Source organism: Rhea pennata, chromosome 7, assembly GCF_028389875.1.
Source record: "Rhea pennata isolate bPtePen1 chromosome 7, bPtePen1.pri, whole genome shotgun sequence".
Taxonomy (NCBI): domain Eukaryota; kingdom Metazoa; phylum Chordata; class Aves; order Rheiformes; family Rheidae; genus Rhea; species Rhea pennata.
Window position 1 is genome coordinate 2,033,270 of NC_084669.1, and position 72,089 is coordinate 2,105,358.

The window sequence follows — 72,089 nt, forward strand, 5'->3', positions numbered from 1 at the left end:
GAAGAAACTATGAGCTATGCGTAAGTAGACATCATCAGTGCGTCGGCTCTGCCGAGGCGGTGCCTCGCGGTGCTGTGCCGGCTGGTGTTTGCAAGGGTCCTGGCTGTTGCTTTAGGGGTGCGTGCGCGCGTGTGCGCGCGTGTGCGTAGCTCCTTTTCCACGCACCGCTCCATGCAGCAGGAGCTCCGTGCGCGGCGCCGTCGAGCGCTTGCCGTGCCGCTGGTGGGGTCGTGACAGCTGGCGTGGGGGCACGTCTTGGGCAGCTTCGAAAAGTGCCCTGCTCTGATTTAACAGTCCCCAAAGCCGGAGAGCTAGAAGCTGCCTGTCCTCAGTTCTTCTGCTGACCTCGTATGAGTTCAGAGATTAATTTGATCTGTAATTTGTTTCCCATCTGTGGCTGCTGTGAGATGCTGTTTCTGGCACTGAGAATTTCCTTTCTGTAAGTCTTTTCCTTTCCTCCTCCTAATTCTTTTTTTCCCCTCTGTTTGCTCTCTTTTTGCTTCCAACAAATGTATTTTTGACAGTTTTCCTTCCTGCTTTGACATTTTACTGGTCAAGGGTAGTGTAACATATCAGTTAGAGATAGTCTCTCTCACATTTTCTTAAAGGTCCAGTTGCAGTTCTGGATGGTGTTTCTCAAGCTTTTTGAACCCTAAGTAGCTTATCATTAATTATCACGGACTCTGGTGCGTGTTCCCTGTTGTGCGTACGATAGGCAGAGCTGTTCGACTGCCTCTCTTCCTGCTCCCTTCCTCCCCTTGCTCCTGCCTTATTGCAGGGGTTTAGGCTCTTCCTAGCCATTACGATAGCCGTGGCGTGCAGCGGTGCTCCTCTGCCCCTGGGGAAGTGGCTGCGCTTGTCTCAGGCCAGGTCTGTACCCAGCAGGCTCGCTGGATTTGCAGATACCCACCGGCTACCACGTCATCTTGCCTTACATAAAATGACTCGCCTCTGCCATTCTTTGATCTTGCCTGAATTAGATGTTTTTGAGACTAGAAAATCTTACTTCGAGCTGAGCTTGTAAGTAATTCTGTTTTTTCAATAGATAAAAAGGTATTGTGAGGAGGTGAAGGTGAAGAAGAGGTACTGTCCTGCTCCATTGCTTCTTCCAGGAGTGCTCACTGTGTCAGCTGGACCAACCATTGCTCTTTCAGTCCTGGAGTGATACTAGATGATGACATTTTTCCATATGCCAGCAGCCTGGCACTTATGCAGAGGAAACCCAGCTCCTTTTGAAGACGAGCGGTGTGCTCGGCTGGGTGAAACCTTCTGCTGAGCTTCTGTGAGGGCACGGTCAGGGAGGGAAGAGGGTCAGCAAGAGTAATTTTCCTTTTGGCACAGTGGAAGTGTGCGAGCAACTGAGGCTTGTCAAGCTCTGCCCGCTCGTAGACAGCCTTAGCAGAGAGCTCGGAGACCAGCTCCCTCCGCAGGAGGCCCAGGCGCCTCCAGGAGATCCTCCTCGGATGGGTGTGATTGGAATAGCTCCCTTCATGGGACTGAACCTATTCTTCATATCTCAGCACTTGCGCTGTCTGGTGGATCTAACTTTAAGAACAGCAAAAACAGGTCCACCACCCCTGTGACATGCCGACATCTCCTGTCCTGTGAGCAGCACCTGGGTTTTCCACCTTGAATCAACCCAGTGTCCAGAGTACCTGGGTTTTCCACCTCGAACCAACACAGTGTCCAGAATTGCTCTCTTTTCAGCATTGCACAGTTTTATTTGCCACCTGATAATACGAAAGCAGAAAGGCATCTAACTGCTTAGGTATGATGGAGAATCTGCCTCATTTATTTTGTAAAATAAGTTATCTATAGCTAAAGCAGCTCGAGTATCAACTAAAGTGCATGACTTTAATCAATCAAGTGAATTAAAACAAAAAATGGAGAAAAAGAACTTTTATGTCAGGAAACCACAACTTTCTTTTGTTTAGTTAGCAAAGGCAGTGCAGAGTGAAATTATGAAGCTGTTTAAGTTGATGGTAAATCATTCATTCACCTCAACAAGATAGAATTTCAGATGTTAAATTCCCAGGAAAAAAAGTAGGTCTTGTGAGTAAATCCATTGGCATAGCTGCAATACAGATGATCTGACCATTATTTTTGGGGTTATTTTAAAATACTGTTTTATTCATGTAATCTAAAAATCCTTAACTTATTTTATTTGTGAGGATATTTTGGTTTATCTTTAATATAAGTTTTCCATGAAGGAAGTTAATATTTATTCCTTGAAATAATTTTAGTACTTTATAATGGTTTGCTGGTCATTAAATAAGAAATTGAAATTCAGAACTGGAGGGAAAATATTCAGGAAAAGTGTGTTGAATTTCAGTACTTTGCAGTGCTTTAACATTAATGTTATTTAATAAAACCTTGAATCCTGTGACTAGTTCACTGGCAAATGCCCAAATCACAGAGAACTCTGTGCTCAGTTTTGTCATAATTTCTAGTTAAATGTATTTTATGGCACTTAAATTGTTCAGGGTTTTTTATTAATTTGATTTCACAAAATACCCAAAGTGATCTGAAACTTAAAAAATCCCAGGAAAGGTTTTAGTAGAAACATTTTATAAGTTCCTCAAATTAAATAGACAAAGCTGATGCTTTTTTTTTTAAAAAATGCACCTTCTGATAGTTTTTATTTGTGTGTGCGCGTGTCTCCTGGCCAGCTGAATGCGGTAGCCATTCCCAATTTAGCAAAGCCCATGGCATTCATGCCTGCACCCTGGTCTGGTTTGCTGAGACACGTACTGGTGCCCGGGCTTTATATAAGGGTACCGATGGTGGAAGGGGCTTGGAAAGGCTTAACGTGGTAAGAGTCAGCGAACCCCGGTGAAGCGCAGGAAATACGGAGGCAGCTTCCTGGTAGGATCCTCCTCCAGCCCTTTTTTGCAGCTGCTCCGTCTCCAAACCCCCCACTTCTGCTGGCAGGCTTCAGTGCAAGATGTGCATTGTCAGGGCTCAAACTGTGTATTATATTCAAAAAGGAAAAAAAAATTGCTACGGATAATTTGTCAGAAACTCAAACCCAGAAGTTATTTTTTTGGTTTTGCAACAAGACAGTGGGCCTTTCTGCCCAGGCAGGGGAGCAGAGAGGGAAAGAGGAACTGCGAGAACAGGTTCTCTCTTTTTAAAGCCTGTGTGATGTACAGGGAGACCAGACTTAATCGATATTGATTAAAACTTTATGCCTAATATGCCAAACAGGTTGCTTAGATGCAAGGGTCTTTTGCTGCGTGTTTTTATATGATAGTCACTGTAATTTAAGGTTTTATGCCAAAGTTATTGTTCAAAGTCATGCATTTTGCCCTAAGTAAATGCTTCCCAGACTGACTCCTGTGGCGTTTCCACTTTCTTCCCATTGACTTGCTGCCTTGCTGCTCCTTTGCTGCTGGGAAAATGCTGCAACTGCCTCTTTGATCAGCGGGTTGCACTCAAGGAGGCCCAAAGCCCTTGAGAAGGTTGATTTCAGGTGACCAGGGACCATGCCTGTGAACCTGTAACCTTTTTTGCTGTCTGAGTACACCTCCCAGTGAACCCAGTACGCTTCAGAGTAGGAGTTGTAATGAATCCCAAATTGTCCATTGCCACATCTAATAGAATCGTAGAATCAGTAAGGTTGGAAGGGACCTCTGGAGATCATCTAGTCCAACCCCACTGCTCAGCAGGGTCACCTACAGCATGTTAGACAGGGTTGCATCCAGGCAGGCTTTAACTATCTCCAGAGAAGGAGACTCCACAACCTCTCTGGGCAACCTGGTCCAGGGCTCCGTCACTCTCACAGGGAAGAAATTCCCCCTCACGGTCAGGCGGAACTTCCTGTGCTTCAGTTTCTGCCCATTGCCTCTTGTCCTGTCACATGGGACAACTGAAAAGAGTTTGTCCCCGTCCCCTTGACACCCTCCCTTCAGGTACATTGGTCAGATCCCCCCTCAGTCTTCTCTTGCCCAGGCTGAAGAGGCCCAGCTCTCACAGCCGTTCATCGTAGGGCAGGTGCTCCAGCCCTCTGATCATCCTCGTAGCCCTATGCTGGACTCTCTCCAGTAGCTCCATGTCTCTCTTGGACTGGGGAGCCCAGAACTGGACACAGGACTCGAGATGAGGCCTCCCCAGGGCTGAGTAGAGGGGCAGGATCACCTCCCTCCACCTGCTGGCAACACTCTTCCCAATGCAGCCCAGGAGACCATTGGCCTTCTTGGCCACAAGGGCACATTGGTGGCTCATGGTCAACTTGTCATCCACCAGCACTCCCAGGTCCTTCTCTGCAGAGCTGCTCTCCAGCAGGTCAGCCCCCAGCTTGTCCTGGTGCCTACGGTTATTTCTCCCTAGGTGCAGCACTCTGCCCTTGCCCTTGTTGAACCTCAGGAGGTTCCTCTCCACCCAACTCTCCAGCCTGTCCAGGTCTCTCTGAATGGCAGCACAGCCCTCAGGTGTGTCAGCCACTCCTCCCAGCTTGGTGTCATCAGCAAACTTGCTGAGGAGGCACTCCGTCCCCTCATCCAGGTCACTGATGAAGAAGTTGAACAGGATGGGACCCAGGACTGAGCCCTGGGGGACGCCACTAGCCACAGGCCTCCAACTAGACTCCACGCCACTGATGACGACCCTCTGAGCTCTGCCTTTCAGCCAGTTCTCAATCCACCTCACTGTTCACTCATCTAACCCACACTTCCATGTCATCCTCCTAGAGGAGCTCAGGGAGACAGTGTCAAAAGCCTTGCTGAAGTCAAGGTAGACAATGACTACTGCTCTCCCCTCATCTACCCAGCCAGTCATTCCATCAGAGAAGGCTATCAGATTGGTTAAGCAGGATTTCCCCTTGGTGAATCCATGCTGGCTACTCCTGATCACCTTCTTTTCCTCCGTATGTCTGGAGATGACATCCAGACTGAGCTGTTCCATCCCCTTTCCAGGGATGGAGTTAGTTGGAGTTAGGATGGAGACCCGGCCCATAGTTGCCTGGGTCTTCCTCCTTGCCCTTTCAGAAGACTGGAGTGACATTGGCTTTCTTCCAGTCCTCAGGCACCTCTCCAGTTCTCCAGGACCTTTCAAAGAGGATGGAGAGCAGCACGGCAACAACATCCGCCAGCTCCCTCAGTACCCGTGGGTGTATCCCATCCGGGCCCATGGGTTTGTGGATGTCTAGCCTGCCCAGAAGGTCTCTAATCCTATCCTCCTCAACCAAAGGAGGTTCTCCAGACTTTCTCCCTCCTGTCCAGGCTGCAGGATTCCTGGGGGCTGCCCTTAGCAGTGAGACTGGAGCAAAGAAGGCACTCAGGAATTCTGCCTTCTCTGGATCCCTTGACACCAGGGCTGGTGCTGGTAATAGTATTCAGAGCTCTTTAGTTTGCTTTGTTCTTGTGTATCCTTTTAGAAAAACTTGTGCTTTGTGCAATCCGCAGTAAATCGACTAGCAAAAGTACTATACAAACATTCGTTCCTACAAAATCCCGGAAACGCGTTAGTATTTTAATCTCCGTTTCATCGGAGGAGAAGCGGGCGAGCAAGAGGGGGTTTATCAATAGTGAAGCATCAAGTCAGCTACGAAGGCTGGCGGCGTTTCCCGCGCTGCCGGCCGCGGACCCCTTTGCGCTGCGAGAGGTGGCGAAGCGTTTGCGATATTTTTCCGTAAGCGCGTCCGAAAGGCAAAAGAACAGTGCGCAGTGGCGCGTCCACTCCGACAGTTTAACCCGCGGGTCGCCGTGTTTGTATTTCACTTACGGGATCGTTAATAGATTTTCTTCGTTTGTGCGAGACGTCGTGAATGATGTGCGGAGGCCTTTCCGTTCCTTCGGCTCCGGCGCCCGCGGTCCACCTGTGAGAAGATGGCGTGAAAAGCTGCTGGAGTTTCTACCTCTTGACAACATCCCAGCTGTAGACTAGCACTAGCAATCCTCCCGTGGCAGTTTTAATTATCGGCCCCGGCGATACCATCAGTAAGTGTGTAATTACGTGTCAGCTTCCTGGCTGTTGGGTATGAAAAGTGGAACCAGCGAGATGATGATCGTTGAAGCTGTAGACTCATATTTAAACAATTCAAAATGTGTAACTGGCAGTGTCATTAAACAGAGAGAGTCTGACCCCAGCTGTCAGTTACTTTTCCTTATGCAGATTTTTTTCCGTGCTGTCTGTCAAAAGAGCTCCATGGGCTGAGATGGGACGGAGGAGGGAGCAGGAGCCTCCGAGCGCGGGAGCGCTTCCATCCTCGCCTCCCGCCGAGGTGGTCTTTTACCCTGAATAAATACCGCTGCCGAGATGGTAAATAAACGGCGGACCTTGCCGGAAATTATATAGACTTTGCTGATGAATAAACAAAAGAGGGCTATCAAACAGATATTCTACCCTTAAGAAAATATGAATAAAACCTGACTCATTACCCTGAACTTAAAGAACAAGGCTTATGGTAATTTGGGGTATTCATTATTGAAGGATAAAAATGGAATCAGTTTTATTTCTCCAAGTTGGCATGCTGGATAAATGCCATCCAGCCATGCTGGATAAATGATTAACCTTAACATTATTATTATTTAAATACATATATATGTGCGTACACACACACACATATATGAGAAGCACACACACACAAACGTAGCTATATATAAAAGCAATAAAAATTTTTGAGTATTGCTATCTGAAAAATATTGAGATGTTAACCACTTTCTCTTAAAGTCGGCAGATGTTTAAGGGCTGCGAAGTAAGAGAAACATGTAATTTGCCAATATATGCTAAATAAATGGAAAACATAGAGACCTGCATAGGAGTAGGCAAGTAAAGAATATTTCCCAGCGAATGCAGTTACAGCTTTCTAAAATGACACCTCTTAGCCTACTGGAGGCAGGCACTCTTTTGACTGGGGCTTTGGAAAATACCGGCATTCCAGGAGTTAATTTTGGAGGCACAAGCAAATAAATGAAACAGTACTTTATAAAACAAACAAACAAAAAAAAGCCATTGGGGGTTAAATAAACGGATTAATGGGTGAAGAGAGAGAAAAATGTTTCTTTAATTTTTAAAATGTTTGTGTTTCTCATAATAAAGCCAAGGTACACTTGCATACAAATAACATTATCTCATACCCGTAAAAGACCTTAATTTAAAGCTTAGGAATTCACATTGGCTCTAGCCAAGGCTGCAACGTAACAACAGAGAAACCCTGGATTCTCGACCTTTTAGAAGGCACCGTAGCACATCTCCTATTGCAGATGTTAAGGAGAAATACATTCATTTTCTTGGTGTGTGTGTGTGTGCGAGCATGTGTGTTTAGTTACATATATGTGTACAAAAGCTTTGCATATATTTTTTATTTCAAAGATAATGCTATAGACCAGCACATACAGTAGTGTAATAGTGTATATTAATTGCCGCAGTACTTTCATACTTGAAAGTAATAAATAGGCACATATTAAATCCTCTAAGGATTAATTTGTATTTTATCAGCTGTGAAAAGGGCAATTTTTTACATATCCAGACTTAAGAGGTAGCCCTATTAGACCTTCATTGGAAAACAAATTCTGCATATATTTTGTGCTAGGGCTTTTTATTTTCTTTCTTTTTCTTCCTTTTCCTTTTTTCCGGTCCTTTTAAAAATATTTCTTGTAGCAAGTGGTTAGGTAATTTAATGTAGAGCAGGAAATGAGATGTAATGTGGACGAACACGGTTCTGCAAAACTCCGTCCTGTGCAGATTTGCGTGAGCAGTTGATGGAAGGACCGAGAGAAAGTGGCATATCCTCGTGTTTTAGGAGACTCACTTTTCCGTGGCGCTTGAAACACGCAGCGCTTAAGGTCATTCAGCTTTGAGGCATGCGTCTTAATGCCGTTGTAGGGATCTTTATAGCTATATTTGCAAATTATTTTCTGTTAGCGGCGGTGAGTAGTTGCAGGGGAGCCCTTGCACACCCGGTGCAAGCAGCTAGTTGTGAGGAGCTGGTTTTTGCATGCCAAATAGCCGGTTTTCTTTGTCTTTCATAGTCGTCTGTATGGCGGAGTATTTTCAAGTTGGGTTGCTGTCCTACTTGCGTGCTAGCTGCAGGCTATCCGCGTCACGGGGAGGAGGCTCTCCCCCAGGGAGGGCCCACTTTTCTGCATTTAGCTTTGAAAGCGAGAGATGCTAAAAAAATTAGCTCTTTTAGGAGTGTTGGATGACTTGTGCACAACATACAGATCCATATATGAGGGTTTCTGGTGTATTTTTTTTTTTTAGAGCAAGTTTGCTGCTTTTAAAGGGGCACTGCATGCTGAATTCAAGCCCCAAGTTTAGACACGTTACCGTAGTTTTTATTCTGTGTTTTGATTTTTGTCACTTTCTGCTTTATGATGCCTGGAAATGCTAATGCGATTTCGGATGTACGTGTAAGACAGGTGAGGGGGTGCTTTAACCCAGCCATAGAGAAATATTTCATTTCAAACACTTACGTACAACTTTCAGGAGGTCACTAAGCCTATGGGCGCAAATAAAAATAATAAAAAAAAAATGTGTCCCACATAGGAACGGAGCCTCAGCATTTTGCTGATGGGATGATGGACCTCCAGGAAGGGCAACTGGAAGTCTTGGAAGACCAGAGCCACCTCTCTTCGTTGGCCTGTAACGCGTCGTCCTCCCTCAGCAAGACGGAGGAAGGACTTTTCCCCAGAGAGATGAGTGCTGAGTAGCCCAAGAAGAGTTTGCCTTGTATTATAATTAAACTAAATCAAGATGGTGAGAGCCTTGGAGCCTGCTCAGGAACCAGTTAAGATGCCTCCTATGTGTGAGTTGGGGTTAACATCTTAGTATTAATAAAAATGTGACCTGCTATTTAAATCCATCCCACATGTCATTCATTTGCCTGCATGTACTGGTGAAGTAAATTAAACTTTTTTTTAGTTCTAATAATGAAGCAGTAGACTTTTAAGAAAATTTTAGAAAGGTAAGGATGTTTTCGGTCTAACCAGTATGATCAATATGGCTTTCTTTTGGGGCACTTGGATATATTAATTAAATGAATGCTTCAGATTGTGTCAGTCTGATTTAGCTTCCTTTTGCTTTTTTCTTTCTCCTTTTTGCTGAGTTTTCCTCTCTTTGCATAATCTCTAGTGTGTGTGTATATGTGTTTATTTATTTATTTATTTTTTTAACCCTACGGTAAGAAGAAAGAATGTGTAAGGAGCCCCTGGTGCAGTGGAAGAGGAGGAACAGACGTAGCCTGTCCCCACCTGGCTGCAGGTCCTTCGAGGTTTGGGGAATCTGTACCTGGAGTTTAGGGCAGCACTTGGCACCTCTGAGCTGTAGACCTCTACAGAAATATGCCCTGACTGATGGTTTTTGCTGGACTTGTTGAGCTGCTTCCGTCCCTGAGGGAGCGGTGGAGGTGTCTGTTGGCTGGGGAACCCCTCTCTGGTGGGGTGTCAGGAGGACCAAGAGGTGCAGCAAGGGCTGGGGAGCAAGTAAGAAGACAGGTCCGGATCCCATGCAGACATATTGTTGCGTGGATGTTCCCGCCCCAGAGGAAGGTAGGGAGAAGAATTGCTCGGAGTAATCACAAAAATTTGCTAAGCGTTGCTAAGCTTGATCCCACCGGATGGGGGCTCTGATCCATAGCTGTTCCTAAATGTAATTTATAATTGCAGTGGTCTTATCTGAAAGTCCCCATGTGTCTAGGAAGTTTAAGGAACACGTTTTCTTCTGCGTCGCGGAGGAAGGACAATAACCGATACTCTCACGGCTGATGCCGTACTCCTCCACAGCTGCCTGCGAGGTGATGCTGGCTGAGGTGTCTCTCTGTCACCTCATTCTTCACGACTATCTTCTTTGTACTGTGATTTGAGGTTTCTCTATTCCAAAAGTCTTAAGTCTCATGATAATTTTCATGAACACATTTTTATAGGCAAGAATGATGAAAATAGTGGTTCAAGAATGTGCATTTCAAATGGAGAAAAAGGTGTTCTGGAAAGTGTAATCTGTAGGAAGGACCACTGTGGATTTCTGTTATCTTCTTGCTTTTCAAAATGCCGTGCTTATTGCCACATCAGCTGAATTCTTCTTTTGCAAAACTAATAGCTGTTTGGGACCAAGTTTTGGTTTCTGTGGCTGAGCTAACCTGTCGTGTGATACGTATTGTCCGGCTGCAGATGGAAATCCTGGGCTCGCGTGCAGACAGGCTAGGGCCAGTGGCACCCTGTGCCTTCTTGTTGTGCTGTGATAATTGCTAATCATTTTGGCCTAATTGTAGATTTTCTTCACGAATTTATTTTCATTTTTATTAAATCATTTGCCAAAGTGATAGTGTCATACGAATGTGTTAGGAGAAAATGTACAGCTGTGCCCTTATTGAAGAGCTATATTCCAATAGACATGACTGAGTAGTTGCGATAGCTTCTTTAAAGTGTTGTAATGCTTTCTGGATGCCTGTCCACTATTGAGTAGTTTTCCATTTTTGACTTTGTCCCAGTTCTCAAAGCCATGGCTTGTTTCTCTTCTTATTTTTGCTCCAAGCGCTGTACCAGAGAGAACCCTGATGCTACGGTGATGGTTGCCCTGTTGCAAATAATAGCAAGCATTAAAATGTGTTAGCTTGATATTTGAAAACTATCTTGAAATTATGAAGCAGGAGATGTACTTTGTTTATCACAGTGGAAACCTATTAGACAAGTACCTTTGGTGCATGGAAAATATATGCTTTTAACAGTTTTAATCCTTTATCAATTATTCATATGTGAAGGTTTTTCTGTATTTGTACAGTTTGCTGGGTAGAATAGCAAGCATGCCTTTATTTGTCTAACAGTTGTGCTTGAACTGTATCAGATAAGATATTTAACACACCCAAGCATATTTAATTTAGGAAATAAAGAGTCATTCTTTCTGTGGGGTTTTACACATCATTCTTCTTTATTACGCCAGGTTTTGCTCATCATCCCATGCTCTTCCTCAGAGGACAGAGACAAATAACCATCCTCCGCAAGGACAATGTGTGTGTTGAATGCATTTTAAATGCTGCACTTTGTTATGATTGCAACCAACATTTTAAATATGCTGCAATCAAATTCTAAAATGACATGAGAAAAATGACATCAGAGAATAAACCTATTAGACTGCTCAGGCAACAGGAATGTTTGAGCCGGAACATACTTACCTTGAAAGTTAAAGATTGAGTATAGTGTTTATTTTATTTGCTTAAGAGAGGCAAGCCTAATTCATCCCTGTTGTGAAAATCAATGGAGTTACAGTATAAATATACCCTCCAAATATGTTTGGCATATTACACGAGTTAAATAGCATTACCTAAACATAGTTTAGCTTTTAAATATCGCATGAGTTACCGATTTTCTCTTACATGTTGCTAGTTCCTTTTTTTAAACTATTCAAGCATTTCAGTTATAGTGTACCTAGTAATTCTGCTTACGGGCCTCGGAGAGGGAACCCAAAGTCAGGCGAGCTTCTTGGTGGTTACCCAGATGGTGAAGGTGGGAATAGCCAATGCGGTGCCTGGCGCGGTGGTGGAGGTGGCTGCAGCGTTGTGGCTCAGAGGCCCGTGTTTCGCTTTGTACTCTTCTGGTTGACTCGGTGCCCTGCAAGACGGAGCTCCTAGCTGAAGTGCATCTCATGGTGCAGTGGTGGGCTTGGGAGATACCAGAAAAAAAGAATTTCAGAGTTCTCTTGTTGTAAGTGTTCCATCCCTTCCACAAAAATCCTGCAGCTTTGGAGCTGCGTTGGTCATAGGGTTTGTTTGAGTGAAGAGTGGAGACGTTAGACTCCTTAAGGCCATATCTTCTCTGGGAGGCCTCTGATGGACCAGACACTTGCATTTCTTACTATGCTTCTAGTAACTGGGCTTCCAGTCAGGCTGGAATTTCCCTTGAATGGTCATTCATGGAATATTTCCATGCATTTGTTACCAGTATAGAAAGAATATAAGCTGTAAAATGAAAACTTGCAGAAAAAAAAATCCCATCAAACTTTTTGCTAAGTATTCTTTGAGAAGGCAAATCTTCTATTTTAGTAAGATCACCCATCCCTACGATCTAGAAAATTAGGCATTTCTGGGCAGAATTATGCTGTTTTCTGGCTACATATTAAGGCATTAGCTACTGTTTCTGTTGGTTTGAGTATTCCTTATACCTCTTCCAGGAAAATTCCTCTTGAAAAATAAATTTTGTCTTATATTGAAAGTTTTTAGGTGAGCATGGCTGATAAGATTGATTTAGCTGGTATTATATTTAAAAAAAAAAAAAGAAGAAAGAAAAATGGAGGGGACAGTAAATAAAGTGGTATCCAGAAATTGAATTTGTTTGCCTTTACAATTATAGCTTTAATTTTCTTCAAAGAATCAGAGCTGTACAGGTGTTTCCTAGGAAGGAAAACTGCACTTAAGGATCTCTGAACTGTCCCAAACTGAAGTCCGTCCTCATCCATAATGTAATTGAGCCCTTGACAGGCACACAGAGCACTTCTAGCTTTTCTGCTCTGCACAAAATCTCCTGAGCTTTAAGTCTCCCTGACCAGATGGGTTGTAATTTGGTCTCTGACATGGTGTAGTCCTTCTGGAGGGTGAAAATTGCCTCAGATGGCCAGAGCCTGGGTCACGCTTCTGTCGTCCTGAAGTCGTTTCTTTTTCTCAAACTCTCGCCGTGTGTTCCCCCGTACGCAGATCTCAGTTTTCTGCATTTTGAATAGTGAATAGTAGCAACGCGTGGAATACTTATCCCCTCAGAAGCTAGATATTATATTTAAATGTTTTATGCCTCTACTGAGCATCAATCAAAGGATTGATTTAGCCATAGCAGTATCTGACTCTACCAGTGAGAAGCTGAGATTGCCCCTTTCAGGGCAGATTGAAATGCTTTGTTGTATGTCATGTGTGTGACATATAAATGTGCTTAATTAAGGAGAGCTTTGACTGCTTTTCTGGACTGAGACCAAATATTCTTTCATCTTTTGCATAGCTTCATTTTCTGGATGAGACAAAAATGGTATAAAGACGTTCTCCAAGCCACCCGCCACCTCCCCTGCACTTGTTGCTGTCTCAGTTGCTTGTGCCTGAGTGGGTGGTGTGAATATACGTTACTTGGAATGAACTCTGAGACCTCTTGCTCTCGTAAATAATAAAAATTAGAGATTTATTTGATAGTTTTTTCCCTTCCTTTGCTGTTTTAATGGAGCTGCCTTTGTCGCTGCTCTGCCTTTTAGCTGAGCTCGGGAGCGAGGTCCTCGTCCTCAGCGCAACGGTGTTTCCTGAAAAGCCAAACTGGAAAAAAGGAAAATAAGAAATCACATTAAGCATTAAGCTCTCTCATTCCGGGAACGCCTGCATTTTGCTCGGGTAGCTGGGAAGCTGGGATTGCTCCTGATGGTTTCGCTCTCGGGCAAAGCTGAGTCTCCGGGCTCCTCGGCCGAGCCTCGGCGCGTCGTCGCAGCGGGGTGGCCCTGGGTCAGGCCATGGCCCGCGGGGAGCAGATGTCACCCTCGACCCTCAGGTCCCCTCCTCTCTCCTATGCAGCCTAATTTGTTTCCCTACAGCAAAAGCCATTTTTTGCAGGTGCAAAAAGGAGCCTTTCATTTTCCCTATCTTAAGAAAAAAAAAATTGGAAAAAAAATACACTTTCCTTCTTGAAAGGCAATATTTTGCTTTTAGCACTACTTTATGTGCAGCATTTTTTAGCTCCTCTAATCTTAAATTCAGTACATGAATGGATGGATAATTTCCTCTCTGTCAGTTTTTTTCATGCTTCTGAATTATTTACTGCTCCTGCAACTTGTAGCTCGGAGTCTACTTATTCCTCTTGAAGAAGCAGCCGCCTGAGCCGCCCCGGCGTGCGGTCCGGAGGGTCTGGGGGCGAGCAGTGCCGTGCCGTGCCATGCCGCCGGGGCAGAGCCCGGGCGCCCGGAGCACCCCGCTGCGGGGAGCAACGCGGCCCCGGTCTGGCTAATGCCTCTTCCTCGCTCCCGTGCCCCCGATCCTGAATCATTTTGGTTGCCCTCCGCTGCTCCTTTTCAATCTTGGCAATGCCCTGCCTGTAACGTAGTGACTGGAATGGCGCACAGTATTTCAAATATACTCCCACTAATGTCTTATATAAAGTAGTGCCAGAATAACTTGTACTGATTTATAATCCTTACAAATATATATATTTGTTTAGCTGCTGCTGTTTTTTTTTTATTGCTGCCAAACATTGAACATATGTCTGGTGGTCTGAAGGCCTGTTAAAGACAATGAATGAATCACATTTTCTATATGACAAAAGAAAACACCTTTATTTTTTATCATTGTCTAGCTGGAGTGGTGATACAAGATAAACTGAAACAACAAAGGGAAAAGAGAGTTTAGGAAAGTCGAGTTATCAGGCATCAGGTTATGAATGCGGGCTGCCAATGCCTGAAGTTAGAAAGTGTCCATGGGCACTTAACGGTTCTTAGTAAATAAATAAATAAATCGCCAAACCGGATGGCAATAACAATGACCTATTTAAAGAACAGAAACCCACCCCACCCTTTGGGGGATGCGAAGACAATGACGGGAGCAAGCGGGAGCTTCTCGCTGTGTTGGGCCGCAAGGGCACGCGCTGAAGCGTGGTGCTGGTGCACAGGGTCCTCCTTTTTGGGGCGTCGAGGGTGTTTTAATGGAAGCCAATTTCCAGCGTTACCTTTCATCTTTCAGGTTAGATTCTGGACTTGTGTTTGGAGTCCTACCATGAATATTCTGAAGTAATGCATTTCAGGAGTGTTGTTTATAGCGAAGAAAACCTGTGAAAAAATCTTCTCGTTTGTTAGTACGTTGGTAGCTGGTCCTCCTGCGAAATGTGTTTGAATGTCTCCCATTCCCAAACTGGGAGAGCGACGGACTGCTGCTTTGCAGAAGATGTGAAAATAAATCTGCAAAACTGGAAGCAAGCATGGCAAGGTGGTGATCCTCGGAGAGGACAGTGGCAGGCCACAGGACTCTGCCAAACTGTGCTCTTAATTGGTAGGGCTGGGTTTGAACTGTGCTCGTTCCTAGTTTAAGGAGAAGGCTTTGATGGCTTCCACCTGGATCTGGTCCGAGTTGTGGTGCCGGTGACCTGTGCTAATAGCCTCGTTTTCCCAAGATAAGGCGCTGCTATTAATGGGTTGTACGAGGTTTTAGCTTGGCTGGTGGCCATCGTGCCCCATAAATAACGGCTCGTGTTACATCAGCCCCTTCTGAGGTCTTGGGACGTGTAATTCACGTGAGCTACCGCCGTCGATCGACCGTAACCTTGGCATTAGGCAGACCGGTGGGATTTAAGGCCCGCCTGGGTTTTCCAGTGCTGCTGCCATAACGAATCACGAAGATCTTCCATGGCTTGCTGGAAAAGGTCAGTAAAAAACGCACCTTCCTTGTCCCTTGCCGTGTCTCTTGGAAACACGTGTAGTCCGCTAATACGACCGCTGCAGCGCCGGCAAACCTCTCTGCCTCGCCAGCGCTGTCCTGAATCCCCCCCGGGCTGCGATTTTCCCGGGAAGAGGCAGCACGGCGCAGAGCTTGGGCGAAAGGCGCCCGGGGCTGACGGCTGGCGCTGGCTGGGGACGCGGAGCGCGGCGCCGTCTCCCCGCGCGGAGCCCGTTTATTTTGCTCGCCGACGTCCCTTCCGCCGCGCTTGCGGGAAGGAGCGACGCCTTCCCGGGCAGGGACGCAATTAGGCAACACGTCTTGGCGGGCGCAGCCTAAAATAAAGAGCGGGAGTATATCCTGGGGCACCGTTTTATCTGAAAACCATGCACCAGGGTTTCATACCTGCAGGGAGAGGAGAAACGCCTCGATCTCGTTTGCAGACACAGCCTTTTTCATTTTTTGCCGTTTTAACAAATGACTTTCGCGAGTGAAATTATTGCGTTATCATCCATTTGGCTTCGTGCTGGATGTAGCCAGGAAAATATCTCTGTGATGGCTCTGTTTCTTGCTTAAATATCAAGTATCGGTATTTTTAATGTTTTTGTAAACATTATATATTTTAATACTTGAGAAAATGTATCTCATAAATAAGCTTTATTATCTGTCAAAAAGGATGAAAATATAACTTTACATTTCTGTTTTAAAGTAATTTTAGTGCCTATTAGCTATAAAGTAACAGTTATATATAATTTAGAGTATGTAGTCACTCGAAACAACTTGACATTTTCACACAAACACAGAACCTTAATAATAGTCTTGGGATTTCATTGGAAGTATACACCACTACAGGATATTAAAATAACTTATGGTGCACTGTAATTCTTGTTTTGTATTTGTCCAAGTAGTTTTGAAGCATGCTATAAAGTAGAAAAATAAAAACCTAAGCTCCAAAGTCAGCTAAGCTGCATTCTTAAAGTTATAGCAGTCTTTTCATATTAAGTATGATTAAACCATTTGACATTTCTAGTTGTCATCTTTCTCTTCCTCCTTCCTATTAATATGCTATGCTTAAAATGTAAATGCTGTGCATACTGCGTTTTTTATTTAAAGCCATTGCAGTTGTTTGCTTAAAATAAAGATGCAGATTGTATGAAGTCAGGGATCATAATAATAGCTTGGAAACAGTAATTTACTTGTTGATCTTACAGCAAACTCCAGTTTTGTGATTCATCAGGCCAATTATTTTCTGCTGAAGTGATAGAGAAATTAAAAAAAAAATTAGAAGTTTTTCCTAGCTTTTTTTTTTAATTATCCTCCAGCCTTTATTGTGATTAAAATTTCCCAAAGATTTGACTTGTTCTTTTAATTGTAATTGAAGTGGCATGTGGGTAGGGATTAGGTGAGTGCACAGATGTGCACAAAAATTAATATGAACTTGGAGAAATAGCCTTGTTGCCATAAAAGGATTGACCAAATGTTCACAGATGGAATTTGAGTGGACCCTTATTGAATGAGCTAGTAGGGCCCACTTGGGTCATTTCTGCATCAATCCCGTGTACTCCATTTGGAAAAGACACAGTCCAGGCCTTTTCTACAATAATTATTCTCATGCCTGATCCATTAATTGTTTAATTTGCATTAGGGTTGCTTCCTGACAGCACCACCACTATCAGCAAAATAAATAAATAAATAAACTAAATGCAGTTTAAAGATGATTGTGATTGTGTACCACTAAGTCTATTTTATTTTATTTTATTTTTTACTTTCGTTACTATGATATGGTTAGGCACAGAAATTAAGCCTATTAGTCTTTGTAGTCAAATGAAATGTGAAAAAATCTTACGTATACCTAAATAAAGGTTGTCTTCTGCCAAGCAATTTAAAAAACCCAGTGATCGATGGGGAATTTGAAGTAAGGAGAGAAGAATATTAAAATACTAAAATAAATACTTAAAATAAGCGACGTTCCCTTTTTCTTTTCCCTGCCGCCCCGCCCCAGCGCTCGTCTCCGTTGTATTCTGGTAGGGCTTCTGAAATGCTGAATTTATGAAAGTGCCCGTGAAAAACACCCGAATCCGTAAGTCGCTCTTTTCGTGCCGTTCTCGCCGGGAGCCCCGCCGGGCGCGCACGTGGCGGGGCAGAGCAGCAAGGAAACGTCATTGTGTGAAATACGAAGATATTCCTAGGAAAGCTGCCAAAAGGCTACTTTCAACAAAATCGTTTGTACACCATACGATGGGGTGTAGAACCGCGTGTGGACGTCGTTACCGGGCTTGGACGTATTCCGAGGAGACGCCGGCTGCCTTGATAGCACGGTTTGCCGAAGTGCTTTGCGTTTTCTTAGTGGTTTTTGTATCCGAATGCTGTAGTGCTGGAACTTCCTTGTGATCCCTTTCACCTCTGCCTTCGACCTTCTCTTTCTCCTCAAGGCCACCTGCCCCAGGTTTCCACTCCGTCTCCCTTTGCTTTGCAACAGGCTTCTGCACGTTTTTTACTCATTTTACCTCTTCTACACCATATTCCTCCTCCTCTTCTCCGTTACGATCCTCCCTAGTCCCTTGTTTTCCCAGTTCTCTCCTTGTGCAGGAGGAACGTGCTATGAGAACTTTGCAGTTGAGGATTAATAGGTGCCTGAAGTGAATGGCTGAAGTTCCTTTTTTTTTAGACGTAATTAGCTTGATTTCAGCTTTATTCAGTTGATTTCAGCAAAATTAGTTTTGGTTGATATTTCTGCAATGGGGATTAGGCTGCACATTTCAGGTGGGTTTTCCATGCCCTCTTACGTGCGTGTCTTCCATAAGATCAGAAAAGCAATTAGCTGCAAGAGATGAGAGAGGCGTTTTGTCTCAGTCGCGAGCTTCCTTGTCGCGCTGAAATAAATAAAGCCGGTGGCTCGTTTGCTGTACACAGCTGTGTGTGTTTTGCCATGCCACACATTGCCTAAGAGGATGTTGTTGAGTGTCTTTTGGTATCAATGTAACACTTTTGCAAGAAGAATGAAGATTGTTTTAAAAATATCTAGATTTTTTTAATGTCCTTCAGAGATCTAGAAGTGGAGTGAGATTTATCTAAGGAGGAAGAACTTTGGTGGTAGCAATACCGGCTGTTTGCTTCAGATTGGGAGATTCAGATAATCAGGGGAAGCATGAGAATAACGGATAAAACCTAAAGGACAAACAGGAATCTAAAAAATGTTGCATCAATTTACTTCGCTGCGAAATGAGGAGTTCCTCATTTGCTGTTGCAGGGAAAGATGGATACATCTCTTACTGCCTCGGATATTTTCCCCACTAACCTTTAGTGCTGCTGTGATGGGAGCAGAGGCATTTATGTTACCAAGAATTGGACTGGATTTTTGACGTTCTGTGCATTCTTTATAGCCAGCCAAACTCTGGGAACTGCAAGTACCCAGCACTTCTGAAACAGCAGCCTCCAATTGTGTTTTATGGGTAGCATGCAGTGTGTTATTTATTAAAGTTCAGATTCTGCTACCATAACTCAGGTTGACCAGTCCCACACTCCAGAAGTAGTGTCATATATAGCAGCCTAGTTGGTGAAATTAAGATACAACTGAGTACTGATTTTTTTCTGCTTTGCTTCACTCCTTTTCTTTGCTTCATGCCTTTTTTTTACAGCTTATAGTTGAGTTTTTATAGTATTGTTGGGCATTTTTACATGCTCAAATATGTGGAAATTTATAAATAAATAAAGCAATTCTGGAATTGAAAAGCACAATAATATGAATCACCTGGTTGTGGAAAGGTATGTAATCAAAATCTCGCTTTGCCGCTATCTATCTGGGGTATAATTTCAAAATGTTTAAAGAAACCTTTTTTTTTTTTCCCCCTTTTTCTTTTTCCTTAAACGAAGTCTCATCTAAATAGCTGAGCGGGAGGGGAAAGCATTAGAATATTGATCAAATAAATAGGCACAAGGCACAGCAAACGAAACTGCGTAATGTCAGCAGGCGCGTGATAAGAGAAGCCATGTCTCTATAGATAGGACGTCGCAGCTCCTAAAGGCAGCAGGTAGATAAAGGAGAGCCGGGAACCAGGAGGAGCTCCCTCCGGGACCGCAGATGACATTGTAACAGATGACTCCAGATGACAATGTAAGAGGAGGAATGGAAAGAAATTATATTAACAAACTGTTGTCGATGGTTATAATAAGATTTGAACTGCTGAATAACCGAACCTGAAAGACCAACATATTTTTCAAGATGGTTTAGAAGGATCCCACGATTGAGTATGTCAAAAGCCACAATTATGTCAAGAGGTATTACAGAGGATGGATTCCCAACATCAGATACAATAAGTGTATTATTACAAATCCTGATGAGCACAGCTTCACAGCTGATCAAAAAAACCTCGGTGAAACTTTTGGAATAAATTATATCCTTCAAATGTGTGTCTTATGACTCCCTCTGCTAACAGCAATAGAAAAAATAGATTTAAATCTGCTTTACTGATTATAAGAGCATAGGGGGATTAAAAAATGCGCTTAATCTGGTTATGTTTCTAGAGTTTTAGATAGTTATAATGGATAATATCTTTTTTGATATTTTCAATATGTGAGCCTACTAAAGGAAGGCTTTTTCTCAGAACACTGTCAGATACTGGCTCCGAGGGGTGTGCTGTTGCATAAAGATTTTGCTTCCCAAATTCTAAGTCTGAGACAGAAGCAAACGTGGAGATTTTATTGTTGTTGTTTTTTGTGGTAAGAGGTTCTATAATAAGTCTATCAGTTTTCTGGCATAAATTTGTCAAGGGAATGAATGTGTCTAATACATATATTTGATGATTGATAATGGTATTCCAAGTCTGCTAAATAAGGAAGCAAGACATTTTCTTTCCATGTTTAAATGATGGGAAAAGGAGCTCGAGTGTTATAAAATGACAAAGGCGTTATTAGTGCAGAGTTTTCTGTCGCTCTGAAAATGCTCAGTACCTTGGGTAGGCTTGCTGGTTTTGTCAACAAGGACAAAAATGTGTTTAATATTTATAATTCCTTTTTTTTTTTTTTTTTTTTGTTAGAGTGACTTGCAGTTGCCATATGTAAATATTAAGAGGTTCAAGCACTGAGACTCATGTAATGCTGACGATTTTCTCCATGGCTCCGTTCCCAAGCTAAAATAGAAAAGCTTGAAATAGAAAACCAGCGAGCGGTTTGTGATCTGAGGGCTGGTTTCCTCGTCTTTTCGGCACGAGGTGGCACCGATGGCCACCGAGCGGAGCGTGTAGGCCACTCTGAATTTCGTGCCGCTGGTGAGGGAAGATGCTCCACCTGCGAGCGATCTCAGGTGTCCCGCTGTCCCGTGCATCCAACTCAGTAGCCTAATACCTGGCTCCCCTCGCCTGGTGGGAAGTTTGGAGCTTCCCATCTACGACTGCTCTTGAAGATGCACCAACAGCTCTTGGCCATGAACATCTCTATATGCCATCGAAATACAGAAAGAGGTGGGAAAAAGGCAAGGAAAGAAACGTGTCATCTCCCAAATTTTGGGAGCAACTTCTGCCAGAATGCCTTTCATCTAACTTTGCTAACTCTCGCTTTATTTATACGTTAATTTAACATTTGTCTTGATTCCTCTTTTCCTCCTTTTGTTGGAAAATCTTTCCTCTGAAGTTACAGCTCTAGTTGCTGTTTTGATAGGAAGCAATTCTGATAAACAACATTTGCAAGAGCCCCAGATAAAAAAAGAATCCACCTTAATTAGAGGCTTATTGAAATCTAGCACAACTGCATATGAAACATGGTTTCAAAACTGAAACAAGTGTTCATATTCTTATATATACTCAGAAAAATATATATATACCTAAAGCCAATGTAATGCATAGCTTGTATGAAATGAGCAGGAGAATGGGGGCTGCTACTGACCTTAGAGATTTTTCTAAACAAGGTTATCAGATGATTGTAAAAATCCGTAATAGAATCATTTTGCAGTAGTGCGTAAGTTTTTGTTCATTGAATTTTGTGTGCAAAGGCTGTGAGGTGTACGGCGTGGGAGGGGGACATCTTGAGTACGGATATGGGATTGGGCTCCTTGTCCACAGTCTTCTATTTTTGTCACCAGTTTCCTATTTTATGAAGAAACATTCTTTTTCTTAGTGTCTGATATGATCTGATAGGTAATATAATATTCTGTATTGAATTCCAAGAGTTGGTGTTCATATTTTTTGTCATCTATGTTTTTATCTCATGAAAAATCTAATAAGGGAAAAAGCCTGAAAACTTCATATTTTACATTAAAAAAAAATCAGTTTCTTTGCATGGAGGAAGAGAAATCGGGGGCACGAAAAATAATTTATTACTGTCTAAATATGGCAAAACATAGCAGAGGAAAAATGGGGCGTTAACCTTGGGAAACTTTTTCTTCTGCATTTTCTGATTCCCATCTTGCTCTGCTGCGGCTGATCATATGCTCTGTGGAGCTATGCTGGCCCAAAATCCCTGTTTCTCTTCCCAAAAGAGGCCGTCCACTGCGTGCCACGAACACAGCTGGCGTGGGGAGGGTGTTTGTCACCGTGCGCTTCCCTGCTGAGTCCCCTCGCTCCCAGGAGTGCAGCCGAAAGACGGAGACCCTTTCACCAATGCAAATTTCAGTTGAAGTTGTTATATTTTTTTCTTTTTTTTTTCATAGAAAAAAAATCCTAGGAACGGTGCTGCTTCCCCACAAATCTCCAACTAACCCTTGCACTCAATTAATCTTAGTGACCTCCTAATGCCCTGTGCCATGAATTGTACCTTGAGGTTAGAAAATGGGTCTCGTAGTAGCTTCCCACTACTCGTGTACGGCTTTTGTGTTCTCAGCCTTCACATGCTAGTGATTTGAATTTGAAATTTCCTTCATGCATAATGTCCTGATCTGATGCAGCTTTCAGTTTTAAAGCTGAGCTTTAATTTGTTTAATCTGGCATATTCTTAATTATACGAGCTGTAAATTTTATGGTATTGTAAAGCCCTGAAATGCACGCATAAAGATGCAGGAGCAAGGTACGGCCGCTCAGCAGGAGCGAGCGCCGTGCTCGCGGGCCCGGGGGTGCCCGGGAGGAGGGCCCGGCGCAGGGACGCCTCGCGCGAGCCCTCGTGCCTCGCTGCCGTGGCCGTTCCCGTGCAGGCAGCGATGCTCGCGGAGGTGGCAGCGCGCGGGCGCGGCGAGGGAGGGCACGCCGTTACCGTGTTATTTCACGCACGGGATCTCAGGAGACTTGCTGCGAAATTGCAGCCTCTGAAACAGCAGCTTTTTCCTGGTGAGCCTAAGGAATGGTTCTGCTAGCTTAGCCAGTGGGAGTGGAAGTAATCTGAAAGGCTTGGCGTTCAACACGGGCAGTCCGGGGGAAGGCGACAGGGCAAAAGTGCTTCCTTAAAACACGATGGTGAGCGCGGAGTGCTTTGCACCCTCAAAGTGCTGCAGTAGCGTGTCTCACGCATCAAGACGGAGCTCCCTCGTACACTGATGAGCCCAGTTCGGTGCAAGAGAGGTGGGAGTATTTGTGTCGTCTGCTTGTGCTTCGGCCCCGTTCTCCAAGTGGTGGCAGAAATCGCTAGTGCCTCAATTCTCCCAAAGCAGGTTATTGTCAGTGGTTCCTGGGGAGAGGGGTGTACGGATAGTTTCCGTTCACCCATCCGCTCTGGCATCACCGCTCGGAGGCTGGCTTTGCATGCCGCTCATGTCGCATGGGTTGCGTGCTGCCTTTCAGCAAGAGCTTCACGTGCTCTGTCTAACAGCCCCGATGTGCCACAGTCGTCTGTTACCTCCAGACCAAAGATGGGACAGTTGGTTAAGTGACTGATGGCTTTTGTCTTCTAAGTATGATTAACATGTAAAAATATCTAGTCTGGTGACAGGTAAATAGGAAAAACAAAGGCCCCCTCCTTAACCCGATCTTTGCAAGCCCATTTATGTGCTTTGATCAAAAAGAGAGGTCATAGGAACTTGCTGATAGCACAAACCACTAATTAAAAACAGACATACTCAAGACGTTTCAAAGTCCCAGGCTCCGTGTGAATATATGAAAATCCCCTTGGAGAAAGCAAAACTACGGTACTAGCAGATGAGGAGAAAAGGCTGCAAAACACGACTCACACGGTGCAGACTCATGCAATCCAAAGCAGGTAGATAGGTATCTTCTGCGTATCTTACATGACCTTGGGAGTCTCATTCATGATTCTACAGTGGTGAGAACTGGGAATACCATGACAGGTATAATGAAAAATTCAGCAAAATATATATTGCTTTTGGTTGTATAATAGCTGCAATGCTAGGGAAGAGCAGTCTCACTATTTACGTGTTGTGCTGGGGGGTCTTCAGCACGCTCTGCCGATTGGTTAACCATGTCCATGTTTGTTGGGAGAAGAAGATGGCCAGCTGGCTACTTTTGGTTAGGAATGGAGTTCAATTAGGGCAAGTAATGGCTCTGACTGCACATAGTCCAATATTTAGCTGCAATTCAACAGGTATTTAGTGACTTTTAGTCAACCGTTATTTCAATACTTGCCTTGCGATGGAGTTGGTCTTTAAGTGCACGTGTGCATGGTTTCAGGTTGCTCTTTTTCTGTGATGGCTTTTTGTGCACCGGTGGTACGTTAAATACTCTTCAGTCTGCTGTTTTTTTAACATACGCAGTAGAAAAGCATCAGAAGGAGAGACACATACACAGTGTGTCAGCTGACACTAACTCACTGGCTTGAGCAAACGGACCACGTGCATACTGGAGAATGTGTCTGGCAGTAGCTTGAACAGAGCAGTCCCTGGAAATAATCATTGTTAATAATTGTTTTGGCCAGTTATGGTTTTCCAGGTAACCTTTCAATTTTGCCTTCTTACTGTTTACTTGCTGCTGCTGAAGATTTGTTCCTGAATCAGCCATCATTTTTGCACTTTCATGCATGTCTCTGGAAAATGATGAAAATATTTCATTGCAAATCAGAATGCAAAAAAAATCAACCAGTAAACTTGTGTACAGTGAGATAAAAATCAGTGTTTCATTACTTATTTATTCATTCATTTATTTAAAAATCTTTTAACCAGAAAAATTCATTAAGATGCAATATTTCATGTACAATGATGGCCTAGGGATGGGAGATGGATTAAAAAATGTAAATACTATTGGGTCTAATGTGCCTACTATTAACGCAAATATGAAATTAATGTAAAAGTTTCTGACAGTACAAACTTGGGTTTAACTCTTTATCTATATTCTTAGAACAGTGCAGAATGGTTGGTGGTAGACTTTAGCAGATGATAGATGCAGTAAACAAATGTGTCTCAAAAGAGACAAAATGTCAGCAAAATAATTGCCTAGCAGTACTTCATATCAATTAATTAATTTGTATTTAATTAAAAGGAGTCATAACAATTGGTTGCTGTATAAAAGCCCCTTAGCTCTGTAGTTTTATATGCCCCTTTTTAGTTTTCTTGGGCTGGATATTATTAGCCTTTCTGAATAATTCAACCAAGATCTATTTCCTAAACAGAAAATCTGTCTTTGAGTTATTCTCTTTTCTGTGGGGAACTAGCAGTAAACAGTAACTTTGTGCGTCTTAAAAATGAATGAGGGAGAGCAGGGATGAGTTTCTGAAAGTACCTGAGACCAAAAATGTTGGGGTTCCTCAATCCATTTTGTGCTCCCAAAGGCATACTTGGGCTTTGATGACTCCAGTAAAGCCACCGAGAGGGTGAAGTGAGCACCTTGCGGGACCATCCTTAACAGAGAAGGCCAGGCAGAAGCGTAGCCGTGAATTCAGTTCACCCGAGTTCACCTAACACATTTCGTCTTAGGTAGCTAAGTTCATTTAATGATAGATAATATTTGCATCTGCTGGGTTTACTGCTGTGGTGGCACCAAAGCCCAACCTATGGTAGCAACCTAAACCAGCCTAAGGTAGCAGGAGTTCACACCTTAGAGTAGCCTGATTCTGTTTTGGTCTCTGGAAGCTGTAAAAATGCTTTGGGTATTATTAATATAGAACCTTGTGTCAGGAATTTCTACAACTAATCGTGTCCTGTGGATTTGGATCGGGAGTGGGGCGAGAGCCACGCTCTCCTCTCAGGCAGAAAGGTGCCTGCTGTTGCTGCGATTCTGTATCTGACGTACTCGTGAGTTGAAAGAAGGTGAGAAAAACATTGCTCCTAAAATACCGGCTCGGGTTGGAGGAGGGCGATGGTTTCCTCGCCTCGTTCACACCAATGCTAGCGGACCTTGTGCCAGGTTCCGCCTTCGGCCCAATCTGGAAGCTCAGCGAGCTCAGCTCTGCCCGTGCGGGAGCGTCTCTCCCATAGCTGTGTTGGCTCTGCACACTTGAAAGGAGTCCAGATATACATACTGTTTCTCATCACAAATACGTCTCTAGAAAGTGGCAGTGAGAATGGTAGCTTTTGATTTATCTAATTTTCTCTCTCTGGAGCTAGAATTAGCTGCTACTTAAACTAAACTATGCTTTTCAAATGAAGTGAGCAAATTACTTTGTTCAGAGTATTATCTGTGATTGTTTTTATTGTTTGATCATTTCCTAATTCGCAAAATCTGATAATCTGCAGTGTCTCTCTGTCGTTAATGCAAATTAGCAAAGTTCTATACTGAAAAAAGGGGTAATTAAACCAGCAGCTTTCATTGTATGTGCTATGCTGTGTCATGTGCAAGCGTGATACCTCTGGAGACACTCGTTTCCGTGGTACAGAGCGGCTGAACTGAAGACGCAATGTGGTTTTGAGAGTAGCGTGTGAAGGATTTTGAATTGCGTCTTAGGTGTAGGCAGTCAGCTCCTCTGCAGGCAGGCGGACACGTGCAAGCAAGCAAAACAGATGTTTCAGGAGAGCCCCAGGCTTCAGAGAACAACCCTTTTGCTGGCAAATCATTACAACCAGGAAAATATTCATCACCTCAGTGTAAATACAAAAGTGGCAGAGATGTTAGTGCAGCAAACTGTTACCACGGGTCAAGTCCTCCAGAGTTCAGGCCGACCTGCTGCGACGGAGCTTGGAATTGGGCGCTTTTGTGAAGAAGACCGTGATGTTTGCTGCTGGCTGGCCGTGTCTCTGCTGCGGGGTTTGGCTGACGCTGGCTGCAGGCTTCCCGGGAATGGTTTCCCCCTTCCTTGGCATTGGTCAGAAGTAGCATTTACTGCCTTAGCGGAGTTATGGAAATTCAAATGTCCCGCGTGTGGGGTAGGAGCATCGTGGGCGTCTGTCCTTGGGGTCTGAGCGGTCCTTGTGATGTGAAGCCTGGAACTAGGGAGAGGGAAGGTTTGGAAAAGGTTTTTAGCTCACGTTTGGCGCGAAGCCCGCCCTGGCGATGGGGAAGGGTTAGGGGTGTCCGCTCCCCCCGGGGCGGAGCGCCCGCGGGGCCAGAGCCGCGTTCGCACCGTTCCGTGTCGGGGAGCGAGGCCGTGTGGGTTTCGTGTCACTCCGCACGACCATATTTCTTCCATTAGGAATTCTAATATTTCACAGCCTCTGTCAAGGAAACTGCTACTCCTAATGCGTCCGGCAAATGCCTTCCAGATGGCCCCGTAATCCAGTTCAGGTTTTTCACATACATTATTTCGGCCCCACTACTGGCCGCGCTCGGATTTGCCAAAGCTGGTTTCATGATTCATTTGCAACTGCAACAAGTTAATCCCGGAGCGAATAGCTACGTCCACTTCAGGTGAATTCTTCCCGCGCGCTGGCTCCAGGCGCGGGCTGGTAAGGGATGCTTCCAAAATTGCAATTTATACTCAGCATCCTTGTGCCAAATTCTTCCTCTCCGTATCCATGGCCAATGGATCAAGGAGATGTTTCTAAAATAAGCGGCTCTTTAATTTATGAGTGGTATTAGCTAGCCATTGAAACCGGGCCAATTAAATGAACATGTTTAAGAGCAGCAAGAAAAATATTTGGGAAGAGGGAAGCCCTATCAGCTGCACACATAGAATAGTAAAATAGAAAATAATTCCATGGACCGAATCATGATTAATGCTCATCTTCATTAACTCTCAGCCCAACAATATAAGCAGTAGGAAATAAGCAAAATCCAACCTCATGCAGCTTTACCGAGGTTGCTCAGGGTCAGTCTCGTTTCTGTTTGTTCCCTTAAACAGTTATTTTTCACAGAGCTTTTGTATTTCGTTGCCTTATGCTGCTGGCTGTTTGGAAATTTCCATAAAGCTGTGCTGGATATTAAATACCGATTTCTATTTTCATTTTGATAGTGAAACTTTTTAGCAAACGTCGCCCTCGTTCCAGTCATCTGTTGTAGCGTCGTCCGAGCCGTGAAACGGGCTGGCTGGAGACAAAGCTGTCTCCATTGCTTTCCCCCTCCTTTTGTCTCTGGCACACTTGGCTCCATCACACTAGCTGAAATGAAATGATATTTCCTGAGCACTGACCTCTTCGACACTTATGTGGACTCAGCATCTTAATTGCTGTTAGTGTGAATCATCTAAAGCTGGTGCATAATTTCTCAAGACATTTATAGGAGATCTACAGTAGACATTCGCTCTAAATAGCAAAAATAAAGCAATCCATAAATCCCATGAAACTTTCCCCTACTTCATTTTAAGTTGTTTATACAAGGAACTTCATGTCGTAATAACACTTTTTGGCCTTTGTTTGATTGGAAATTTCTATTAAACTGTTATGAGAAAATAACTTTATGCTTCAGGTTTTATGTTTCAATTTGATTAACAACAGGCTTTTACAAGTACTGTAGCCCTGCTGCATATACTGTACGCATCAAACGTTATTGCACTAGCTGTTTTTCTGTATGGAGTGGACTTTATCAACAAAATTATATTTCCTGCTTATGACATTTTGGAAACATATTGTATGTCATATCCCTGTCTTAAACGCTGTTAGTGCGAATCATCTGACGCTGGTTTATAATCTTTGTACTATATTTATAGCAGACCATTGCTCTGTAGTGTTCTAAATTTCCTGCTTATGATGCAATGGCAAAAGTCATTAAACATTAGCAGTAATAGTATTTTCACTGTAATAAAGTGTTAATTACTTCCACATGTTAATCGAGTTGGGGGTGTAGAGAGATTTTTGCTATTGTTACTGTGGCTAAAATAATTTCCATGTGATAATTTTCCAGGATATCAAAAACTGAATAATTATGCACTAATTAAGAAAGTAGAGCCTGCTCTGGAGTTAAGACTGCATTAATTTTAATGTTTTTACAGTCCTTTAATTGGGAAAAGGGCTGTAAATTGAGAGCTGACGCACTCTCCTACCATAAGCAGGCCTGCCTTTGCAATCTGCCTCCTATATACTGCAACCCAAGGTCAACACAAGTTTGCAAAATCCCTCTGCTCTTCATACGAAATGTATTGGTGGTGAAGCGTGCATCTATCACTCTGACAAGCATTTAACTCTCCAAGAGCACATGCTCTCACTTCTTAAATTATTAATTGCATTAAATACATTTTCATATCGCGGGCTGTTTGCTACAAACTGTTCGCTGGTAGGGAGAGGCGGTCCCCCCACAGTATGATGCGGTTTGCCGTCTGTTGTTCCCCTTCGGAAGGGCTCGGTTTAGGGAACTTGCGTTTGAAGGGCTCGTGAGTGAAATAAGCTACTGAAAATTATCGAAAAAGTCACCCTTGCAAAGTCTTTTTTTTTTTTTTTTTTTTTTTTAATGTTGATAAGTTGGCTTTGATTTGTCCCCTCTCTTTTGTTCTGCACTAATGTCGGTAAGTCCATATTGTCTGGGTTTGTTTATACCTTTGCACTTATCAGCTCGCGCAGTTTTCCAGGGTATTCTCCCTGTCACACCATTATCGCGGGCAATGGCATCATCATCCGCTTCATTATCATCTCTGGGTCATTCCCCTCCAAAATGGCTCAGCGGTACAACTAAAAGGAGGAATCTGGCAAATGGATCATATTATCTCCCTCTCTCACTCTGGCATTTGAATGCATTATATGAGATGCAGCCTTTATATTAACAGGCATCACGACCTTTGCCTATAACGTGCTTATTTTAGCACTGTGTGCCCCATTTTCGTTCTGCAAGCCCTGCGTTCGCACCCGGGCCATCCCAAATGCTGAGGTAGCACGTGAACCCCTACGGCTGGGTGGGACAGCGGGATGGGAAGCAGCTCCTGTCCCTCCTCCGTTACCCCGGGGCTGACCCGCAGAGCCTGTCCCCAGTGCTGGAGAAAGATGTTTCACACCTTTTTCAAGCAACCTTCTGCAAAAGTTTGGGAGGAAGCTGCTGGGACGTGGTGGGAATGTACATGGCCAGATTAAGAGGTGTGGTCAGGAACAGCAGAGTATTTTTATCCGCTACGAGGATAAACTATCCAAGGAAACTTTCAGCAGATGTTGACATTGAAATTTTATCTGTGGCTCTGAGCTTACATCTGCTGGAGATTTTGAATTTCAGATCTTTCTGGGATATTCCTTTTCTTATCCACCTGGTCTTTAGGGAAAGCACCTCAGGGATTAATAGAAAAATTAAATTCTTTTAATAACATGCCTGTATGTGTTGCCTACACTACTTAGAATGATGCCTCTTCTATAGGACATTTTTGTAAAGCTGCAAGAAATCCATCACTTCTTATAACATGTTGGTGGATCCCTATTGATAGTTCCTCTTACGAATCTTCTGTCAAGCAAAGGTGCAGAGCTGCAGACACTGATGAGGGCTCAGCTCCATCAGAGCTTTTCTGCAGCCTGTGTTGGGCAAACCCAGTCTGTGAGCTCTGGCTCCTTTAGAGATCCACTACCATTTCTGCTTTTGTGTGTTGCCTGATACCATTTTAATGGCAGTACTGAGGTCAGTATGAACATATGGCATCAAGGTAAAGAAGCAGGTGTAAATTTCTTGATGGTGGGCATAAATATCTCGAGAGCGTAGACCATCAGCAGCGTCGCAGCAGTAAATGTGGACAAGAGGGTGCACGCTTGCAGGTACCACAGTGAAGCCGAGACCACTTTTAGAGGCGCTTTCCAAGTGCATCAATGCAATTTGATGCGTTTCCCTCTATAGGAACCCAAAATACAGTGGCAAAAGTTAAAATCGAGTCACTTGGGAGCATCTTTTCAGGTTAGCATTCTCTGCTGAGAAAGTGCAGAGAAACAAATCCCAGCTTTTCAAAGGTGATGGTTTGAAATGCAGAGCAGATGGAATTCAAAGAAAAGTTTGACTTTGTCCTGCATCCTAAAGAGGGCAATTACTAGCTATTGGCTGTTTTTCAGGATGTATCAGACAGTTGAGCACAGAATAGTGGAAAGCTTATGGATGGCATCGCAGCCGGAAGTGTAGATTTCTTAGCTGGTTTAAAATAATATTTCTTATATAATTTTAATGGTACGTCCATTTGAGGCAACAAAAAGGGCCTTGTGCTACAGTTAGTGCTTTTATTGTGTCTGTTCGGCAGTTTAGGTGGAAAAGTCATATTTTTCTGTGGCAAGCCTACTTTTGTACTGTTGGAAAACTGTGAAACATCTATGCATCGATCAGTCTACCTGCCATATAAGAGGGAAAGACTGTAGAAAAGTTAACAAATTACAGAAAAGCTAGGAGAAACATTTTTCACCTTTTTTTTTCTTCTGCTCCACTTTCACTATTACCATTGCATTAATTAGAAATTTAGGTAAATGACATAAGTGCCCTAATTTTTTATTTCTGCCAGGAGAACAACTAGGCCATTAGAAATAACAAATGGTCTGGATGCATGTTGCCTGTTGAAATTTTCAAGCTGCATTATTTCTGACAAGAAAAAAACGCATACTAGTTGTTTTGGCTGATTTTTACCATAAGCAATGTCAACTTTAGCAGATGCAGTGTACCACTGGCTTTTTTTTCCCCCCATTCCTATTGTCATGGCTCATTACAGTATGCTGACTCTTGTGGATTCCCATTTCCTTTAGGTAAATAGTTATTTACATGAACTGCGACATTTTTCTTTGGTGACAGTTTCTAATTGTTCAGGCAAGCAAGGGTGATATATTAACCAGTCTGAATAAAGCTTCACCTATGAAATAAATTACTTTAAATTAACTATCCTTTCAGAAGAGTGGCAAAATTTCAAAATGGACAAATTAGACCCTTCTTAGCCACATATGGTAAGAGTTTTAAACATTTCCCTGCCGGCGGTTATTCTAGAGAACAATTCTCCATGATGGAGCGGAGGACTTCTTCACTCGTTTGGGCCCTCTTCAAGCCGGTGCTTGCCACGGGTGTCCGCTGAAGGGCTCCTGCTGTGGCTGTGCAGGGTGGGCTACACCACTTGGAGCTTCCAGAACTCGGTGCTCCTAAATTTTTAACTCTTTCCGTGCTGTATTGGAAAGCAGTAGCGGAAAATCCCCACCCAAGTCCAGACCAGTAGGCTTAAGGTGTCTGTCCGTAGCATTGGCCATTTGTAGGATGTCATCTCCTTTAGGTCTGCAGTTTAAAGGCGCTCACACGATTTTGGAAACGTCTCCTATGCCCCTGTAGGTGCCTCTTTGGGCACCTGAAAAGCTTTAAATATCTGATCCTTACAAACTTGTGTCCTATGAACTTTGGGGCACTCAAGTCCCATTTCAAACCTGGTTTAAACTACTTCAGCACTTCTGAAAATGTTCCCAACATAGCTCTTTCCTCGGTGTTTGAATTGTGCCAAATATTACATGATACAAACCTAAGAAAACATGTTTTTCTAATTTAAGTCATGACTTGACCACATTTCACTGTCTACATTTTGTATTTAGAAACTAAGAACTTCTTACAAGGAAGCATCCAATCAGTTTAAATTATGCTTAGTTTGTTTTTATGGTTTCCCATGACTTTTCAGTCCAGTGCAGTTTCCAGTTTCCCACACATTAAAAGTCAGTATGTCAATACATTGGAATGTATTAGACTGTTTAGCATAATTTGAGCACACTTTCAAAATGGTTTCTACTACAAAAGACCTAGATATTGTATTGTATTGTATGAAAATAGCAATTTGAATGAAGACTCTATTTTCTGTTTGTATGGGAAAAAATTAATTAAGAGTTATTTTGGTACTAATATTTACTCTAGAAGAGTAATTAAAATAGAGCAATCAGTAAAATGGGTGTAGCTCTAAGCACATGTTCTTACTTTGTTTAATTATGTTGATTAGGTTTAACCCCCAATTTGGCATCACCTCCCTTGTCTTACTATGTTGTGGATGAAACCATGTGGAGACCTGACCTTAATATAATCATGACAAACCTCATTTGATTATTTTTAGCTAATTAAAACATACATTATATGTCGCATGGTATTATTCTTACTCATCTTGCCTTCCTCTCCCTGTATGTTGTTATGCCGTTAAGCAAATCTTATTGTGTGATTTCTGTCTCTTGAAGACCTCATGCATTTTGTATAATTGGGAGAGGTGTTTATTTCATTGGCCAGTTATAATAACAGTGATTATCATATAAAAGCCCTGTGAATTTTTAAATTGTGACTTGGTGTTAAGTTTACTGTGGTTCTGCATTGGTGCGCGTGGGGGAAAGCGGAGGAACTTGTTGTTCTTCCTTCTTCTTCCTTCTTCTTTCTTTTCCCTCCCTTTTTGTGATCAGTTCGCAGTATCGCTGCCCCATCCCAGCTGTGTGTATTGCAGCTGGATGCTCTTGTTGGCCGGTTTGCTATTAATGCCAAGGCTCTGGCACTAAGCTCCGGCAATTCTTTATTTAAAATGCTGTTTTTATGCCCAGAGCCATTTCTTTGGGTGCTGCAAGTTTGCACATGCTTTTGGTGCTTACATATCACAAAAATAGGGAGGACTTAGAAGCGCATATATTGAGAATAAATGGGTTCTCAGCTGAGTGTTCAGGTTCCCAGTTTTCCTCTCAGTTTGTATTAGCTCCATTTCAGTTTTGTTTATTATGCAGCTCCAGCATTCACTTCTTGTAGCCTTCTCTGTCTAAAAGGTAGCTGTCTAGTCCTACCCAATTTCCTATGTTTCTTTTCCAGAGTAGTAGAGAACGGTCCGTTGTCCGTGTTGTGCATCACTGGGGAGATTAACCTGCTATTGAACTGGATCCTTTTTCTTCTAATGTGGTTTGAATAGAGCATTGCTGCCACTAATTTACAATTGGCGTGGAAAATTACTTTCCAAAGTACATACAGAAATCCATTCGCTTATGGCACAGGTATGATGTGGGAACTGGCCTTACTTATCAGCCAGGTTTACTGAGGTGTTTCTGGACTTGACTCTCCTCCCAAGCATGTTTCCTCGTCTTCCACTCATTAACTGTGGAGGGCTTTGCCTTTAAAATAATCTTACGTTGAAGAAGTTGGCAAAAGTAAGAATGAAAAAGAATTAGAAGTTGCAGCTACTTTACCTCTCCGGAGTGCAATAAAAGCAGAACAAAGAAGGTGATGAGTGCTTGAGGCAGATTCATGCAGGAGCAGGCGTCCCCATCCCAGCCTCCAGCATCACGCTGGGGAAAAGAGCCTGATAATGTGGCCAAGGCATTGTGTGTCAATCTACTGTGCAAAAGCCAGGTGGAGACCAAAGTCACCTTGGTAATACTTCGGGCTGGTGCGTTACTAGGTCCCCATGGTCAGCTTTCCCATCCTCGGCCATAGGCTTCAGTTTCTGCTGTCCACAAATGGCGAAATATGGTGGTGTGTGCATGGAGGCAGGCTGGATGTGTCCTGGGTGTCTCCAAGGGGTAATACACAGCCAGAGGTGTCTGGAGAGCAAGAGTCTTCCTGGCGTGGGATAGCAACTCATATGGAGTAGCAGAGTGAAGGCCAGACTCAGGCAGGTGAGCAATGGGCCCTGCTGATGTACACGGGCTTGTTAGAGGAGAACATCTCTGTGGGAGCTCTTGCAAGTGCCACCAGGCCGGTGATGGTCAGGCATTGCCCTGGATGGCTAGCATAGGAGGACAGCAGCTTGGGAAGCTGTTGCGTTGAGCACGCGCTACCATGAGGTAGCACATTTAGATCCCTGCAGTGAGTTTGAGATTCTCCTGTCGTCCACTGGTGAGCCAGTACGAGTAGCCTGGAAGGGTTTTTGGAGGGGCTGGGGGTCTGGCAGCGGTGGAGACAGGGAACAGCGCATCCCACATCAGAGATGGGGAGCTTGGATAGTCCAGGGTGGAGGAGGCATCTGGGAAAATTCAAGCTCCTTCAGATTTTGCTCTGGAAAGGAAGGAGATGGGTGTTGCTAAAAACTGCCAGCGCTGTCGTGGCTCTCGTGGCGTGCCCGGCCTCGTTGCGGGGAAGTACCAGCGTTTGACCACTAGTGGGTTGAAGAGATTAAATTGCAACGCTTCCATCTCCCCAGCAGTGCACCTTGCAAAATAAAATAAATAAATGAAGGTTTCGCAAATGTATAAAATCTAATTTAAAATGACATTGGGGTTTTATTTAAAGTCATGGAAGCTGGTTAATTCCAAAATGCTCTCATTAACTCACATCATTTAACAAGTTTCTATTCATTTAGCTCTCCCTCTCCAGAGCCTCTCGGCTGCTCTGCCTCCGCACGTTGACAGCCTTCTGTGCTCGCCCTCCCTGGGGGCAGCGAGGTGACTTTAAACTACCTTTTCCTCCCCGCTGCGTGAGGGTGCGGAGATGAACCGGTGCAGTTCAGCGGGCTCCGGAGGCCCCTTCGAGTTGGACGAGGTCACGCGCCCTGGGTGGCCGTCGTCCTCCCGGCTCCCCTGCCACCACCCTCGTTTCTGCGGTGAGGACGTTCCCCGCGGCTGGGTCTGTGATTGCTGAGCCACCGGGAGCCTTTCGCTAAGCGCAAAAGAGCCGCAGGGTAAATAAGGATGTCGCCCCGCTTGTTCACCGTGGGCCCTGAATCTTCCATGCCTGTCGTCCCACTTCTCTCTCCTTTATATATCGGCATCATCTGCTTTTCCTGTAGTCTGCCTTCGTATCTTCCCTAGTTCATGCTATTTAGATTTGTTTTTTCTTGCTCCGCTTTCAGCAACAACTTGTTCCAACTCCGCTAAAAAGAGTCCCTAGAAATGATTTGACGTGATTTTGCATTTTTGTTGTTTTTCATGGAGACTTCTGGCAGAAGAGAGAACAAAAATCTCTTTCCTCTCCCTCGTTTCCCTTTCTTCTTCCCATGGTTCTCCCCCAGAAGAACCATGCACCTGCATCTGCAAACGCGGTTGCCGATGTACTGGGGTTTGCTAGCTCAGGCTTGGGCAGGTTTTTCTCGGTGACTGCTCAGCGGATGGTTTTGAATGATGGAGACCCTTTAAGGTGCCTGAAGCTCAGAGCGTCCAAAATTCTCGGTCGCTTCTGTAAAACGTTGAGCTTTGTTCAAGTTGACGAATTAACGCTAACGTTGCTCATCCTGGAGCTTAGGAAAACTGTGAAGGCCACGGCCATGCGGGGCTCGAGTCCCGAGCCCGACCTGGGGCGAAAGGCTTAGCGGTCCTTCGGCAGGTCTGTTCAGTCCTAATTTTAAACAACTAAAAGCCTTTGGAGTTTTGGTTTTGATGGCGGTTTGGTGCCGTGTGTCGGTTGTACACTGATCACTTAGATTCACTAAGAATATTTATTTCTGAGAACTTACTTAATTGGTAATTGCGTCTTACTTAGGAAAAAAAGCAGCAACTTCTTAAGAAAAAATAATTAAAAACATCAGTTTACTCTTGATCATTTGGGGATTAAAAACTATATTTAATCATGCAATGGATTTTTATTATTTTTATTCTTGTGTTATAGCCAGTGTACAGTGGTTTTATCTCCTCTTTGTACTTGCAATAACATATTATTTGACCATGAATCACTTTAATGGATTGAAACATAAGCATGTGAATTGAAAAATAGATACATTAGTCAAATCAATAAATAAATATGAAAATATATTTCTACTATGAAAAACCATCTTGGCTACTGTGTCCTCCAACTTGGACAGAGAAAGCTGAAATATATAGCTGTAAAATATGGCTTGCCGTGTCAACTAGCCAGTGCCTGCAGCCTAAAAGGAATTTTGAGCACTGGGTAAGTAGTATTTCATCAACAAAATCATAAAATAAAGACATTAAAATGAAGGAATGATTGAGTGCTGCAGGACGTTTGTAAAATCACCCTTCAGTCTGGGGCTGGAGTAGTTTAGTATTAGACATTGCATACTTTTCATATAAATTTGCTTACAAATAGCATGCCTTAACAAGCAATATTGCCAGACTGCCCCTGTAGCAAATATTTTTTCACTATGTTGCTAAACAAACTCTACTCATGTATTCTACGGCGTGACTACAGGAGGTATAAATAATACATCTCTAATATTATAAAAAGAATGCAGTGTAAACCTTCACACAGCCTATTACGACCCTGTAATGAACTAAGAGAGGTTTTGAGCTATTAAAAGCCCTTTTCACATATTTGTCTTTGTGCAGGTCCACGCAGCTTTTGGAGCCCAATTCTGCTTTATGATATGTTGGAGTAAATCCAAGGCTGCTTTTGCCTCGGTGAAGCCTGTTTGGATTTATACAGCTCTAATAGCAGGATATGGCCTTTCTCGTTTATATTTGTGTGACTGTTACTCCAGGAGGGCTGTATCTTTGTATTTATCTTTGCAAGCCAGTTAACAACCTTTACGGACTCTGGATCAGCCTAAGTAGTTCAATAAAACGTACGTGTTAATTGTTCATCTTTATTTGGTCTAGAAGTCAGCAGACTCTGGTGCCTTTTTTTAGCTGGCAAACAATTCAGAAAACAGGAGCTTTTAATATCCTTTCAAGCTGCTCGTTAGCCATATAAAATTACGACAAAAACACGTACTTTACCAAAGTTGCTTGCCTTTTCTCTACCTAGACATACTATGCAAGCAATGAGTTGGCATTTGCATATGACGAGCATATCTGATATTATTTTACTTCAAGTCGCTGCGAATGCTGGTATAAGGTAAAAAATGTTGATCCACGCATGGTGCCTTTTGGGTGCTGGATGGGCCACCTCGCTGCCTTGCACCTGGTGCTCAGCTTCGCGTTTTGCCCGGGAGCGTCTTTCCTTAAAGCGGCCAAATGACGTGATTAGCTTTTGCTTTCCTTAGTGCGTCGGGCGGTTTATTTTACTGATGCCGGAGTTGTTCGGTTGCAGAAATCCGGGCGTCGTTCGTTGCACAGAGCACCTTGCGTTTGCAGAAGGGAAAGGCAGCGGCTTTAGCTGTATTTCTTGTGTCTGCTTCCTCATTGCCTGAGTGTGAAAACTTTATTGCTCATTATCTACTGGGCTGTGATGAAGTGACAGATGATTTATTGGGAGCCAAAAACTGTGTTTCAGTGGTGCACATTTTTATCCTTTTGTGTTGCAGCCTGCCAACCCCTCTAACTGCTGAGGCAACAAATAAAGGCAACTCGCTGCTGGAGGGCCCCGCGACTATCACTCATAAATGTCCGCGTTTCAGATCCCACTCTGTTTCTAATTTGATTCAATTCCCTTTTGTTGCTTAAAAATTCAATTTGTTTAATTGAGCTGTTTGACAGTAAAATCTGAATTCCATGCATTTTAACCATTCATATTAAATTTCCCTCCACATAGTACTTTTATTAATGTGCTTTAAAAGAGGTCACTTTAATTTAAATTTGGTGACCTTACAAGCTTATAAAAAGATCTATATGCTATCCATCTCAAACGGAAATTAAATTGAATAAATGTAAGATAACGTTGCAATAGATGTTTCTGGCTAAGGTTTTGAGTCCGGCAGGAAGGAGACCCGCTCCAAGGTGCTGAGAAGAGGGCTGCGCCCTTCTCAGCCTGGTTTTGAGACGCAACGCTGCGCTGGTGCTTCCTAGGATGTGTCGAACGAGCCGTTAAAATTCCCGTGTATTTGAAGGCTGAAGTTGCAAGAATAGTTACGTTACTGTGTTCCACAAATGCACACTCCCCGGGCTGCGCTGTTTCTTTTTGCTTTTAAAGCGGGTCGCGTCGGTTTTGGCATTTACACAGCGGAGCGTCTTTTCCTCTGGGATTAATAAGGAACGTCGGAGCCGGTGCAAGACTCCGAGATTTGGTAAACTTTAAAGCGCCAAATTTAATAGTGATACCCGAGTCGTTATGAGTACAGAGGATGCTGAACGGCTTTGCAAACACTTTTAAGCAATGAGTTATGTTAGAAGGATGGGTTTTGCCGTGGATCATTATGTCCAGGTAAATGCCAGGATGATGACATAATTGGTAATTGGGAGTAAAATACAACCTCCGTAAAATGTTACTAAGGTAAACGTAGCAGGATTGTAATTCATTGTACGTAAACACGGCGAGCAGTTATTTATCATCCTGTGAAATGCAGCGTTTCGCGGGTCCCTCTCCACGTTTGCTCCCGTCGCGAGGTTCTCCCTTTCCTGCCTCTCGAAAGCTCTCCCCACGCTCTGCCCCGCGCTGAGGTCGGCGTGCAACCGGCGTCCCTCCGAGGGAGCGTCCTTGCCGCACAGAGTCCTAAAAACTAGCCTCGTTAAGAATGATATCCTGCCAGCTTTCAGACACTGACAAATTTACGGCTTTGGATTAAAGGTCATATGGGCATTGCAGCCGTTACGATAGCCCCATTTCATAATACCCGAAACCGTAAGGAAATACGTTTTTGCACACAGATGCCTGTTATGTTAGTTCCTGCTAAAGACATACAGTAATAGTTGGAGAGCAACAAAAGCCTATTTTGTACCTGTTCGGCTTGCAAGTGTGTTAGCCCGAGGCTACTGTTTAACTTTTAACCCTCTTGTTCGCGCGGCGTAGGTGCGCGGCGCGACAAGGTGCCCGTAATGCAGCATGGCCGGCAACGTTTGCTTTATACCGCTCGCCGTGGGACACGCTTCTGCCCCTTCTTAAAATCAGGCCGGAAAACAGAAACGGAAATGAAGGCGTTTTTCTCCAAAATGAGCAATTACGTTGTTTTTGCCCACATTTTTTTTTTTTTTTTGGCAGATCGGCCGCGCTTTCGGCGTCTTAACAGGGCGCTCGAGTACGAAGAAATAATGCAGCACAAAAGGATTTGGGGGAAGAATTTCTTTTGCAGTTCTTTTTCTGTGTCTGTTTTTAAAACATTTTATCAAGCTTCCGCTGTATGTGCCAAACACTCCCTTGTCAGGTGTGGGATGAACTACAGTATAACTGCGAGATATTTCTTTCCCTCATAACAATCCCGAGCCAGAGCCTATGATGAATTATTTGCACCATCACAAGGAAATTCCCCTCTTCTGCACTTAAACCCGGCAAAATTACACACCGATTGTAGCAGAGAAAACATCCGATGTGACAGCTGCGTAGCACATGGAGATCCACTGGTCCATTGGTTAATCAGCACATTTTAATGGTACCGGCGAAAATATAGTCGAAGTGTCCCGCATTCGAAATGCCTCTGCGCTCCCCGCAGCGGGCTGCCTGCCCTACCTGGAGAGGAAGGAGCCCCGCTGCTTTAAAGCTTCAGATGTTCAAAGTTCAAAAAAGGGGGGAGAATGTGGAAAATTTGCCGTAATTCAGAACACAAAAAGGAAATCCTGCGGATGAGTCAATTATATGGTTCCTAATGATGGTTCAGCCTTGAGGCCTCCTGTGCCTGGCGGAGGAAATAGGGGAAGATTAGCTGGGTTAACCTGCTTGCATTTCCCCATACCGTGCCTCTACTTTACTTACCTTGTTCTCTCCTCTTTAACCCACGCTGTCGTTTTGCACTTCAGCCAGGGACAGCTTGGATTTCGGTAAGATTTTCACAGACTTTATGTGTATTTCCCCCCCCCCCTTTTTTTTTTTTTTTTTTTTACTATCCTAATAACATGGCAAAATGACACCAAAGCCACATTAGAAAGTGGAATTTAGGGGCTGGAGTCGTTTCTTCTCGTCATCGTTCATGTTACTGTTACTCTTCCTATGCCTAGGAAAATTAAGATCTCAGTCCCCCTAGTTCTTTATTAGGGATACATCCTCGAAATCCGAAATCTCCCCAAGCTTGCAAGGAAATACTCCCAGGCCCCCGAAGACAGCGGTGTCTTTAGTGAGCTAAAGACCTGGCCAACTGCAATAATGATAATGATAAATAACCATCATTTATTTTTATACATGCCCGCATCATTTAGGACCTCATAGTGCTCTACAATAAAATCAAAGAAACATTAACTTGAAGTAAACAAATGACAAAACCAACATTAGCAGATGGGCAAATCAACAACCAAAATAAACAAATCAGCAGGTCAGGGGCTCGGGCGCACGCGCGCCGTCGGCACGGGGGCCGGGGTGGGAGCCGCGAGGAAGGCGAGGCGGAAGCGGCTCCTCTGCAAATCACCCTGCGATCCCGGGCAATGATAACGCTGCGGCGCCGCTATATCCTAAATTTGCAATTAGAGCTATGGGTTTGAAGTATTGCTTCTTTTTATTTATTTTCCCCCCCTTTTTTTGCTTGTTTTTCACGTGCACAGCCGTGCCGGGAGGGCTGGCGGAGGGGCGGCGAGCCGGGCGCGAGGGGAGGCTGCAAACCTCCTACCTGCCCAGGAAATTTGTGCCAAAGTGAACTACAGTCCACATAAGCATTTTTGTCAAGGCAAGTAGGAGCTTGCAGCCGGGCGGAGGATATTATTATTATTTACTGCCGTTGCTGATACTTACTTGTAGTACAGTTGGACCTAAAACTTTATTACGCTAGGCATCATATAAATGCTTACTGGAAAATTCCCTCCACTGAAATTATGGAAAAATATCTTAGTAATCTGTTTAAAGCAAAGCTTAATTGCAATTCATTATTCTCATTATATAGGAGACCCCCCGTGGGTAAATGCGAAGGCCTGTGCAAATCCAACATGCCCACGGCCGGGAAACGCTGTGGCCAGCAACAGCAGATGATCTTGAGCCAAGCGTGACCTTTTCCTTCTGGTTTTGTCGAAATCCTGGGGAGAGGTTTTAGAGTCAGGGAGATACCTTCGCCCAAGCCTCGTGCAGCCTCCGAAGGCTGAAAAGCAGGGACGCTTTTGGAAGAGCTTGGTTTTGGTATTTGGCATCTCGGTAAGGGCCGTCTTCAAGTGGTGTCGCTGGTGCTTGGTGAGGAATGATTTGTGCTGCAACTTCAGTTTCAACAAGTTTGAAAGAACATTTTGAAGTTGAAATATTGAAATATTTCATATTGAAATAAAATTTGAAGAAAAAAATAGTTAGGAAACGTAGGAAAGGTGTTTGCGTGCTTGCTTGCCTTTTGATGTTACTGGTACTCACTGGTTTTGGAGCTGTTGCTGGGAAGCGTGTTTGGGAGCAAGGATCTCGTTGCCTTGTGTGATGGGAACATTTGCAAAAAAGGGGCAACTGCGCTTCTAAAGAGCATCAAAATAGGCGCGTTGGGCAAAAACATATAAGGAACGGATAGAGGAAACAAAAGGTAGCAACTCCTTATGGACAGGGCAAGCAGTAGTACTGGTTACAAGTGTCCTAACCTCTGCAGTTTGCTGTGATACCTACACTAAAGGCAAAGAGCTTAATTTCCAGGTGGGATGCGAAGAATGATTTCTGTGGAGATTTGCAACAAGATGTCTGGAAAAAGCAAAACAAATAGTAAAATTAATATTGTTTGTAATTAGGTGGGTAATAACGGGATGAGTGCTGGCAAGAAGGGGTTCCACCTTGGTGGTGCAGCGCCAGCGTTGCTCGGAGGAAAGCACAGCTTCCTGTGATATGCTTGGTGGCACTGAGTCTGCAGTCACTGCTTTTAGATTAGTTAACCCGACAAAAGTAAATACGTGATGTTTAGCAACTGGACCAATCTAATGCACTTTAATGCGTTTCACTAGCCACAAAGCATGACTTCTCCCCGAGCTCGTGACAGTAAACCTTCCTGTGTGACTTTGAACGTCGTAGCGCTAAGAAACACTGTTGACAGACATGTTCCAGGTCACAGAACAAGACTGCCCGATCAATAACGTTGAAAGCAAACCTCAGGACCAGAAATGCAGCTCCAGGCACGGGCACGGCAGGAGGATGCCGCTAGCAGGCGGCGGTGTCCTGCTCGCCGGTACTTGGCTCCTCTTTTGGTTCTGCTCTCGCGGGCTCCAGCTCTGCACGGGAGATGGTTTGGGGTTTCCGCGAGCAGCGCCGTGCGCAGCGCGGAAGCGTTTTGGTAGCCTGTGAAGAGCGAGCGCTGGGTATGCGTCGTGGGGGCATCTTCGCCGAGCACGGGGGTCGCGTCCGGGGCTGTGACCGCAGAGCTGCTGGTTGCCACCTCACCTGGTTGAGCACCGTGTAGAGGGAGGAGATGTTTGGCAATCGGGAACGTGGCTTGGGGAGAAGCAGGAGGCTGCCATGAGGATGAGTACTGTGGCAGGTCCACTCATGCAGCGGTTCCTAAGGATGTTTCTGTTATGAAAGTTTATTTTCCGCAATGTATAGCTTGGCTAAAACAACTCATTCTGGACTCAGACTTGGTATTCAAGATCTCAATCTGTATGCAAATGTTTTATAGATTAAAAAAAATAAGAAGGAAAAGAAAAAAAAAAGAGGAGCTGTTTCTAAATTGCAGAAAAAAATAGAAATAAAAGATTGTTTTTTCTCCTTGCCTTTGGGTGCTCCCGGCACTTCTTTCGCTTGGACCCTGTGGCCGTTGGGATCTCTGTGCAAGTGACCCCTTGAGCCTCTGCAGAGCTCACTGGACTGGAGCCTTCCCATTTAAGCCAGTCTGAAACCTGGGTGTTCAGGAGTGGGCTCGTTATTAAAACATTGCTCATTACTGAAACGAGAACCAGTAGCAAAATTTGGCTCTACTTCCAACTTCAGATTCTTGCACTTTCTCAGAGTTCGGGGTGGTCAAACCCAAGGGTTTGGTTTGGATCCAACTCAATAAAAAGCGCTGTGTGTTATTTTTAAGTTGGCAAACTGCTATGTGCTTTTATGCTTCTTAGTAAACTTCTTAGAAAAGACAAATCCTTGAGGTTATTTGATTTTAATGCAGTGTTTTCTTTAGAGAGATGTATTGTTTTAGGCTGTGGTTTTCAAAAGAGGACCACTAAAATTTTGCTAGCGTCGTTTTGCGTGCTGAACCGTGGTTGCACTGGAGGAGCTGGGCTGCGGAGCTACCCGACGATCACGCGCACGGCTTTGCCGACACGTGCGGCCGGGCCGGCACGAGCAGCGCTGCGCTGTCGATCTCGCCCAAATTTAACTTTCTGAATGCCGTTTTCTCGCAGGCAAAACACCCTGGGGGCTGAAATCCCCAAATCTGCCGCTGCAGCAGCAGCAGCTGCTTGGTGAGGCTCCTTTCTCCGAAGGTAACGCGTTATTTTTAAATGTGTTTTTATATGCCTCGCTCTATAGATATACTATATCTATTGTATACTATATGCTATATTTTGTATATATATGCACATATACACACCCCCACCGCCTCACACACACACACACAGAGATTTTAACTCTGAATTATCCGGCTTTTATAGATTTAAATCGGGCTCTTAACACTATTTTAACATATTTTGTGGTGTGTTTAGTAACACCAGTCATCCTAAATTGTAGTGGCACATAGCCCGAGGGAAGAGAGGTGTTAATGAGACGCGCTATAAATGGCCGGCGCGCAGGACTGACAGGTTTCCGGAGTGCTCCTGGCACCGGATCGAAGAGACGGGCGGTGGCACGGAGCTGACCGATGGCCTCGGGTAACGATGACGGAGCGGTGACGGGGGCTCAAGACTCGAGGACCGGCGGCGGCGATGCTCGACGGCTCCTCCGGACGCCCCGCCGGCTCCCCGGCGCTTCGGCTTTGGTGCCAGATGCGGAAATGAGTTTGGGGTAAATTCCTTGGAGTTCGGCCCCGACCCGAGAGCCTGCGAGCGGGAGGGAAATGATCCACCTCGCTTTGCTAGGGCTTTGGCACGGGAGCCCTGCAAACCTGCTTTACGCAGGGGTTGCTCCCCTTGATTCGTAATCTGACTGAACTCAGTCAAGATTTGCGGTGCGCAGCGAAATATTAAATCCACTTTAAGGCAGATTATTTTATGAAGCTCTTCTCGCTCGTTGGGGAGGAACGATCTCAGACGCGAGCAGGCGTTGCTCTGAAGCGCACGGGCTGCTTGGCTTTACAAAAGATCTTACCGATGGGCTGGATCAAGTGTTGCTATCCTTAAAATTAAACGCCAGTGTTTAAAACTCCATTTCTATAGGAAGAAGTTGCCATTAATAATTTTTAGGGCTCTTGATTAAATAACTAAAAGTGCATTATTATCGGGCTAATAATTACTCTAGATATGTGCAGATTTTGGTCGTTCTCTCTGCATTATTATGGCACCGAGGCAAAATTTCACTCATATATTTGACTTAAATGACAGTCTTTTGGGATTTGCAACAGAAATTATAACTTCTGCAGCAATTTACATGCTAAGTTCTGTAACCCCGTGATAGTTCAACCATTTGTAAAAGAACAGTAGGTGGCCTAGTGGTCTAATATTCAATGAATAATTTTATCTTCTATCAAGCGCAAGGTCCAGTTTAATGTTTCATTACATTAAAATTGCACTGGGTGACATAAAGTTTGTAATTAAAAGAGCATAACTTTTCTAGAATGATGTAGCCACCTTGTGAAAAAAACAACATGTTTAAGCAAACCGTTATTTTGCTATAAAGCAAATATATTGTGGTACCCGTTGAAAGCAAACAATGTCGCTCTCTGAATATGGCTCTCATCGAATTAATTCCTCGATATTTTAAACCCAAGCAGCCACGGGACCACAAGGGATGCTCAAGTCTTTGCAACCGCGGTCTTGGTGTGTGTCATGGTCAAGGGACACGTTTTCCTTTGGCAGCCCCAAGTGAAGTGTCAGGACCTGGCTGTGGCCGGGAGCCCGGAGCCGCGCATGGGTGAGCTGCCCCGGGGCCCAAGAGAGCTGGAGATGCATCGCATCTCCTGGAGTAACCCCCGGGGCACATCAATCTCTACTTTGAATTGCTTCTTAATGGCCCCACAGGCTTCCAAAGGGAACTGTGCCGCAGTATATTTTTGCATTAGCTTTTATTTGTCTTTCTAGATATCAGCATTAGTCATCGTTAGTTATGCAGGAATGGCAGATATCAATTAGAACATGAAGAATTGCAGAAGTCATGTGCTAAGGGTGATGGAGCCGTTGCAGAATTAGCAACTGCGAGGTGCACCGTGCCTGCCGTCCGTCCTCTGCTGCAGGCATCTGAGGTTCGTTAAGGCGGTGCAGCGAACGCTTTGCCTTGTTTCGTTGAAAGATCTTTGGTTGGTCTCATCAGACTTAGCTGACTCAATGGATGATTCGTTGTTGAAGTGGAATGTTTTTGGACCCGGCTGACCAAGGGCACGGCATGCCACTCTGTAGTTGAGATCCTTATTCCCTCTCATCCCAGATTAATTTATTTCCCATCTAAAATTATCATATTTAACAAGTCCACAGATATAAACAGGAGTAAGAGAAGGCAGCTGGGGGGGATGTTGGTCCCGGGGTGAAACCTGTGCTGAGAGCTGGAAGATGCTCTTTATGTCTCTGGATAATTCCAACCATTAGTTGCTGAAGTGTGGTCTTGGAGCTGGTGTTTGCAGGGCACTTTAAAAGGCAGGGAGGTAACGGGAGTTTCATTGCACAGTACAATTATACAGTATGCATTTATACTAGAAAAAACGGAGTAATGGTAACGGGTTCAGGAGACCCAATATATCTCGGCTATGGTGTCACATACAGTTCACTAGGTGCAGCGTTAATTGATGCATTCTGTAGCACTTGTTACGATACATTACCTAGTCCTTTTTTAATAGTTCTTTGAGATAAAGAGTTATATTAACCCCACGTTTTCTGGCCAAACAGAGCCGAGGGCCTGGCGTCCCCCTTCGGTGTCACGGACGGACGGTGGGATTTCCATCTCGCCCCTGCGTGCAAGCGCGCGCGCGCGCGAGACGTGTTGGTCGCACGCGTTCTCGGAAGAAAAGAGGGGATTCGGGCATGATGTACCTCCTGCCATCGCCGTGCAGATACAGGAGGAATGAATGTACCTGCTGTGTCGAGGGCTGAGGGAACGTTAATTTTGAAAGTCGTTCCTCTCAATCTATAATTACATCTTCTTTGTCAGAAAGTAGAAATTTCTGAGAGCAAAAGGGATTAATCTCAGTCACTGTTTTCAAACAGTTTGAGTTAGGTAGTTCCTGTAAGACTATCATTTCTTTTCTTTTAAGCCAGTTAAATTTTGCCTGAGGCTAACATTTTATATCCAGAGTAAATCTTACTAAAATTAAGAAACAGAACATACAGCTGCCCTTACTCCTGGCCCACAGATGTTACCAAAATCTGATTAAAAAACCCTTAATCTTCTGCTGCACCTTTTCATTAGTGTAATAATCATTTTTGCCAAATATCTGGCAGAAGAGAGTGGAAAAAAAGTGAAAAATATGAGGTTTTGATGATCAGCATCTTTGAAAAGACTCGTTGAACCTAGTGGGAGAAATGAGGACTTGGGGTAATCCATGTGCTGAAATATTTTTGCTTCTTTTTCTAGAAAATGTGCAATTTGGTCAGGCAGAAAAAATTGAACAGAGCCTTCCAAGCAATAAATCACTGGATTGCTGGTGACATTCATACAATGCGGATATAGTGTTAACTGTATGAGTCAGACAGCCCTTACTGCACTCAGCCTGTTCCTAGGAGGTGACCTTGCCACGGTGTAGTAATCAATCATTCTGGCACAGGACACACTGTTTTTGTTTAATATTACACTATTGGAATATATAGTAAACAAAGTGCAAAGGAAATTTCGAAAGCAAGCGCTATATAAGGTGCGCCGTAATATTTTGCAGCCCGAGGAGCGCCAGCAGCACGCTCTGTGCTGTGTGTGTGCCGGCAGATTACTAACTTTAGGCTGCTAGCAGCAGCAAAGCATATGTGACTATACTCAAATACTTCAACTGCCTGCACAGCTCAAGAGGAACAATTCAATGGAAATATGAAGTTAGGATTACAAAAAAAGATTTACTACCGCAGACACTGCCGTCTAACATTTCTTATTCTGGCACTTTTATACAGTGTATACATCACGATTTTCCCAGCCGAATGACAGAACAGCAACATCTCGAACTGCCTGAAAAAAATTAAGCAAACAAATCTTAATTAACTAGTAAAAATTCTTTTAGTGCACGATAAGCGAAGTGTTACTGCTTATAGCCAAGAGGTTATATTGGATTTCCGTGCGTGAGTTATACCACGAGCCCGTTAATTCGAGAAGTTTGCTGTCAGTGAGTAGGCGAGAGGAAGACAAAGGCAAACTCTTCTGAGTGAGGGAACTGCGAGTGAAATACATTTGGTTTTTACTGTTTGCACATATAGTAGAGATGAAGGATAATGCAGTGGTAATTGAGAATATAAAACTAGCGTGTCAGGTAGCGCTGATGGCGAGGTTGTTGTGGATTTTTGCAAGCGTGAGCCACCCCACACAGGCTGCAAAGAGGTGGAGAATCAAGTGCCGAAGGTTTTGCGAGGTGTATCTGTGGACGCGTGTCCTTCTCTAGCCGCGCAGCCTGCTGCTGTGTCCTGGTGCTCGCGGAGCCACCGGTGGGCCGTGGAGCGATCCGTCGCGCGGTCCGGGGCGGCCCGGGGCCCCCGCGCGCTCCCCACCTGCAAACGGCCAAACGGTGCGGAAGGGGATAAAAGCAATTAGGGAATAAATGTAACAGTAAGATGCGCAAAGCTCAGCCTGGTGCTCCCCGGGCCGCGCGGGGAGATGGTCGTGGTGGCACTCCTCGAGGTGGTCTGCAGGAGCTCCTCAGAGCTGGACTCAACTCGAGAGCAGCTCGTAGGGACGCCGCGGGATGGGCAGAGCCACCTTTGCAGCCCGGCCGAGGACCCGTCTGCGAGGAGACCTGCGCTGGTGGACTTGGAGCTCCAGAGAAGGTACCGAGACCCACACGCCAGGCAGACACGATATCCTCGCTTCTAGTCCCAGACTGTCTCTAAAGAGACGCTGGTTTGCACAGACCGTGAATGTGACCTTATTAGAGGTGTACGTACTTCATACCACAGTTATTTATCCTTCTTCCAAACGAGACAGAAAGTCGTGGTGTCGCAAGCTGCTGGTTCTTTTCAAGGAAAAATTAGCAATGCGCACCAACAGCTAAATGTGGTTTGCGGGAAGTTGTGTCCACATCCCAAATTTCATATTTTCATATAGTGTTCCTATTTCTGAATTTCAGCCAAGGAAGGGGAAGAAAAGGGAAAGAAGTCTCTTAAGTGCTCTCTCAATTTGTCCATGAGCTCATAGGTTCCTTTAGTTTAAACATATACATAAATATATATATATATGCACACACACACAGCAGAAAACAAGAAAACCAAGTCTTTCTAGAAAACATTGAAGTCAGTGCAGTAATTCTAAGTTTATGTGTATCTGAAAGGAGAATGTGGCCTATGATTAGGGAAAGCACCAAATTAAGTGTTTTTCCTGGGACGTTTAATTTTGCAATGAAGTTCTTGGCTGCAACATTTCTGTTTATCTGCTTCAGTGCTGAATAGCAGGCTGATGTTATTTCCCTGGAATAAACGAGCACAGAAATATATGTCAGTTACATTAAAAAATGTATTTCAAAACTTTCAGTATGTTCATTTCAAATAGCTATTGCAGTTTTTTGCAGTAAATCTTAAATTATTGTGAAGATGCTTGCTATTAGATGTTGAATGCTAATGTTCTGCTTTGTGTTGATTTTATCTCCGTTTTTAATCTTTTTTTCAAATAAATGTATCCAGTCAAGACTGTAATGCTTAATGTTATGTGGATGTTAGTTATATATTATTAGGCTTTACGTGAATAATGAGTTCAGCAAAGATCTAAAATAGTCAAGTCCTGCTTAAACGCAGAACGCACACTTTTTAGGTTAATCAAAGCAGGGGAGCTCAGAGAAACACACTGACAGGTTAACCTGGATTCGGCGTACGAGCGGTGTAAAATCCCATATGGGTTCCTTCGCAGAATCGCACCGCATACCTATTGCAACGCTCCGAGTCATCGGGGAATGATCATTCTCGCTCCAGTACCGTTACGGCGTACCACCTCCTACAGCAGTAACGGGTGTCAGCTACTGTTTGGGCTGGAAAGGATTAAGCTATCACCCTCCCCACGGTGTGCTAATTTATTGCTTCAGGCGTTTTCGTATCGGACGCGGGTTCGCGGGCCGCGGCCAGCCGGCGCCGGGATGCGCTCCGGGCCCGGAGCATCGCACGCCTGGGGTGCTCGGAGAGGGCGACCGCGCTCTCCCCGCGGGGCCGGGGCCGGGCTGCGCCTCGCCGGCAATGTGCTTAGGTGTGACACGAAAGCCAAGATAATCGCGCTTTATAAACAAGAAAGGAAATTGTGATGCTGCCTGAGATCGCAGTGCTAGACGTCTTTCGGTAATGGTGTTATTTCCTCAAGAAATTAAAGGGTCACTGCTGCACAGAAGCTACATAAAAAATGTTATGTTGTGTTTTTTTTTTTTTCCCCACCCCTGGTTTAGTTTAGTGATTATGTAGAACCTGCTGAAAAGGTGTTTATTCCTGTTTGTAAATCGAATGTGCTGGGTGCTTTTTTTCCGGCTTTGCCCCAGGCTCTGCTGGATCCGTTGATGGAGCTGGAGACAGCGTTCGATGCCGGAGGAGCGCGTACGGAGGGAGCCCGAGCTGTGCGCTGTCGCCTCGTGCGACGTTAAATGGGACAAGTGAGGTAGAGGGAAGCACGCAGCAGTGCAGGATTTCTGTGCTCTTAGTGCCTTAGGAAGGAATCGCAGGGCGCCGTGCCGTGCCGTGGTGCCCGCTGCCCCGCCACGAGCGTGTTGCGTGTAGGCACCTGCACTAATTTCACGCATATATATTACACACACACAAATAAATTCTCCCATACCATTTTATTGAATTTCTAGTAAGTTGGCAGACTAAAGTGATTTTTAACACTTATCAATTGGATTTATGATTTCTGTGCCATCCACCCTGCTTCTGACATTAGGAAATGTTCAACATGAGGGAATCATTCAATGATTCTTTTAACTACACTATAAAACATTTTAGTCTCCTTTCTTTCAGAAATCCATAAATGCCTAATTTAATCACAGCCTTACAGCAGAAACCCTGAGTTTCTTCTGCTAATTATGCGGCTGAGTTTTGGTGCTTAAATCACTGCGACGTGTGGGGACAGGACTGTGACTACTTGGTCACCGCAGGCAAGATCGAGCCTGGACGTCCGTTCGGCGCCGGGTAAATAGCGCCTGCTGCTCCGGTCGGGGGCTTCCCGGGAAGCTGCTGCTCACAAAGCCGTATCACCTGCTGTGCACGGGGCATATGGAAGGCTTCAAGGACTCGGAGGCAGTACAAAGGAAGCAACTTTCCCTCCTCCTCCTCCTCCTCTTCTGGAGTCCTTCCTTATGAATTTTTCCATGTGAAGATTAGTGCCCCAGCAGCGCCGTGTGGCTCGCGCTGGGAGGATGTTCGATGTCGGGGTCAAGAAGACAAAAGGCTGGTCATTTTTCATCTTATCCAGGAAGCCTGGAGTTTTACCAGATCCTAGGATGCAGCAGGGCATCCACGAATGTTGCTTTCAGCAGATCCAGATGAGCCTGGGAGCTTCCTGTGTAATAGTTTTTCAAAGCAGAGATTTTCCAGCTCCCTGGAGTAGGAAGCTACTATTCCCCTACCCAACCTCGTTTGTTTTTCTGACAAATTAAGACTAAGCTAACCACTATATATATATATATATATATATATATATATTTACACACACACACACACATATATATATATATAAGCCACTAGCATTGTGGTGTTGATTGAGCCTTCCTTCCTCCAAAGTCTGTCCAGTCTGAGCCCATTTAAATTTCAAAGGTAGCCTAAGCTGGGAAAGGGCTGTGAGAGCAAATGTAAGTGCTGGGCTTATGATTGCGTGAAAATACTTGCATCTTTCCTTTCCAAAGGCTGCAGCTACTTAAAACTGTCAAGTCTTTTGGTTGTCTGGCCTCCCTAATCTTGAGCTTGTAGGATTGCACCACCTGGATACTTTGCATGTAGGTTTTCCAGGGAATCCCCAATAACAGTCTTTGTGTTAGACAATAGGGTAGGGAAAAAATGAAGTTGATGGTTGGGTTAAAATTAGTGCACAGAGCAAAGCTTTGAGGAGTGTTTTAGTGGTTGTGTGTGTGTACAGAGAAGTGCCTAAGCCTTAGGACTTTGTATATGGTTTTACTGGAACTCATTTGATCTGGTAATTGCTAAGATCTACCGTTCTTACAATTTTTTCATGTTTTATGGTTTATGTGGTGAGTAGTTTGTTCCACAAACACCATTTCTATGGTCTGGCCAAAACCAGGAAATAATAATAAAAAAAACTATCCCTCACAACCTAGATCTTTGGCTTTTTGTACAGATCACGTCGTGTTTCACATGGGCAGTTTTCTCGTTCAATCAAGAATATACATGTGATAATGAAGGATGTAATATGGAGGGCCAGGAAAATATTCCTCTTTCCATGTTGGACTTGTGCCTGCAACTTCTAGTGGCATTGAGTGTGTTGGCCGCACACACATGTAAATGTCCCCGTGCAGGTCTCAGGCGCCCTCCTGGGCATCCCAAGCCCCAGTGTCACATCCTGCCTTAAAACATGAGTGGCTCCATGGCTGGGCAGAGGAGAGGACCTGCCATATGGAAGGCTCCAATTTGGGAAAAATCAGTTGGTGGCACCAAGGGCATGGTAGGCACAACAGGGCTTCTGGAAACAGATAGCGGTTGGAAATCTTTGTGCAGAGAGTAGCAAACGACCGAGCAAATGTGTGGGCTGTCATCTTTTGGTAAACTAAAATAGCAACGTCTACGCATGGTGTGCACACAACGCGGTGGTGCGAAGGAGCCGTGTCTAGCCCTCAAAAACCAGGAAATTACAGACTTATTTCTAAGATCTATCAATTGAAAATGTTCCATTTTACAATTAAGGCAATGTTATTTTAATGCTTTTAAATATATTTTCCTACTTTTAAGAGAAACGACATCTGTTACGTGCAGCGGTAGCAGCTCCCAGCAGAGTGTGGCTCATGCCGCGGGTCTCCTCATCCCAGCTCCCAGAGCAGATCTCGCTGTGCGGTCCTGCCTCTCCCCCTTTGGTCTCATTGCCCCACTCATCCTCCTGCAGCCTTCGCCCTCTCTCCCCTCCTGTACTCGTTCTCTCCCTCCTGGTCTCCTTCACTCTCTCCTTTCTCCTTTTCTCCCCAGCGCTCATCCCTTTCCAGTTTCATTCCCTGTTTTCCCTTCCCTGGATGTCCTCTCTGCCGCGCTGGTGCGATTTCTCCAAGCAGAGAAGGGGTGCCCGAGCTCGCCGGTCCCTCCTCGGCCTCGTGCTGCCCCTTCTCCGGAGCGTGCCCTGGCCCAACGCCCGGCAGCCCGTCCTGATTTGCAGGTGGCGCTGGGTACATGAGCTATACTCCAGCCCTGAACTTATCTTAATCTGTAATAATCAATATCAGCATGCAGAACCATATGCACCATTAACTGCAATTTGCATTTGATAATATACTGTTTTTCTTCATTAGACTATCAGTCTCCTCATCATGGGCTTACTTGGGGAAACGTGCGGCGGCTGAAAGCCACTGACTAACTTATTTTCCTTTGTGTACAAAACCCAGTCTACATCTTTTTTCCTGGGCTCTCCTGGCAAGCAGGTTTCCTTCCTGTATGAGCAGAAGACATTTTTCAGGTAAGTCACTGCGGATATATCGGGGGGTGAGCGAGACTTGTGGTGCTTGAGAAGATGATGAGAGAGGAGCTGAGTAGGTGGCACGCACCATCGTGGAGCAGGAGATGTTTGGGAGTTACGGGAGCAGAGGTTAAGTGAGGACAGAGAGTACGGTGGCAAGAGTTAGTTAAAAACCGCTAGAAATGTTTGCCCTTCAACCAGTTTAATTCTTAAGGGTTAAAAAAAAAAAAGGATGTGGGAATGAAAGCAATTGGCAGAGCCCTGCAGTCCGGAGTATCCATACCGTGCTTTCCTGCCTCGCTGGTGCTGGGCGAGGGTTAGGGGGACCCTCGCAGAAGGGGGCTTGCGGCATCGCCATCGTACCGCGGAGCGACTCGCCGGAGGGCTGGAAGGTTGCATCCCCTCCGTGCTTTTCCCAGCCAGCGGGAAAGGCTGCAAAGATTTTGGGGGCCTGGGACAGAATTACAGATTCTGTTGGGGTGGCTGCAGACAGGCACAGTGTGAGATAAATTAACGTATGACTAAGGGCTGTATAGGTACCGGGGCGCGCGTCTCACGGCATGATTCTCTGCAACCCGCTGAAGTTGAAGGAAGAGCAAAGGCCTTCTCAAGCTTACTTTATCTTCTCGCTTCTTAAGTGAGACTAATCAAGTTTATATCCTTTTAGCTTATTATTAGCTCAGCAGAGCTTCTGGCACCCTTTACAGCTTTTTTGACATGAAAGTTAGTTACACCTACTGTACTTAGTATGACTTCACTTTTCTTGTGATAAATCCTGAAAATTAATATACTGTGTCCTCCAGATTACAAAATGAAAGTGTCCTAGACATTGTGAATATTCTGGCTGTGGAATGCTGCCAGTAAAAGAAAAACTAATGTCTTAATGATCTCTGTTAATAAAAGGAAGAGTCTTGTAGTAAATTTTCCTGGCTAATATGTCAGATGATCCTTTTTCCCCCTTATCCTAAACTCCAACTGATACATATTTCAAAATTTATGGCAAAAGAGAGAAATCCTTGGAACTATAATGCATTTGCTGTAAAAAGACGGGGAAAATCCTGCCAATAAAGTTGTAGGCAACCAGAACCCCCACTGCCGTTAACAGGGGCTTTGGTTGCGGGAGGAGGGTAAGACGGGGCCCTGAGCACCAAGGGGCGGTGAAGTTGGGTGGGGAGCGGAGCAGCTGAGCAGCGCGCCCGCAACGCGTCCCGCCGGTGCGCGCTGAGCTCTGCCGTCTACCTCTAAAGCAACTCACCGTCGGGAATATAAAGCCAAAGCAGAAAAATTGAGCATTTAATGGTCTACCATTATTGTTGAAATCACAATGACAGGCCGTGATCTTCAAGTACAATTTTGATCCTTATGTAGTAACTGAAATTACAGCATTTCATACTCTGACTATATTATAGGGAATAAAACATCTGTCTAAATATTGGAGGTATAAAATTCTCAAAATAAAGATATTTGAGAATATCTTGCACAGAGCACCTTTCCACCTGCTTGCTTAGTATAATGCAGTCATTATGGCAATAAATGTTTCTAATAAAGTATGAAAATGGATTGTTTGCTTTGCTGCTTGTATGAACTCTCATTTCTCTTTTTATTATATTGAATCTGACATTTGCTTACCCTTTATCAGTAGAATATTTAATCAGCGCCAATCTGTAAGAAGCAAGAGGAATTTCTATTTTATTTAAAACCTGTCCCACATGAAAAAGGACTGGGAAATAGGTCATGCGGCGCGTGGAATGTGTGAGAAGTGTTAGAGTTGCAATGTGCAATGCTGAATATTTACCTAGTCTACAAAAAAGATAGTTTTAAACTTGTATAATATGATGCAAGTCTGCTTCTATGGTTTAAAGTACTGGTGAAATGATGTAATGGCTTAATGTGTTGAATTTTTATCCGCCGTACATCATCATCAACGTAAAGAATTAAATCTCTATCAGCTTCATTTATTTTCTCTATCTGAGTATTTTCTTGCACTCTTTGCTCCGTAACTTTGAAGAAATGCCAAATCCATATCTACTGTAATTTATTTGGGCTGTTGTCCAAAACACTGCACGTAAACAGCCCGCGCTCCTGCCCCGTCTGTATTTTGGCTAATCCTCTCTTTCAGACAATCTAACGACAAGTGCTGGTTATCTGGAGGTACATGGTTTTCAGCCCAGCGCGGTGTGATTTATGGTGCTTGTTCTGCAGAAAGTATCGCAAGCTCACAGGAGTGAAAGCTTCCAAATAAGCACCTAACTTTTGTAATAAATGCAGCTAACAACATGTCTGCAAATATATAGCAAACAGAGTGAGTGATGTCTTATTATGCAGGCCACAGTTTGACTTGGTCTGGTTTTATTTATGAATATGTCTTGCATCTGTTTCAAATTTCAAAGCCATTCAGTTTCTCAACTGCTCTCCCCAGCAAGCTTGTGCTGAACGTTGTTAATTATCCTAATAAAATATTTGTATCAATTTTGCTAAAGATCCGCAATGCTGCTGCCACAAGCAGACGTTTTTTAATAACTGAATTAAGAGAAATAATTATAGCCAGCACTGAAATGGGTTGGAGATGTCCAGATTATTAAAAAAAAAAAAAAAAAAGGAAAAGATTCAGCTAACTACCAGAGCGAAGGGGCACGTGATTAAATTAAAGGGCGATGCCTTGCGAGCAGACAAAAGGAAATCCTCCTTCGTGCGCTGCACAGGCGACCCGTGGAATTCGCTACCGCGGGGGGCCAGGCAAGCAAATGCTGGATTTCAGAAAGGACCGGATAATTTTATGGCCGTTATTGGGATACGTAGCGCTGTGAGCTCGGATGTTGCTGGGGGTGATCGAGCCTCGTGCTTTTGCTCTTGCGCTGGTGGCAGGGGAGCCGTGCGCAGCCTCGCGGGGGGCTTCACCTGCCTTTGAAGCGCCCGGCGCTGCCCACTGGCAAGGCGCCGGGCAGATCACTCGTCTCCTCCGCTGTGACGACTCGGCGGGCCGCAGTGGAAATAATACATGAGATCCTAGGGTGAATTTCTAAGGGCTCTCCGCCGGGCGCCGGTTCCGCGGCACCGAGTGATCTGCGAGCCGCGCGGAGTAGCTAAATAGTTGATGCACCCCAGAGCTGCGGTGGGAACCGGCGCGGGCGTGCACGTTGGGCCGGGGCAGCCCTCACCCCGCGCCGGGGCGCGTGGGGGCCGAACGTGCGACCCTGCCCGGCACTCCTCTGAGCACGACGCGGGCACGCGGAGCAGCTCGGGGCGAGCGTGGCAGGTATCTGAACCCATGCCACGTAGCAAAGCTTTACATATCTTTTTCTTCTGTGATGTCTCGTGATTTGTTCTGAATGATCCCATGCTGAACTGAATGAGACCTTGCTTGCTTCTCTGCTGAAAGCTCAAGGCTGGGAATTTCATTATCTGTAGTTCATGCATATTTGCTCTAATACTTGTTAACCAGGGAGGATTATCTCTGTTGTGATTTTATGAGAAGATGGGACATGTTCTGTGCACCTAGAGGAGCACTCCCCCACTGCTTCTTGAATGCTATTGACACGATGATATTGGTGGTGATGGAAAAAAAATAAAAAGGAAATAAAATACAATTGCTTACCAAAAAAACAAACAAAAAAAAAACCCAAAAACCAAAACCCTCGTGAGCAGTATTTCTCTGTGCTGCTCCTGGAGAGTTGGCTGAGGTCAGAAATTGCCAGGGGATGCACAGCATCTCCCCGCAGGTGGGCTGCTATGGCTCCGGCCCTGGCAATACTGACTCAGTTTCCTGCTCGGTGGCCACGGGATGATCCTTGTGGAAGAGGTGGTTGATCTCCTTCCAGTTTAATTGTCCTGATAGCCTAAAAGCAAAGATGACAGTTGGCACGTCTTTGCACCCCTTGTTAGCAGGCAGCATAGAGGAGTGCCTGACTCGGAGTGGACATGATGTCTCCTATCAGGGAGACTGTCAGGGCAATTTGTGGAAGTCTGATTTCTTATTTCACTTCTGCACCGCAGAAAAAGTGACAACTTCAGCTTTCAGTATTGTCAGTCTTGCGTTTTCCCCGGACTTATTCCCATGGTGGCAAAGGGGATGGTAGGAAGGGAGAAAGTCTGCGTGTCCGTGTCCCTTAGCTAGAGCCGAGAAGAAGGATTAATTGGCAGCCACGAAGCCTGGCAGAGGGTTCGGCTCTGCTTCTCCCAGCTACAGCTGTCCAAAGCCTCCGTAAAATCGACTGTTTGTTTTTTCTAGAATTGACTGAATTAGAACTTGATTTCAAGATGCTAAAATCAGTGAGATAAATGTACTCACCTTGCCAGATTTGTCCTTATTGGCCTAATCTTTGTTGCTTCTGTTGCTGTTGTTAATACACAATAATACCATATCATTTAAAAAAAATTCCTCTCCCAACTCCTTTGATTTTCCAGTTACAATAAAACCATCCTGTTTTGGAATGACAAAGCACTTTCATAAGCTAACTTTTTAAGTGCTCCTCCACATCACGCTGCTGCGTCCTGAGCAGTTTGTGTTGTTGGGTGGTCTGCACAAGCAGTGCCGGCGTCCTTTGCACCGGGGTGCTGAGCAGGGGTCAGTGGTAGGAGAAGCTAGCAAAATCTTCTTGCTTTTCTATGCTGAATAAGATGTACCTTTGCTCTCTCTTCCACTGTCACCGGCAGGGTGAAGACCGCTACCAGGATTAAGTGTATTAATTTTCTAAAAGAGCATAGCTAGGTCCAGCACTTGTACAAACCCAACCTACAAAACCAAAAACCTCTCAGAATAACATTTGGTCAGCTCCTAAGGGAGCTGAAGATTGGAGTTCTCAGGGGTAAGTCCAATATGGTCCTTAATGGATGCTTTCTAGGACTTCTTTTTTTGGGGTAGGATATACTAAATACTTCTCAGATCCCAAAGTGTCTTATTTCCTTCTGTATTTATGACAATGGTGAGATCTTATTGCATTTTTTCACTTCAATCTTAGGAGAAAAGCAGAAAAATTTTTGGGACATGCTTCCTAGAAGTAGCTGTGAACTGCATCTGCACCCCTGACTCAAGCACGTGCGACCTATCCATGCCAGTCCTTTCTTCTCTTCCGTAAGAAATTTTTCATTATATTACGAGAAACAGCAAATATTCTGCATAGGAATTAATGAGTGAGTTCAGAAAATAAAAGGGCTTTTATTTTCCTACATACAAGTTTGTGTAGTTTGTAGAGCTTGATAGGTTAAAATGACTTCAGCATAGAAGCAGCGCTCAGGCAATTGTCTCCTGTTGGGTGAATTTGCAGCTTAACAACAGGAATATGTTCTGTGTTTTGTATTACTTTGTTAAATGACATTTGAGTTATGATCACATCCCTAAATTATGGTAGAAAATATACGATTCTTGTGACTGCATTTCTTGATCTCGAGGAAATGCCAGATAACCACGATAATCTCTTTGTATACCTGTCTAAGAATCAAGTTTTCAAAATCAGCCCGTAAAAGGGTGCATGCTAAATACGTGCACGTTCTCATTTCATCTCATCGCATCTCCATGTGCAAGACCATGTGCACATTCAGACTAGATAATTACCTACCCCGTTTACTCCTGCATGGGCTGTTGTTTAATGTAGGCACAAAGAAGACAATTTGCATACATAAATAGACAGTGAGCTCCAGTTCTTCGTGTTCGTTTTTTCCTATGATCATAGCAACTGGAGATGAATAAGACCTACGAGGTTCTCTACAACTTAGCTTCCCAGTGAAGAGTGTTCCCTGTTGTATAATTACTACTGTTTTGTCTCTGGTTTTAAATGTCCCAAGCAATGGTTCTTCCACCGTATCCCCAGAGAGACTATTCCACTTTTGAGGCCACTTTTTAAAATTTGGCCTCACCGGAGCGCTAGAGCTGAGAAATTCCCAGTGGCCCGAAGAGCTGAAACATCTGCTGAATTCATAATTGAATTGTTGACTGAATTCAGCAGCGTAAGAGCCAGGGATTGACCAGCTGTGCTGGTACTGGCGTTTCATTGAAATCGGTGGGAATTACTGTGCTGAAGGAAGGAGCACACGGTATACCTGAGGTGTGTGAAGAAGAGAAATCCTTGCATGCGAGTTAAACTTATTTTTGTGGATCTGAACAAGTGAGAGAGGCTGGATTTTAAAGCACCGTTCAGCTGCGGTTAGTGTCTACTCCTGTAGAATGGGAAAATGTCAAAGCTGGATAGGACATCGCCTGTGAGCAGAATAAGAAACTTTGGTGGTGGGACATAGATTATAGGATGGGTTTGAGCTTTTCTTTTGCTCCTTTTAATCTCTGACTTCTTTTGTAAGGTCAAGCAGAAATTGTCAGTGAAACCAGGCAAAATTGTGATATTGGGTAATTGCAACCCTTTCCAGCTTTAAGTCATCTTGAAGAAGAAATTTAACCATATAGTTCTGGCTGCCATTTGTAAGTTGTTAATTAACAAGAGAGCAAATAATAATTACTGCTGGAGCCATTCAATTAAAAGATGTTGCTTTCCAAACTTTGTTCACACGGTCTATGTTGCTAACATCGTATTTAGAAATATGCCACAAATGCTGGCAACAGAACAAAACTCAAGTATTTCCCCATCGTTATACGGCAGCACAAGCCTTTTTAGCATATTTTATTATTTTGATTTTTAAAGTTTGTGGTCTCTTAATTCATGTGGATAAGGGCTATGTCTCTTTGTGGTTTTGCTAAGAGCGTATTTGCAGAACAGGCGATTTAGAAAATAACAAACAAACATTCCTAACGAGAAAATGCTACCCTTTATATATAACACGCCTAGGAACCGTTTGCATTTTGACTTGCTGCGAGACAGTAGTGAAAATGGAGAACAAATGCATGTGCCTGGTCTGGATAACCTAAAGTTAACTCCACATGTCAAACTGATTGCCTGACATAAGGCAGGCATATTCTGTGATGACAAACAAATAGCACCTCCATCCTGCAGACATCCCCTAATTATAAAAGAGAAATTATTTCCCATTTTCATTGCCAGCAAACGTATGTTACTCTGGTGCACCATAATTTCAGTCTAAGTACTGTATCAAAGTTTGCTGAATGTGAAGCACAAAGTATGTTAGACGTTAAACTGTAATTACAGAAGGGAGTGGATTTCTAGAGTATTATGTTTTTTGGCAATATTTTATTTTATTGGTTTTCAAATATACTTAGACTGCCAGACTAAGCAGGCAGAATAACAGCTACACAAAATTCCAGAATAACATATGACTTTAATAAAATAAAACAGGATGGCTTGCTTTGCTTGTATCGCCGAGAAGAACTGAAGCCGTCACAGCGTGCTTAGACGTGGTGTCCTCCAGCTCGGCGTGGAGCTGCGGCTCCGGAGAGGCGACGTCCGGGCGCGGATGTGCCGCCGGCACACCACGGCACCTCGGCAGCTCCCTCCTCCAGCCCCGGCGGCCCTCTGCCCCCAGCCCTGGCTTTGCCGCTCAGATCGCAGGGTGCTTCGAGGTGGAGGTTGGCTCCAACCAGGTTGTCCGCGCGGTGGAGCTTCGGTCTCTGCTTAAACCTCTTGTACTCCCTTTAGCATAATGATAACCGATGTAAAACCTTGTGTAACCTAACGGGGGTGATTGTAGGGGAGAATGGATAGGAGTAGAAACCAGGAGAGAAATGGAGCAGAGAGGATCTATTATCCCATGTGGATTTTGTTGCTTTACGCGTGCTTTTGTCCCTCTAATTTTAAACCCTGCCGCTGGCAGTGAATCTACAAGGTAAGCAGACATACCAAAAGTGAGATCTGTGTTGAACTATTATATTAATTTGTTTCCCTAAGTTGCCTAGGATTCTTCAAAGCTGTGGATCTCTTACAGCCCCGCTGTCACACTGCTGGCTTCCCGCTACGGTGCTGTCACTCACCCCTTCACCCTTTGAGGTTGCTGTAATGATCGCTACTGGTTTGGTTTCCCTGTGCTTCTGCGCTCACTCCTGTCATGCGAAGCAAGCAGAGTTTGGAAAACCGTGAGAAGCGTGTTGTCTTACGTGACCGATGTTTCTGGGGATAATTTTCTATATGACTGAGAACACGTATATGCAGTCTTTAGGACTGTACGCCTAACCCGGGGTGGCTCCTCACGACGTGGTTCCTCAAGAAGACAGTCCCTCCAGGAGACGATGTGAAGCATGACTTCAGCGTGATACCCATGCAGATTTGTGTACTGCACCCTCCTGGCAGGGACTGAAGAGATCATGACTCTTCTTGCTTCACTGTACCATTCCCGGCTGGTCTGGAGGAAGACCGGCACCCCCAGCAGCAAGGAGAGCTGTTGCTGCCAAGGGGGAGTCGAAGGGTTGCTGTCCTCTTCCGCCAGGCTCGGAAGGGTTCAGATGGGACGAGACTGTGCTTCTGCTTTGCTTATGGAGAGTATGCTAGTCATGAGCTGGCACTTTGCACACAAGCCTTTTTCAGCCGGGAAATAGCCATTTGTATTCAATTTAATTTTCAGCGGCTTTCTTGGAGTGCCGTGCTGCGGTAGTGGCGCTGAGGTTAGGTGCCAAGTGCTGCATCGGAGCGGAGGATGGCACCGTTGTATGGATAGCTGAGATCTTTTCAAATGCATCTACTCCCTCTCCCTATTCTTCATTCAGTCACTGGAGACCACAGGTTCAGGGGCCGTTTATGACAATTCTTTCTCTAAATTTATGCAGAGTTTTTTGCCTGTTTCTTCACCAGGACATCTTTAGCTGTTTCCCACAGCTTGATACTGAGTCTGTCTCGGACTCCTCGTACCATCAGCTGTGTTGTGACAAACAAGCGCTCTTCAGCTGGCTTAACCGGTTAAGTTAGCGCTAACTTTGCGACTTTCACAGCTCCTCATCATTCTGCCTGAACGGCACCTAGCAAAGCACCATCTCCGTTTTCATCACCTTGAGTTGTCTTTTTAACGTGCATCACATCTTAATACCTGTGGAAAAGATCTGAATGACCAGACTAAAACTTTTCATTTATATACAGAAAATGGCAGGGGGAAAAGGCTCTGCCTCCTCCGGGCTGTCGGCAGGGGCACCTCCCTTTAAAACAAGCTTTTGCTGAGTTTAATCCAGAAGCCTGGTTGTCCTCTGGCGTCTCTGCCAAAGCTTCCGCGTCTGCCCAATACTGCCAAGCGTTGCGGTGGGTTTTATGTCATGATCGTATCTGCAGCAGAGTTATGCTAAGGCCACTAATGTCACCTGAATACACTAAGTTACAGGCCGGCGTTTTTGAGGGCTGACCTCACGTTTTTGTCCTGGGGGTAGAACATTTACCTGCAGTGTCTAGCTGCTCTTTCAGTCTAAAACCTTCTTCTTTCGATAGCAGTTAGCATGGCAAGCGACCCGATTTTCAGGTGTAGGAGCAGCCCACTAAACTGCTCTTGGTATTTACACCATGAGCACAGCCTTGCTTGCTGACAGTGATTTTCGCTGTGAAATCTCAAAATGTCTTTACTGGCTCTCTTTTCTGGGAGCTCCGTCATGCTCTCCGCCAGGACTTCTGACGAGGAACTCAGATGGCAGAGCTCGTCCTTTCCAGCGATCCTGCCGCAGGGAAGAAGATGAGATTTTCCCACAGGCCTTCTGACATTTTGTCCATCGCCCTGGCCATCCTCAGGCACCTGACCCTGGCCCTGAATTCATGTCCAAATGCAAACCGAGACATCGGGTTTTGGGCAAAAACTAAGCTGACCCACCCAGGATGAGTGCTGGGCTGTGTCTGTAAAATATCTGCCCGTGCTGGTACTGGGACCTGCAGGAGCTTGAGGAAAACTGGAAAAAAATGAGTGGAAAGCCAGGCTGATTTGGCACGCTCCCCAGCTGGCATGTACATGGCGTGCTGTGGACTCGTGTGCATTGACATTATTTTGGATGCTAGGGTCTGTTTGTCGATACTATTTGTTTATTAATTAGCCTAAAGTAAGAAAGGCACTTCAAATGCAAATAAAAGAGAAAGCCCTTGCCCGGAAGAGCTCGGCATAATACTTTTGCATAAGGGTTGCCTAATGTAACTACTGAAACACTGCCAAAGGTTTGCTTTCAAACAGTTCCTATGAGCAATATTTTTACAATATCTTATATCCCAAATGGGCTTTATATATTTCCTAGAAGCCTGCTTTTTTGGAAAGAACAAATATCCCCAAACCTTTAGTGTTTTCCTTTCTCCATTCTTCGGGTACTTTCCTTTTGCTACACGCTATTTGACACATGAAATCAGTCTGAAGAGGGCTGGTTTTGGAAACCAGAGCATGGCAATGCAAGGCAGGTTGTCCATCGAATGCTGTCTCTGCTTGGCATCTTTGACCTGATGAATCTGGCAAAGCAACCTGCTGGCAGGCACAAAGCCATCCGAGCAGATGGGCACGCGTGTGGGCAGAGAGGAGACCGTGTAGGAGCAGTTAGGCTCTTAGTAAAGGGCAGAATTCCTGGACAGCCGTATTAAACCAAGGCTATTCTTAGGGCGTACGCCTGCCAGTGCACTTCATTTTGGGTCCCAATGAAGGAAAGGCAAAATAATAAAATAAGGAAGAAAGATTTCAAAGTTTCTGCTTCTTTATGGCATCCTGCCAAGGAATCCTGTGGGAATTGCTTAGTGGTGATTTTGCTGAATAGCTATAGGTGGTAGATGCCTTGATATATCTGTTGTGACAAAACTCATGTTATTTTCAGTGGCTACATAACCACTTTAATTTCTGTATATGTATGTTTGGTTGATAGCTGAATACTACTGAATATAAGATCAATATACCCCAGGGGTCTGTCTGATGCTCTGTCCTGGGGCTTAAATCCCATTCAGAATTTATGATTCAAGTATAGAAGTAGTGGAAATTTGGTGGGATGGAAGGGCCTTAAGGTGGATGCCACACTGGGAGTTACCTGCATCCAGGTTCATGCCAGCTAACCCGAGCAGCTAAATGAGGAGTGTGGTCACTGCAGGCTCTGCAAGATAAAGCAGCTAAAATAAGGGTGGTATCGAGTGTCCCCTTCCCTCTTTCTAGACTAAGCGAATTTGTCACAATTTTTTCTATAATGTTTATTATTTCTTATTTTTCTCCCTGCTTTCTCCAGTTGTGACTCAACTTTTCTTTAAAAATCTAATGTCAAAGAATGAATTTTATTTTCATTAATGGCGCTTTATGGAGATCCCAGAACGATATTTGTGTTTTTATAACATCATGATATTGTTGACTCATAAACGCTTTGTGCTCTTCTGTAGCCTCCAGATCACTTTCTGCCGTACCTTTATATTTACAGATTTGATTTTTCTTCCTATATATAGTGCCTTGCACTCATCTTTATTAAATGCCATCTTTGGAAGGAGGTTTGCTCCAAAGTCCTTTGGAATTTTAATTCTTGCAACCCCTCCCAGTTTAGTGTCACTCAAGGTATGCTCTCTATTCTGTCATCCAAGTTGTTAAGGAAATATTGAATAGTATCAAATCCAGGACAGAGCCATCTGGGACCCTGCTTGGTGTGCTCTCCAACTTTGACAAAGAACAGAATTTCTGTGTTTCATTTTGAGCTTGGAATGATCTAATGAGCTGCGTTTGATAGCAGCTACACCAGACACTATAAAAAGACAAAAACTCTTTTTATAAGTAGTCATTTCTCTAGCTATATTAAATAGTTTTTATATTTCATGTCTTAAAGTCCTATCAACATAATTTCGCTGTATTTTATGTCCTTAGCTTTCTTTTGAAGGAAAAAAAACCTTATTATAATAAGTCCCAAAACGTTTTGAAGTTCAACCTTGAACTAAGGAAATAAAGAAGCAGAATAGTTAAATTCCACACTTTTTGTGGTATTTGGCAAGTTTATAATTATTTTTTTCCAGTAGCAGCCTAAAAGGCATCAGCACATCTTTACCGTGACAGCTATCATTTTGCAATGGAAAAAAAGGTAAATAATCGACTTTTTGCATATAACTCCAGATTTCTAGACTAACCCAGATGTTTTTAAAAATGAAGTCTTCCAAACTTACAAATTTAATTGTTCCCTAATGCTAACTACATTGTTTTGGCGAATGCTGCTTTGTATTGATTGAAATATCGTTGCCCCCTTCCTGGAAACTGTGTAGTAAGAAGCAAAAACCTTCCCCTGGCCAGGCCAGTGAGAGTGAAGGTGATTAAATCGGAAGAATGGTGAGGTGTCATTAGGCTTTGTGAAATACTTTAAAGGCTGTTGAGGTTAAAGAAGAATTTCAGTCATGAGGGCTTTTTACATATTTCATTTCCCTCTCTCCCTTCAATCCATGCAAGGCACACTCTGTAATGATTTTATCGGTGAAATTCAAACTTCAGCCATATTTAACAGTCTTAGATTTAATAGATCCAAAGTGTTCAATCATTCCTGGTTATACAGTCTGACTTCCTGCATACCATAGGTCAAAGAATCTCACCCAGTTATTTCTGCCCCTCGGTCTTATTTTCTCTAACCTTCTTCAAAGTATTCAGAAATTCAGCACATAGTTACATAAAATACGTGGACAAAAAAAAAAATAGATGCTTTTGCAATGAGATAGGCTGGATTTCGTCTTTAATGCCTATTTTTTTCCAGTTGTAAGTAGTAATTAATTTTCAGAGTTTGGCGAAATAAACCGCCTGGAAGGCTTTGGAGCATGTAGAAAATGGACCGTGTAGCAGTGGATATGCAATCTTGTTCAGGGAATGAGCAGTGCAGGAATTTTTGTAACACTCATCTTTGTCAAAACATTGCTTTTTCTGGAGCCTGCCAACATGCGGGAATCAATAAAATAGATCTGCTTTGTATAATCTCCTGGCTAGAGAGATCTGCCTGTGCGTATTCGTAGGACTGTGGCAGGGGGGGTGCGTAGGGGCTACCCAGATTAGTTACGATTTTTTCACTGCCTTTCGCTTTCATGCCATTTCATCAAAAATAGGATTTTCTTGCTGTTTAACCTTCCACTGTCTGCTGGTCTTTCATCTCTCTTTCTGTATTCTGCTTCCTTACCTTCTCTTTGCTGTTTATTAACGCTGGATGTGATTATTACAAGTCTCTTGTAATCTCTTCTATCCGAGAGTAAAGCTCCTAAGAGCACGCCAGCCTCCGTCCCAAAAGACGAGCACTTTTTGGTACTTTCATGGAGTCTGCTCATCAAGAAGAGTCATCTTTTCATACTGCTCTGCTCAACGCCTGTACCAGTATTTAAATTGCAGATTGTATTGAGATAGGAGAGATAAAATAGATTGTTAAAAAGTATTATGTCCAACCTCTCACTCATGACAGATATATGAAATGCTCTATTTCTTTAAAGAAATGATGTATTTCTGCAATAAGAGCGATGTGATGGGCATGCAGTTCTTTGGGAGCGCAAAGGGTTTCGGCCTTAGTCTGTTACCTATTTTGTGATCATACTAGTTTTGTTGTAATAATTAGAAATACTGTCTTAAGGCTTTTGCAACAAAAACGTGTTGCTCAAATTCCGTACCTGTGATGCAAAGTGATTTTCTTTTCCTTTCTTTTCTTTTTTTCCCCCCTTTGACTTATCTGAGTAGAATTCTACAATTGTCGATGTTATCTCAGGAATCACCGTGTGAAAATCAGGATTTTCCAAGAAATTTGTTTGGTGAAACACACTCATTTATTTACCTTCCCAGCCAGAAAAGACACATCTAGGTAAGTAGCCAAGAATAGGAGGGTACAAATGGAGAACTGGAAACAGAGTTTGGCCCAGGTTGTATTGACTTTGGCAAAAACAAGGTATGAAAAATTATACCTCAGATAAAAATAAATTATAATCTGCAAGCGTTTGAATTAGAGGAGTTCTCTGAGCAAACTTAATAAATGAATGCTAATTCAGTTACCAATTTGTAGCTATGAAACAGAACTAGTGATGTTATTCTTTGGAACTTGTTTTGGAAAAGATTGCATAACCCATGAAGCAATTCTTCACAAAGTGCATAAAAGTGTCAGCTTATGTATAATTTATGCAACTAATGTTAGTTATGGTCTGTTTAATAGTACTTAATGCTGCTGTGTGACATCATTCCTTCATTTACCAATAGAAAAAATAAAATGGCCAATCAAAAACATTTTAAAGACTAAGAAATATATTTATTAGTTTTGATTCTTTTTAAATTGTGCAAGTCAATAATCATTATCACTAGTATCTAAAGGATTTTTAAAGGGGGCTATTGCGATGTAGTGTACAGATTCACTATTTAGTTAGTTATTTAATTACAATTTACTTACTGTCTACGTGTTAACTAATATACTGTTAACGCGCCTCGAGCAATCCATTTTGCCGACAGCACAGTAACTTGCTGTATACGCTTGCCCCTTTATTAGTGGCAATTATTAAATCCAATTTTAGTGGTACTTACTACATTTCCTCCGCTGCCTACAGGGCCTCCCTGGGGGAGGGTTATGAGGTGGTGCTTCTGTTCTTAGCCTTCACATGTTTTTCCCCCCCAAAATCCGCGTTGGGCGTTTTGGCACGGTCGGCCCCGTTTCCTCGCCGCCGATTCCCCGAGGGAAGGCGCGCTTGGGACGGGGAGGGGAAGGGGCCACCTCGGTGTCAAACCTGCGGTCCGCAGCGTGCCTGGCTTGTTAGAGAACTGGGGAAACGCGCCGCGTTTTGTGAACGCCCGTTAAACGATCGTTGCAGGAATGGATGCATTTACTAATACTCTCGCTGTAGCCTTCTCGTTGGATGTCTTTCAGGGGCAGCGGTACAGCCCTGGGGGTGTCACAGCGCATGTCCTCTTCTGCCGGGCTGGCTTCTGCTCCCCTGATGGAGACGGGAACTGCAGCGCTCCTAGCAGGGGGGCTTTGCAATTACTGCCGCTTGACTCGGGTGCCAGCTCTAAGATCTCTGTTTGGCAAGGTTGGTGAAACCTGGACCAAATGGGTGGAAACTGCTCGTTTTGCAAGCGATGATCTCAGTCACTTACTAATTTTTCTTTCTAAATAATCCAAGCCACGTCACTTGAGTGGTTTTGAGACAATTTTTCAGTTTACCAGCTCCCAGTGGCTTCCAGAAAGAATTAATACATTTCATTGTTGATATTAGTCCATGACTGTATTTATCAAAAAAAAAAAAAAAAAAAAAAATGCGGTTCTGCGGAGGAGGCATGGTAATTTCTGTTTGCAGCAAAACCTGCCAGAATGATACTGGAACCCGTACAGATCTACCAGGAAACACACGAATAAGTTTAAAGAACATCAACAACTTTTGCATCTTGCAAAATTTTAAATTATGAATTGCGTTGTGAAATGTAAATTCTGCAGGCAAAGAAGCAGCACCAGCTGGTTAGTATGAACGAGGCACATGAGAGTTTGGAGTTGGAAGCGTTCGTTGGGATTTTCTGTCGTTAACCCTTCCTACTGCTTTCCGCGTGAAGAGCGTTGTCCCAGATGTGGAGTCTGATTCAAAAAGCAGTGAAATCAGTAGGAGACTTTCCTTTGACTTCACCCAGATGGAGTCAGCCTCCCTTCACCAGCCAAGGCTGTCTAGGTCTTCTCGGGCTTCTCTGGACCTGGCCATGTGGTCCCAGAGGAGACCTGCGTCGTTACATCGGGTGCTATCCGTTGTGGGGACCAAGATATTTTGTGAATAGTGAAAGGCTGCCTTTTTAATCTTCTCCCGTTCAATTTAAGTGTTTGCTGCAAGTGATTTTTGTATAAAAGCAATCCAAACAGCAGCTGATGGGACTGTCATAATGTGAAAATGCAGAATTCTTCGTAGAAATTTCTGAAGCAAGAGGAAATTCTGTGTCCTACTTCTAATACCGATTTCTTTGGCTTACACCTGAGAGTAAACAACCTGAGAGTTGTCTGATATTTGCTGTTCTTCCCATACATTAAATTTCTCAGCCCAAATAAAGGATAGTTCTGGATGATACTGTTTTCCACGTACACACCTAAGCCTGTTCAGATTCGTCCACTGTATGTTATGAATTCACCGAAATGAAAGACAACCGTATGCAGAACGTTATCATCATTTCTAGTTAAGAAACATACCCTAAAGATTACCGTGCTTTTGTAGTTCGATTGCAGGTAAATTTAATACTCTTGCTGGCACAGAAAACTCTGTATTACTTTCTGATAACGGCCTGAATACGGTGGGCTGTGCTTGCCGCTCTTATTCCTGAGACGCTGTTCTCGGATGGTGAAAGGTAAGGCGCTAACGACATATTTACAATTACCTGCAAGACTTAACCAAGAAAGTAGTCGGTTTATAGTTACCTTCAATATGTAAACTACAAATTATTAGTGCATGAAAATGGCATCTAAGTTCTGTTGCTGGGGTCTAGTAATTTTGGATATTTTCCATGCTATTACTGCCTGCTCCATATACCTTTACTGGTTCTTTTTGAAATTAACTTAATGGCACTCTGCAGAAATGGACTGCCTACTGAGAATGAAAGCTTGCTTGCAAAGATGGACTAACTTCCTACTGGGAAGCACTGATTTGGCACAAACAAAGAAATGCTTTAGCATTAATTTACTTCGGTATCAAAATATTTGGAATAAATTATTTAAAATATTTAAGAACCAAACGGTCAATATTTGCTTTTAATAAATTGGACCAGCGCGCAAATATTTTATCCTGAAAATTCCTGTAATATCTGCCAGCATTATTACTGAGGTAATGCGTTCTGAACTTGCCGTGAGGGTTTTTTTTTTTTTTTTTTTCCCTGCAGGCAACCAGGGACGCATTCTCAAATTGGGGCTTACACTTGTGCGCACCCACATTTGTGCACCTATCCTCTTGGGACTAGAGCTCTGCTCACATTAGGACAGGGAGTATCACTGTGCACCTTCCCATGGGAAAGTTTCCAAAAATTGTTAATTTGACTTCCTAAATTATTGCTGTCTCCTTTGAAGCAGTGCTCTAGTAGCATCTCGCTGCTGACCTGTGGCTACAGAACCTCATAATTCTTATGTCGTTTGCTCAATATTATCCTGCAGCTTGGAATTTGATCACTTTTCCTGTCCCATTTATACTGCCGTAACTCTCGCTAGTGGGTCGTTTTCTTAAATAAGGTAACACAGAGCACATATCTTGTATCCACCTGTGAATCTGAATTATCACATCTTTCTTCATTTTCTTCCTCCTGTTTGGAATCAGGATCATGAAATAACCATCGAATCTCTCACGATTCGGATAAATAATGATGCTCGTCTGACAAACCTATCCCAGTATTGCACAAAATGTTCTAATTTGCATAGCGTAACTGTATATAGAGCATCTCTGATTCACCGGTTCTGGACTTTTAAAATCTACTTTGCAAAGTTTTAAATATTTAATACTTTGTTGTTAACGGCTGCGTATAATGTTACAAAACTGCAAATCAACATGATCGGTGCTTTGCTCTGGAGAGATCGGGGCTTGGAGCACTGGCGTTATTGAAGGCTGAGGATGAAATGCATTAGTTGTGCATTACGGACAAGCGAAATGTTCCCCAACACGGGCTGCTTTCCCTGCTGCTACCCGTTTCTCGTTCCGAGATATTTTTACCAGAGTGAGTTTACTCTTTTTTTTTTCTCCTTTTAAATTGATTAACTGAAAGACCTGTTCAGAATTCTTTCTACTCGGGATAAATTAGAAGCACTAGCTATTAAAATAAGCTACTCTGTATGCCCCTGAACAAGACTGTGCACTTGCACGTAGTGTATGAGCAGTGCACGGCACGTAGAGGATAGCAGCAATTGGAGAATACAGCTTGTGCTCTTTCATTTTACTTCAAAAGTTAAGCGTATTAGGCATGGATTGAATTTCCATCCCGCTCCGCGCAGTATCAGAAGCCACGCTGAAAGCAGAGTTATACCCAGCAACCACAACACAAAGCAGAAACTTGTATATTGTTGCTGTTTTCGGTTCTAGGCGCTTTGAATGCTGACTTCAATTCATGAAATGCTGTTTTATATTATCAGCAGAACCGTTTATTCTCAGCAATGTTTGAAACTTTTGTAATTTGGGAAATACTTCAATTTCACGATCGTTTCCAGCGACAGCGACCTGTCATTTTGCTATTGTCACGTCCAAAGTAAAGAAGAACCGAGACCGTATCCTTAGAAAAGTGGTGCCGGAGGCTTTGGCCACGGATTAAAAACGTTATCCGCCTGAGTCCACCTCTAGCCGTGCAGAGATACCTCGGCACGCTATTCCTGCCTACATCGAGCATTAGCAATATCCTCATAGCAAATTGAAGTCTTTTTTGGGCGTTCTTCGTAATTGCGAGCCTGCTCCCGCCGCTTCTTTTCTGTCCGGTGGTAAAACCCTGCCTGCGTAGCCCAACGCGCGTGGACCCGCACCGCTGCGCCTCCTCCCTGACGTCAGCCTGGAAATATCGAATTCCCAGCTTCCGCCCCGTCCGGGGATTAAACTTTCCACCTCTCTCCCTCCTTGTAGGCTGGAGAGAGACGCCAAAATATGTGCAGCTGGTGCCAGCGTTTCACGTGGGAAACCTCCGAAGGCGAAGAAGAGCCGGGCGGGGGAATAAGGTGCATAAAGACTAAGCGCAATCTCGTCATTAATGGGCTCGTGTGGGAAGTGATTTTCAAATGTCCATAAATCAGTCGCTTTGTTTCCTCTATTATAAGTTTTAGGAGCAGTTCTGTGCCAAATTTCAGCTTTCAAGCATCAACGCTTTTGCTGTTAGGAGCACTTAATGAAAAGGCATCCTGCCCCCCTTTTATTGAATTGGATAATTGCATTCCTTTCTAACTCCCCCTTTTCCTCGCAAACGCTGAATTACTGCTTTTCTTCTCCCCAAAGTTCCTTTTCAAACGAACGGCTGAACTTCTCAGTCCGAGAGGAGAAAGTTGCAGTAAGCTTGAAAGCAGATGAAAATGAAAAGTTCTATTGCGAATTTTTAATTATGATGATCCCCCCACCCCGCTTTTATAATAATAAATTCTGATGTTTTGCCTGTCAACAAAAGAGGTAGGAATGAGTATCTAAACCTTATTTTGGAAGGAAGAAAAACCAAAAGAAGCACGGCTTCTGCCTCCAACTGCTATCTTTTGCTGGTTTATTTAGACTTTTTATGATATACCTTTTTTAACTCTAAAAGTGGGAACTGATGATCAAAGGAATTTCAATTGCTATCAGACAGTGCAAGTTTTCCTGATTTATCCCCTAAGTTGGAGCCAAGGGAGTTTATTACCAACTCCGCTGCCGCGGTTTTCGCTTTGGCCTGTGTTGCTGGGATGCTGCCTACTGCAGTGA